This window comes from Oryza glaberrima, chromosome 3 (genome assembly GCF_000147395.1).
Source record: "Oryza glaberrima chromosome 3, OglaRS2, whole genome shotgun sequence".
NCBI classification, from domain to species: domain Eukaryota; kingdom Viridiplantae; phylum Streptophyta; class Magnoliopsida; order Poales; family Poaceae; genus Oryza; species Oryza glaberrima.
The window spans coordinates 31,041,508-31,102,455 of record NC_068328.1 but is presented as its reverse complement, the minus strand read 5'-3'; the positions used below and the strand labels follow the sequence as shown (position 1 = coordinate 31,102,455).

The window sequence follows — 60,948 nt, the reverse complement described above, 5'->3', positions numbered from 1 at the left end:
AATGCTATGATGAGCATATCCCAGAAAGACACAGTCCACAGTCTTAGGTCCAAGTTTACGCTTCTTCGTTATTGGTACATTGACTTTCGCCAAGCACCCCCATGTGCGCAAATAAGAAAGTGATGGTTTTCTCCCAATCCATATCTCATATGGTGTTTTGTCCTTATTTCTGTTAGGAACTCTGTTTAACACATGATTTGAGGTCAACAATGCCTCCCCCCACCATGCCTTAGGCAGTCCCGCGGTGTCCAACATGGCATTCACCAAGTCAGTCAGTGTGCGGTTCTTCCTTTCAGCAATCCCATTAGACTCGGGAGAATAGGGAGGCGTCCTCTCATGTATGATGCCATGTTCCTCACAAAATAAGTCAAACTCGTTCGAGAAAAACTCTCCACCACGATCAGACCTAAGCCTTTTTATCTTTCTGTCAAGTTGATTTTCAACTTCTGCCTTATAAATTTTAAAATAGTCTAGAGCCTCGTCTTTCGTTTTCAACAAGTACACATAGCAAAATCTAGTAGCATCATCAATCAACGTCATGAAATATCGTTTTCCACCCTTCGTCAACACTCCATTCATTTCACAAAGATCTGAATGTAGGAGTTCTAGTGGTGCCAAGTTTCTCTCCTCGGCAGCCTTGTGAGGCTTGCGAGGTTGCTTCGATTGCACACAACTATGGCACTTAGAAACTTTGACAATGGAAAACTTAGGAATTAAACACATGCTGGAAAGCCGAGACATCAAGCCAAAATTAATATGACATAAACGTGAGTGCCAAACATTAGCCTCATCATCCACACTGCCACAAATATGGTTCACAGACTTATTGCAGAAATCAGAAAGGAAAAAGCGGAACAGGCCTCCGCACTCATAACCTTTACCAATAAAAAATCCATGTTTAGACACGACTACTTTATTAGACTCAAAAACCAACTTAAATCCGTCTCTAGTCAGACGGGAGCCACTAACAAGATTCCTGTCGATAGAAGGGACATGCTGCACGTTCTTCAGCTGCACGATCTTTCCCGAAGTAAATTTCAGATCTACCGTGCCAACACCATGAACAGAAGCATGTGACCCATTCCCCATTAGGACGGTGGAACCCCGTGCGACCTGATAAGAAGAAAATAATGAGATGTCAGCACAAACATGTACATTGGCCCCAGTATCAACCCACCAATTAGTAGACTGATTAACTGAAAAAACAGTAGGTAAATTACCATACCCGCTTCCATTTGCAGTGTTGCCAATAGTCACATTAGCAGACTTAGAAGTCTGCCCTGCAGGTGCCTTCATCCCCTTGCGCTGTGGACACTTCCTAGCCAGATGACCAACTTGGCCACACACAAAGCAAGTCCTCTCATCCTGATTAGGATTGTTGTTGTTCTTCTTCTGCTTCTTGAAGTTGGTGGTCTGCTGAGCTTTGTATTTCCCCTTGCTCTTGTTCTAGACCTTGTGCACAACATTGGCACTGGACTGCCCACCATCGCCCTTAGACGCGGCATCCTTTTCCCGAGCTTTCTCCTCAACATCAAGAGACGCTATCAACCCCTCAACGGAGTATTCCTGTCTCTTGTGTTTGAGTGCAGTACCGAAACTTCTCCAAGATGGAGGTAATTTCGCAATAATGCACCCGGCCACAAATTTGTCGGGTAAGACACACTTAAGGAGTTCGAGTTCCTTAGCCATGGTTTGTATCTCATGAGCCTGTTCGACTACAGAACGGTTGTCAGCCATCTTGTAGTCATGAAACTGCTCCATGATATACAGATCATTGCTAGCATCAGTAGCACCAAATTTAGTATTCAGTGCATCCCACAACTCCTTAGCGTCGGTCATATGCATATACACCTCGACCAGACGATCGCCAAGAACGCTAAGAATGCATCCCACAAAGAGAGTAGTGGCTTCCTCGAATTGCTTCTGCTGTTCAGCAGTAAGAACTCCTTCAGGTTTGCCAGTACTCACCCATAAGCATTTCATAGCTGTCAGCCACAGAGTGACCCTGATCTGCCATCTCTTAAAATGCACACCGGTGAATTTATCCGGCCTCAGTGCATCGGCAAAACCAGCCATAGTAAAATCACAGTGCCTATAATAAGGTTTTTGGATTGTTGAGATTATAGGCATATAATGATTTAATCTATTCCATAAATAAATCATGACATTACAGATGAAAACTAGCATGAACGCATCATTAGATCTACACATGTAAACTACACAGTATAACATGAACAGATCAAATATGCGCAACATATTGAACACGTACCGAGGTGACGGAAAGACCGGCTGCTTGGTCGAAACTTTTCGCAGGCGTCTACGAAGGCACGAAACACGCGAGCGAAGAGGAAGGCGAGCCGTCCCGAACGAACAGGGAGTAGTCGCGCGAAGCGCTTCCCAAAAACCTTATTGCCGTCTTCTCCCGGTGCAGGACGTCGAAGGCAGAGGTTCCGGAGACCTGCTCTCCTGATCGCCAGTGCACGCCGACGAGCGAGATGGAGTAGTCTACGAGCGAAGGCGCAGTACAGAGTAGGAGGCAAACTCTAGATTGATTTCGCGTGTGTTGCGTGAAGACGGCAAGTCGGTTTATATAGAGAAGGGTCGCTTGATCAGGGCGCTCGCACGATCTCTACTGCGCGTAACCGAACCGGATAAGTCGCGCGTAACTTAACCGGACTCCACGCCGTTTGCACGCACCGGATTTTTCGGAACGTTTCCAAAACAAAAACGAATCCGAATTTGCGGTTCCGGAGACCTGCTCTCCCGATCGCCAGTGCACGCCGGCGAGCGAGATGGAGTAGTCTACGAGCGAAGGCGCAGTACAGAGTAGGAGACAAACCCTAGATTGATTTCGCGTGTGTTGCGTGAAGACGGCAGGTCGGTTTATATAGAGAAGGGTCGCTTGATCAGGGCGCCCGCACGATCTCTACTGCGCGTAACTGAACCGGATAAGTCGCGCGTAACTTATCCGGACTCCACGCCGTTTGCACGCACCGGATTTTTCGGAACGTTTCCAAAACAAAAACGAATCCGACTGAACCGGATAAGTCGCGCGTAACTTATCCGGACTCCACGCCGTTTGCACGCACCGGATTTTTCGGAACGTTTCCAAAACAAAAACGAATCCGAATTTGCAGCAAAACAAAACAAAACTGCCCTGCCAAGCGAGCGCGCATGTGTTTCCCCTCTTCTCTCCACCACACATGCTTCAAGTGGCTAGGAGGGCATCCTCTCTTTTAAGGAGGTCCCCCTCTCCTAGAATAAGCAAGGTGGTACTAAATTCCACATGCATGCCATCCCATGAGGTGGGCTTTTGTGATTTTCCAAAAAATTAATCTTCGAATGGGCTAAGGCCCATTCATTAATTCCAACAATCAGGATCTCCATTTTGTCTGTGTTCCTGACGAAAAGTTACAGATAAAAGAGTAACAGGTTTATCGTCTCTTTGGATCTTAGCGCCTCTGAACGTGAAGAGAGAAAGAATACAGTAGAAGATCCAAGTACTTTATTTTTTTTATCAGAACTTCACATGAGCAATTGTTAACAATCGGGGAGATGACGGATTAAATTGGACGCTTCTCTATCTACCTGAAGTATCTGAACTCGAAAATTCAGAGAAAACACATCATTTTCGCCGTGAAAACGATCCTGCCATGCGCGTGGAACGGCGAATTGGTCGTCGATCAACTGGGAAACCGGCTTTTTAGTTTTCTGCCAAGTAAACGCCGGAGAAATGCGCTCTCGATGACCAGGAGTGACAGCGATAGTATGCAGCTCCATCCTGAGCATGCAGGCATGCATGCCCTGAGCTTCGATTACAAGGAGCAGGATTGTCAACAGGACGGGGCCAGTGCCATGCAAGCAAAATACCGTACCAAATCTCTACTACTTCATCCGTTTCATATTCTAAAGCATTACTTGTTCTCCTTACTTATGTAAGTTTAATCTAGTTTATAGTAAAACATAGCAATATTCTTAACATAAAATAAATATTCTATCAAAATATATTTAATACAGATTTGATTAAACTGGGTTAGTATCGTAAAATTTGTTATATTTTTTCTAATAAACTTGATCAAATATAAGAAGTTTTAGCTAGAAAAGGTGAAAGCGTCTTATATATGAATCCGAAGTAGTAGTTGTTGCCTCGCCTTGTCAAATTGTTGAAGCTTGGTGCCCTTGGAGAGTTGTGGCAGGTGGATTCTTTTGCATTTTTTTGTATGCCTCGAGTGGCAAATTTGTCAATGTGTCGCAATGGAATTGTACCTTCTAAATGGAAGCATATTGGATAAGTGCTTTTGACTTACACCATTTCGGTGCTTCTCACTAGACTATCCTTTTCCATATGAAAAAATTTGTTTGAATGGGTTCAGAATTGAAACCATGTGAAGCGATGAATGTCCCACATGTGTTGGTTTTATAAATTTTTGTGAGGAAGGAGGGTGTGAAGGTCTGATGGAATGCAGAGCCACCATGAGGTCCAAACTTGGAATACGGGGAAAATGTTCAGACTCCTGTAAGAATTAAGCCTCTCATCGTTTTCTATACAATTTATAAATAACATTTAAAATATGAAGAAACCAAAAATAGCTTTATCATAAAACATTTATATATGTGTTCTTTAAGATTTAAATGCAATACTGAAAAAATAAATTATAACGAAAAACCTTAAATTAACTTTCAAATTTTTTATTTTGGTTGCGGCTGATAAGTCAATAAAAATCAATGTAAAATTCACGTGCTCTAAGTGACACCTCAGTGGTTAACCAGTCTCGCAAAATACTATTACTATGTAAATTTGGGCGATTAAAAAAGGTAAATAAAAACTTGCAAAACCATAAAACACAACAATTTGTAGCCTGCCAACACTCCTTCAGAAACTTCTAGTAGTTGGTTTCAGCTGAAAGAATTGTCACCGATCGATTTTGTCGCTCCCCTGCAAAAGCGACGCAGCCCAACAGCTCCGATCATTGACTCAAGGACTATTGACAGATCGGCCTGCGTGCGAGCGGCGAGTGCACATCTCTGACGTGGATGAACTGCCATCGACTATTGAAAATTCAGGCTGCATTTGTCCAAGCACGATTAACTTATGTCAAGGTTTGGTAGTATATAATTGTCAACCGGTCTAGGGTCAATCTGAAAACCCGGTTGAGTTTCTTATCGGTATAACGTAATTCTGACACCGTCTTTTAAAGAATAGACATGAACTCAATTTCATAATGCACATACAGTTTGGCTCTTAGTTCTGTTTATGGTCATGTACAGAATGTTCAAAGTACATCAGCTCAAGTTGAGAGACCTGGCCAAAGCAATTTTAGAAAGATGAATAATTTGTAATACTAAGCCTCTCCAAATAGTGTTTACAGTTTAAACATGTGATACTTCGTTGGAGTTGTATATCTGTTACTACCTCCATCCCATATTAAGGGCCCCTTTGATTTGTAGGAAAAATGTAGGAATTTTGGAGGATTTTAATCCTATGGGAAAAAATCCTATGAAGGCTTTTGAAACAAAGGATTGAATCCTATTCAATCCTTTAAAATTTCTATGGAATGAGTAATCCTATGCACATTTTAGAGGAAAGTTAGCAAGAGGTCTAACCTCTTGGAATATTTCCTCTAAGTCTATCTCTCTTATCTGATTCCTGCGTTTTTCTTGTGGTCCAATCAAACGGTCATTCTTGTGTTTTTTCTGTGTTTTGCAATCCTCTGTTTTACAATTGTATTCCTGTCAGAATCCTGTGTTTTTTCTATTCCTCTGTTTTTTCATTCCTACGATTCAAAGGGGCCCTAAACCTCTCCAAAATAATGTTTACAGTTTAAACTTGTCAAACACAGTGTCGCCTTTAGTTGGAGCCATATCTATTACTGTACCACCTTCATCCTATATCACAACTACCTTTTCCATTTAAAGTACTGTTTCTGTCATTCAATTTTAAATGCTAGAGAAAGTTATAATATGATATGGAAGGAGTAGAAACAGTTAAATTCAGACCAAACTACTTTGATGTAGTCATCAGCTATGTCCTATGCGAAGAGAATCTCTTCGAGATCGGGGTAACATTTAATTATGCACTACGTCAACGTTGGCGATCACCATGGCTGCTCTAGGCTCTAGTAGCTCCATTAGAAGCATCAGAAGGTCATCTTCTGATTTCTTCAATCTTTTCAGGCCCACATCAACTGCCATTTCGTCAACCAGATGAGGCAGACATGTAGGTTCCACTGCTGTGCCGGCAAAGTCTAATTTGAGCCTCCAATAATTGGTTATGAGCTGATCAAGATAAGTACTATGTTGGATTAGTTTTTGTGATTCTATTGGTCCACTGTGCATGAACACCTAATGTGTCCTGTAATAAGACATAAAGGGTGTCAAACTCTGTAACAGTGGCAATATACATGCATGGATAGACTTAATTATAGCCAATCATGGTGTGATGACTCTGATGATGCACTAAGGTTGCAATGCTACTGGATGGGAAAGGGAATAGATGCATGACCACAGCCTTAAAAAAACAGCAATTAGATTACTTATTGATTAAGATAAAAAAAAGGCTGGAGACAAATTAAACTAAGTTAGGTCAATGACCATGGATGACGATCATTCTCATATTCTTTTTCTTCCCATGTGGAGCATCCCTGGTACTCAGCTATTTAATTATAAAACAACATGGCGGCATAGCTTTCTTTCTGATGGAACGATCTCAACCCTACCAATTATGTATAGTTTCAGTCTATTCAGAAGTTAGTTGCAAGGAATTAAGCTTTGCTGGTTAAGACTTAAGAACAATCCATTTAATTCAACCAGATGTTGTACAAAAAGATGTAACCTTTGGGCTTTGGGTCATGGCTCTTGGTTGGTTCTGCCTGCGTGGTATTGCATATAGTAATTCGATAAATATAAATAAGAGTCAAAAGCCAAAATATTTCTCTGGAGCAGTCAACTGAGGAAGTACCTACCATGATATCACTGCTGCTAATTGTCATTATGTTGTTTCTCAGGGTCCATGTGTTTTTTCTCCTCACCATCAAAAGGTTAATAAAGGTTTCTTGTCACAACTCACAAAAAAAGCTCATGGCCAAAGCATGTATTGGGGGTACCTAACAACTGCTTTCCATGGCTTCTTTACAGCCATGGCCCATGAGTGGCTGGCCAGCTGCAATTGAGGAAAGATTTCGTTTGTGCAGTTGCAGCTGTCTGATTAATTTCGTCTAACCATCTGATATAAATCAACTGATGGTCCAAAGACAGTTAGAAAAACATCGTCTTACATAATCTCCCCTGTAGACTTGTAGACTAGTAGCTTGAGCTTGTGTTTTTACTTCCAATTTCCAAGTTTCAGATGGTTTAGAAAAAAGAAAAAAAGGGGTCCAAGTTCCAGATGGATTAATATGTGAGGCTATTTTGCCTTTCGGAAAAGAAGCTCTATCTGCTTGCCTACTTTCTCCTTTGAACTAGGATAATCGATTAAAGCCTGCAACTTTGCTGTAAGCACTTGTTCTTGAAACTGTACCTCTGTTCCAGACTGGACATATGGAGCCCATACTAGAAGCCGTCAACTAACCACGTTAGTTATCTCGGCCTCAATCCCAGGCACACGATACTCCGGTTGTACAAGTTATCAACATTGTATGATTCCAACGTTTTGCCGTGCCGTGGGAATTACTAAGTCCTCCCACCCTTTCATATTATAAGTCATTTCAACTTTGATCAAAATTAAATTGCTCTAAGTGTAACTAAGTCTATAAAAAAGTAATAACATTTCAACCCAATACAAATATATTATGAAAATATATTTAATTATAGATTTAATGAAACTAATTTGGTGCTGTAAATATTACTATATTTATCGACAAACTTGATTAAACTTGGAGTAATTTGATTATGTTCAAAGTCAAAATGACTTACAATCAAAAATGGAGGGAGTAGTTCTCTATTTTTTTCAACAATAGAGTAAGGAGTATACCTGATATTAATTATTAACAACAAATATAACTGGTTTGCCAAGCCATATTTGGAAAGAAATAATTTTAATAGACTCCGTGGAAGATTGTAGATGAAATTTTGGTTATTGGCCAAGATTTTTATCGCAAGAAGCGGAAGATAAAAAAAGGCTAGGATTTATTGGTACTAAACATAATAAACTAAATAATACTCCGCACTTTAATACGGAATATATGGATAAATATATCTAAGTATTATAAAAATAATGGATAGATATGTTGAAATATTGTGGATATGATGTGAGAGGTGATGATTCGACATATTTACATATTGATTTGTATAATTAAATAAATTATATATGATATTGCATGCTTGTATGAACTTTTTAATAAGCAGTTATTGCTAGTGCGTGGATGATGAGATGACATGTTAGCATATGTTGAATTTTAGAGTTAGTGGATTGTAACTTTATAGAAGGTGTAGATAAACATTAAAAAATAAATTAAACAATAAAAAGTAATTATATGTTTATTCTTAACTGCCTAAGCTAGGACTGAAGTCTGAAAAGTATCTAGAATAAACTCTTCATTACTAATTACATGTTCAATAGGCGAGGTTGTGGATGTAATTGCACGTTTTTACACTGTTGTTGCCTACTACTTGTAGCACTATTCCGGTTGGTTATGGCATCAAACAGTTGAATAAGCCCTAAATTTAAATCCTGATTGTGGCTTATAAACTAATGAGCAGATAATGAGAGATGTACACTATAAATGATTTCACGCTTATCACTTTAACGACGTTGCAGTGTCGATGCGGAAATAGTAAGAATCCAGTAACCCTACCAAGTTAAAAAAGAACTTTCTGATAAATTTTATTTGGTTTTCACTATTTGCTATGGTAACCGTCCCCCAAACGGTAAAGAACCCTCGGCTGTTGCCCGTTGCGTTGCGACTGGAGGAGAGCGATTGGGCTTACTCACATGTGTGACGTCCCGGAACAGGCTGCAGTTTCAGCCACAACCGTCGTTAGCCCATCTCCAGAGTTGCCCATGGGCCGTGGGCGGGCTCGATCGCGATCGCGGAGCGCTTTCCCGCGACCCGTTTCACGACCGAATCGTTCTACACGGGAAGCCCACGGGAATCCGCCAAACCAACGGCTCCCGTCCCGTCGCGCCGTCGTGCGGTCGTTGCCAAGTGGCTGTGCGCCGCGCCGATGGGATCCCCGAACAGCGGCGGTGTTACGGCTTCCCTGCCGGTTTTGCCCCGCGGCCGCGACGACGATGCGCGACGTACACGTATAAAGGCCACCATGCACACCTGCTCGTCCTCCGCACGATAGGCAGCCACGCGCCAACATACACAGCACACTCACTCACCCAGCACGCACGCGCCGCGATGTTGCCGCCCACCGCCACGCTGTTGCCGCTGCCGCTGGCGCGAGCGGCGCCGGCCCGGCTCTTCTTCCCGGCCGTTTCGTCGCGCGCGCGTGGGCGCGTCGTCCGTGTCGGGAGACACGGGGCACCGGAGCGGGAGGCCGCCCTCAGCTGGCGCGGCGCCGCCGACGAGTCCGTCAATAAGGAGAAGCATCTCGTCGAGCACACCAAGGACCGGATGTCCGGTACGTCGTCCGGTGAACTTTTTCTCGTGCCATCTGATTATCTGACATGGGCACAGGACACCAGTGGTCATAACCAAATGTTGGAGTACTTAGACCGTGTTTAGATTCAATTTTTTTTTCAAACTTTTAACTTTTCCATCACATCAAATGTTTAACACATGTATGAAGCATTAAATGTGGACGAAAAAAACCACTTACACAGTTTGCATGTAAATCGTGAAACGAATCTTTTGATCCTAATTACGTCATGATTTGACAACGTGGTACTACAGTAAACATTTGCTAATAACGAATTAATTAGGTTTAATAAATTATCTCGCAGTGTATATGTGGAATCTGTAATTCGTTTTGTTATTAGTCTATATTTAATACTTTAAATATGTCAAATATGTGTTCGTATACTTAAAAAAAAAAATCACACGAAGGAAACACAGCCTTATTCGCAGATTACTGCACGACGCTCAAAGGCGAAGAGTGCTGCAGCTGCTGGGACGCTGTCGAAGAATTCAATAAACTCGAGGTGTGCTAAATTAACCATGCTGTTTGGGCAATCTAGCGAGTTAGTAGTATCAATCTATTACCACTAATAATATTTGCATTAACCACTGTTAGTTCTTCGATGATTTGATGTGCAGATGGAGCTGCCAAGAGCGGAGCTGGAGACGGTGGTGAAGGATGCCGGCGGCGACATGGGCCACCTGATCAGTGCCATCCACCGCCGTGCGCAGGCGCGGAAGACGGCCGCCGAGTCGTTGTCGTCTCCGGGTGATGATCACTCCACCAAAACCAAACCTTACTTCCCTGCGCCGGACGAGCTGCCCAAGACGGCAGAAGAGCTCGAGGGAGAAACGGAAGCTGCCATGCCGGAGTCCACGCATACCAGGCTGCTCAGAAGAATGGCAGATCATGACTGAAAGTGATCAAGTGAAGATGTGCTTTACCTGAATGCAGAGCCCTGTCATACTCTGCGACTCTGTAATTACAGGACACGTATAACACGGTCCATGTATATCAAGCTTGCCAGCTTGGCAGATATTGCGCTAATCATAGATATGCTAATATACATGTATAGCTTTCAAATGAGCATTCTGATTCTGTCTGAAAATGTTGCTCCATATGACCATATCTTTCTACTAGTTTCTACGAGCTGCACGCACCACCTGGGTCCCAGCCATCATTTGGCCAAATAAGCTAGACTTAAGCTAGACTAAACCAAATGTATCAACTACACGTATATATCAATAACAAATACGACGACTCACTAGTCAAAATCTGTACACGTCGACACTTCTTGCCGTGGTTTATTAGAGCAAGTTTAATAGTACAGCCAACTATTAGCTTCAATTTATCTATAGCTAATATAATAGCCTATTTATACAATAGTTACATACTACACTATTAATATCTGGTCCTACCTATAATATACACCCCGTGTCTTAGAGTTCGTGCTACAGCTGGCTATAAATCTATAGTCCGCTGCTGTTCTCTCTTCTCATTTATCTTTTTAAAATATATTTGAAGCTGGTTTATATCTGCTATTGTACCTGCTCTTATACGCGGGTAGCTGTAACCAAGTTCGAAACCGACGGCTCAGATCCCACCGTTTTGGATCCCGGGTGCGCAGACGATGGAAAAGTCTCCGAAAGCCGAAGTATCCCAAGATATTTTAATCCCTCCCGTCTTTATTTTCGATAATAGGACAACTTGAAGGTTAGAATTGCAAAACAAAAATCCAAAACAAACAAAATAAACTATCTCGCGGCCAATCCTTATCCGTTTCGTGCGCTTTCCGCTATTGCTGCTATATATATAGGCCGCGAGCTAATCCACTCGCCTAGTTCCATCCTTCCCAAAATCCACCGGAGAAGAAGACGATTAGCCGGGGACCACGCCGGAGAAAAAAAAAAATGCTGTCCTCCACCGCTCTCCGGCCGCTGGCGCAGCCCGCCACGGCCACGGCCACGGCCACCGCCTTCTCGGCCTCCCGCACGGCCGCCGCGGCTGGGCGGCGCGGGTCGGCAGCGGGGGTAGTGGTTCGCGCGGTGCGGAACTACGACTCGATCCCGAAGCGGGAGCCCTTCAGCTCGAGCCGCAGCGTCCTCGACGAGTTCCTCAGGCAGGAGAAGCCTCTCGTCCAGCGCACCAAAGACCAGATCACAGGTAAAGCTGCTGGGTTGTGTTGCTGCTTTAGCCGAGAGCCCGAGTTATCACCTCACTGCCTGTTTTCTAGCAATATTTTGGGATTATTTTACTGCGTGGGATGCGGCTTCCTGCCGAGGTTTAGGCCACTTGCTGTTTAGTTTTAGTAGCAGTGCATGCTCCAGTTCTGAGATCTAAGTTGCTTTAGTTAATTAGGGGTAATTTATGAGGATTCGTGGTAATTTCTTAGTAGGATTCGTGATAACTTCTTAGGACCAGTGATGCTGCCAGATCAAACTAAAATATATCCCTACTAAATGTTGTGTGAACAAGCATAAGAATTAAGTAGTGCTATAAGCCTACAATTAGCGTGTAATGCAAGATGTAGAGGCGTAAAACAGTTTCTTCAATTGGAGATTGAGGGTCTTAAATAGATGCTTTAATTTCAATGTAAGATGAAATTATTGTTGCTGATGTCTGTAAGGTTGTGCTGTAGTCAAACAGAGGAAGGGTTGTTTTGTATTATATATAAATCATTTAATCATTATATGCAATTATTGGCTTTCGAGGCCAAATGTACAGAGCTAATACAGTGATCTGAATAAAATTTCAACTAGATGAAATGAGAATGGAAATGCACAAAGAAAATTCAATTTGTCGTGATCTGTAGGCTTGTCCCCTTTTCAGGTTCTTCTCTGCTGTTGGTCGTTTCATCAATCTTTTGTGAGATGTAAACCTATGTAAAACGTCAGCCGGGTTGGCTCTTTGAGCCTGTCCAACATTCTGTGTGCTTACCTTGATACCCTCCTTAATACAAGGATACACAATCCTCTTGCATATTTGTGGAAAAAAATGATTCAGCTTGTGTGAATGTGATTCAGTTAGAACCTGATTTAAGTAGGTTTGTCTCTGCAACATCAACTGCATAAGAAGTTGTCTAATCATTTCCTAACAATTGTTCCTCTGATCTGGATACAGATTATTGCACAACCCTAGAAGGTGATGAGTGCTGCAGCTGTTGGGATGCTTACTTTGAACTCAATAAACTTGAGGTTTGTGCCATTCGTATTGATTGTTGTACAATCATATCAAGATTATTAAGCTTGCAGTCTACTTGGACTCAACGAATTAACAGGATTTCTCCATTTGTGACAGCAAGAGCTACCCAAAGAGGAAATTGCAAGGATGGTGAAGGACTCCGAGGGAGATCCGAGGTACCTGATCAATAGCATCCATCACCGTTCAGATCTAAGAAAGAAGATGGCTGAGAAATCTCATAATTCACTATCATCAAACTCCCTGGGGCAAGCTGCGAAGCCAAGGCCTTTCCCTGTGCCTGACGGATTGCCGAAAACACAGGAAGAGCTTGCTGAAGAACAGGAGGCCCTAATGCCGGAGTCCTCCTATACGAGGCTACTGAGAAGAATGGGGAGATTTCCTGATTGGTATACGCCTCGCCCAGATCATGAAACCGACTGAATCAAGTCACCAAGCATCCATATACCGCTCCTTGTGAAAATTTTGTATTGGTTGCCGGATAATTATGATGCCTGAAGTTCTGTGGTTTGGGTAATGCACTAAGGTTCAGCAGCGTGGTAGCTATCCAGGTTAGATTGCTGTTGCTTGCTTTACTGAATGTATAATGGCGTGTGTTTTATGCTGTTCAGGTCTTCCCCTCAGGATTCAGATAGCTCCTTCCCTGTAAACTCAAGCAATGTCCCATGAGATAGCTTGCACAAATTTGTCTTTCTGTATATATATGTTCTGGAATAGAGTTTCTGAATCTGTTTCCTGGAGTTAATGATCAATCACCTGTTGGATGGATGATGAGGATTTCGATGGTTGTATCCCAGTTGAACAGAGTATGCTTGCAGCACAGTTTTGAGTTCAGAGAAAAATTCAGCGCAGGCCATGCCTAAATTGCAGGCGATTTCACTTGTTTCATCTTGGCCACGGAAGACGAGAATTCAGAGAGCAATCCCGTTCTCTCTTTTGCAGGCGATTCTCGTTTGCGTCATTTTTCACCGACGGGCGATGACGTCAGCAGCGAGAAACTCTTGACCCATAAATACCCCCGCGTTATGCGCGAAACCCCGTAGCGCCCACCGCCAAGACCGCCCGCAATTCGGCGCAACCGCTAGGGGCAAATCCGTCCATCCATTCGCCCCGCCACGCGCCGGGAACTCTTCGTCTTCCTCGAGACAACCTCCTGTCATGTCGCGCTTCAGGGTCGTGGAGGATGAAGCGGAGGCGGACCTGCAGGCCTTGGCGAGGCGCTTCAGCTTCTCGTCACCCTCCTCCCCCTCGCCCTCGCCCTCGCCGCCTTCGTCGTCGCGGAAGCCGCCCCTTCCCCCTCGCCGGTCGCCCCAGAAGCGGCCGGGGCTCCCCACAATCCCGGAGAATGGCCCACCGGCGGGGATGGCGACGGCGACGGCGACGCCGAAGCGCACGCGGCCACCAACCTCTACGTGCGCCCCGCCACCGCCGCCTCACGCGAGGCACGCTCCGATGACGGGTCAGACGCCGGTGGCTGGCTCTCGGTCGTCTCGCCCGCCGCGCGGGCGCGGCCAGATGGAGGTGGATAGCCCTCAGCCGTCTCGTGCACTGCACACGCCGCCGACGGGTCAGAGGCAGGTGACTAGGCACCCGCCGCCGGCTGCGCGGACGATGTTCCAAGAGTCTCCCGTTGCGTCCGTGTCCCCGCCTCAGCAGCAGCAGGTGGCCGTGCCCGTGTCGGCGGCGTTGAGGGAGTTCGAGCGGCGTCGCGCGGCAGCGGCGGAGGCGGCATTGCGGCAGCTGCAGCTTCAGGTGTGGGAGGCAGCGCGGCAGCAGTCGCAGCAGCTGAGGCTGTACACGGTGGAGGGAAGGGCTGCGGGGTACGGGACGAAGTGGGTGGAGCTGCATCCGCAATCGCAGGAGCTTCTGCTGCACATCGAGTATGGCTTGCTCCGCATTCTTGATCTTCTATTGGGGGATTGGGGCGATGTTCATCGCGTTCTTCATTTTTGGGGGAATCCGAGTTGGGGCTCTTTATCGAGATTGCCTTGCATTTTCCCTTTTTTTCGGTAAGGTGAACAGGAGAACGCATTCCATTATTAAGATGTGAATCGTGGAAATTGTTCGTCGCATCGCGTTCTCGATATTCTTGGGAGACGGTCTGAATCTTTTGGCTTCTTTTTGCCCCATTGTCGTCGAAGTTTAATTTCTGGGTTTTTATGAGATATCTGTGGCGATTTTTACAGAATTTAGGGATCACTATGGGTTTCTTTTCTTTTCATTTTCCCCCTTTTCTGAAAGAAGGCAAGGGCAGATCAATGGGGGTTTCCGTGTGTTCTTGATGTCTCCCTTGATAAAGATCTCTGTGCTTTGTGTTAATTGCTTTGTCTAAACTTCCATTGCTCTACGATCGTCACCTGGTTAACCTGTGATTTTCAGGAACAAGATGAGGGAGTACAAGCATGAGAGCGATCTGTTGGACCAGTGCAGCCGCCTCTACGACCCATCAGTCTCTAGCAGGAGTTTTGAGCTGTATGCTACGCAGATTTCTCAGGTTTTGTTTACTTCTTGGGCTGTTATTTGGTACTACTAGTTACTTTGGAAATGTTTTGGTCCCCACATATTAGTGTAATACCATGAAATCATCGCTTTACTTGCTTGTATGCTTTTTATTAGGTATATAGCTTTTGCGCTAGTCACCACTCATCAACTATATTTTCAGTCTTCACAAATCAGCTGAGTACCAGCTGATATTCAATGTTCTTAAGTGTAATGCGCATATCTTTGGTTGAGTAATGACTTAATGTTACTTCACAAATGTGCAAGATATCAATATTCTGCAGCACGAAAATTATCAGTCTCAAATAGTTGGGGGGCGATATGATGTATTTTGTTGAATGTACACTTGTACAGTACAAAAAAAGATTTTACTGGCCTTGACTTCAGCCTCCTTATTGATTAGGCTACTTTCTGAAACTACTTTATATTGAAAATATGTTCAAAGCTAAAAGAGGAAGGAATAGTTCATGAATCCACTAGTTGAAATAGGGCGTTCAACTTTATTCTTTGTTTGTAACAGGAGGATTTTCCTTTCTGAAACAGGAGATAGGATCAACCTCCACCATCATGGACAGGGAGATGGTTTCCATTCGGAGCTTAATGGCTGTGGTCAAAGAAATGATGCGGAACACAGATTCGGCTATACGCTCATATCAAAAGCTGAGACCAAATTTCATCCGTAGATATTCTGGAACTGCAAATACTGGTTTTGCTCATCATGCTGGACCATCTGGTGCTCCAACTTATTTCAATCAACCCTCAGCAATTGTGCCAACATTTGATTTTTACAGTGGTGTTGCAATGCGGCCTTCTCCTTTTATGCAACACACTGTTTCCAAGTTTGAGAACCGTCTTGAGGAATGCAGCAGAATGGTCGGAGAGCTAGAGCAGCTTATTCAAATAAAGAATGATAAGAACTATTCAAATGCGTTCGAATCCCTGTCAACAGTAGTGCCTAATGTGTACGACTATCTCATCCATGTTGCTACCCAGGTAATTTATGATGAATACATGTATTGATCACTGGCATTACATATTCTGAATACTGCATGGATTTTTCTTTATATATTGCTCTGATCCGCTCTGAAGTTGTTCAATTTAAATTCGTAATTAAAGTTGTCAAGGTGGTTGGTTATTTACAGTTTTGTTGTGAGCATATTTAAGCTAATATATCTATTTCGTTTTGTAACTCAACAGAAACATACCCCAAGTGATAGGTTCACTTTGTTTTTATGTGTCGCTAAAATATATTAAATTCTTGTTGTATGGAACTATATTGTTTGGTGTTCAGAGAATACTGAGCTTCTCTGATGTTTTTGTTTGTCCAGGTGGAAAATCTTCATCAATATGCTGAGATAATGAGAACTCACTATCGGAATGCTTGGCGGCTCATGGGTGATTGTAGCGATCCTTTTTTGGAGGCAGATAGAAGAGAGGCAGCTAAACAAGAAGCCACTGCCAGAATAGTCCATCCTACAGGGGTTGATGTATCTGTGCTGGCAAGCCAACCTTTGCAATCGTCATCCCCTACTGGCGTAACTTCATCTAGTACTCGTGCAATTCTTAGAACACCACTTTCTGCTTTGCCCTGGTTCAGCATTCAAACAAGTCCTGCTCCATCACCCAGCCCTTTCAGTTCATCTGGGTCTATGCTGCAGCCCACACCATTTGGCTCAGCTTCCACACTTGCACTAGGATCCACTCCAGCAAGATTTGCGTCTTCTGCTTTGGGTGGCACCTCACTTTTCAGAACACCACCTGGAGGTACACATAATATTCTATGTGTAACTGGATAGAACGGATTAGAGGACCATTTGATTCAGAAGTTATTTTTATTTAACTTGACATGTAACCCGTGTGGACATCCTTAGTCAATGTCGTGTAGCTTTTTCTTTCTAAATTTGTAAAACCAACGCATTCTTTTGGTTAAATGTGAAGGATAGAAATGTTATTTCCATACCACTGTAGCACATTCAATTGAATCTATCAGAAATTTAGCAATCCTTTATATGGTATTATGCTATATGCGTTCTAAGATATATGTAGTGAGAATGGTCAAAATGAGAATTCATCTACGGTTCACATTTCATTTTCTTCATTTTATTTTGCAGCTGTGATTAACATTGTGTATTTCACACTGTCTGTTAGCTTTCTTACTTTTTCGATAATGGAAACCTGTTAGCTTCCTTACTGGCATTATGAAGTTACTTTCCCTAATCTTATTTATTTTCGCTTTCATGTTACGTATTGAAGATTATATAACATTGTATCTTAATCACTGACAGGATGTTAGTACGGAGAACTCTGTAGTTTCCATCCCATCCTGCTTGATTGCTTCAACTTTCAATTTTTGATACCAATTAGCAGTGTTGCAGAGGACGATGACCCCAAAAAGGTGATAGATGTGTAACACAAACTCCTTACATGTACTTTTGACTCTGCTCCTTTTCTGTCCTCTTGATCTAGCTCATTTTCTGTTTTCTTGATCAACTTGTTTAGCGAGCAATCATGGTAGAGCCAGCTAAGTGAATCTAGCTGTGAATGGTGATCCTTAGTTTTGTATATGAATATACGGGGGGAAACTATTCTAAGCTCTCGAAGGATGTTCCTGCATGTTAATCATGAAAAGAAAGGTATATTAATATGTAATATATCAGTACACAAACATGTAACTTAAAATTTAATATCTACATATCGTAAAGAAAAAAACAAATTAAACTACAACTTGGTTGTTGGTGTTGGAATCTTATATGTGACTCTAGTACACCACAGCTTTGCGCCCTTCGAGTGTAGCATAAGATGTTCTCAAAAAAGAGTGTAGCATAAGATTGCTTTAGAAGTTTTTGCTCATATTAGAAAAAGTGATGACGATTCTTCTTTATAATGTACTCCCTCTGTCCCTAAATATTTGACGCTGTTGATTTTTTTAAACATATTTGACCGTTCGTCTTATTAAAAAAAATTAAACAATTATTAATTATTTTCCTATCATTTGATCCATTGTTAAATATACTACTACTCAAGTTTTTGAATAATATTCACAAAAAGTTTTTTATAAGACGAACAGTCAAACATGTTTAAAAAAGTTAACGGCGTCAAACATTTAGGGAAAGAGAGTATATCACTGCTTATCTGCCTCACCTTACAGATGAAAACCTTTGTGCTCATCGAAACAAGAGTGTACTCAGTAATAAACCGTAAAGTTGCTTTATAAGATTTTATTTGACAAGCTACTTAACTTCTGGTCAGCGTGATGATATTTCTTTTCCTTTTTCCTCTCACTGATTTGGTTGTGAAAAGAACTCGATGCTTAATTTCATTGCAGTGACTTGTTTGAGCAATATTTGCAGATGCACTGGTGTTTCAAACGTATTCTACACAATCTGTAAATTGTGACTACTGCACCATCCTGTCACTTACCATGCCTGAAAAATGCCAACCAACGCTTACCAAGAGTGTAACACGACAGTAGTAGCACGATAACACGAAGTTTTTTTTAAGTAGTGATGCATATATTCGTGGTAGCAAAGATCCTTTTGTGCGTTCGCGAAAAAGATCAAAGCGACGACATAACATGGCCACATGCATACGATCGGCTGGCCAAACTCACACACAAATAGAAGTTTTATTCGTAGATCACTTTTCGTTTGCAAATACTCCCTTCGTTTCAAAATAAGGGTAATTTTACACTTCACATCAAATATTTGACCGTTCGTCTTATTTAAAAAAATTTTATGATTAGTATTTTTGTTGTTATTAGATGATAAAGCATGAATAATACTTCATGTGTGACTATTTTTTTAATTTTTTTATAATTTTTTTAATAAAACAAACGGTCAAACGTTGGACACGGATTTTTATGGTTGCACTTATTTTGGGACAGAGGTAGTAACACTTCTCGTGGAATAAGTGAAATGATGGGGGCATAGGATTCGTTAGAGCATACTCCCTCCGTCCCACGAAAAACGAATCTAGTACTAGATGTGACATATTCTAATACTACGAATCTGGACAGAGTAAATGCCACATCCAGTACTAGGTTGGTTTTTTTAGAACGGATGAAGTAATTGAAAGAATAATACACCCTCTGTTTTAAGTTATATAAGACATTTTGACTTTGGTCAAAGTCAAACTAATTGATTAGTTTAAGTTTAGTTTGACGAACTCTGTAGAAAAAATAGTAATAATTATAACACCAGTATAATTTTATTAGATCTATAATTGAATAAATTCTCATAATATATTTGTCTTGAATTAAAAATATTACTTATTTTTTTATAAAATTAATTAAATTTGGAGTAGCCAAAGTCAAATGAAACGCAGCGAGTAATGCCCACGGTGTTTCCGGCCACGAATCTTGACGCAGGCAATGCGGCCCCCGCGGACCACCACCTCCAACGGCAGGTTCTTGCAAAACACACGGTAATGCCGCGCGCCAGGGTCGGTGACTCGGTGGCGTCGTCCTCGTCCTCGTCGTCATCCACGTACGGGGTCAGCATCCTCGGTTCGTCCCCCGGGCAGCCGATCAGCGCAGGCATGTTGTACTCCGTCGCTAGCGTGAGGAACATCCCCTCCCTGACCTTGATGCAGCGGTAAACTCGGCCGTCGACCTTGGCCGTCAGCTTCACCTCGTGTGCTCGACCGAACACGGTGATGCCGTCCACGCCGTACCGACGGCTGACACGGTGATTTCCGTTGTTTTCTCGCGAGGTGCTGCGGTTGCTAGCGCCTACACAATTTCCCTTTTTTTTTTTTTTTGTTGTGGCAGGGGTCTCTTGATCGGGTGGCCCTTATATATAGTCGAAGGAAGCCACGAGGCTTTGGGTTATCTGGGTCGTTGTTTCCAATTCCATAGATAACAACATATTTTTAGGCAGATTATGATTGGGTGACGATTTTGGGGTCTACGGACGGACACCATGGAGAAAAACAACGGCCGCGTGCAATTAATTATTGCTCCCGATAATTTAGACCCGTATTATGCCAATCAATTTCATATACTTGGAAACCGATCGATTTCATATACTTGGAAACCGATATACTTTCTCACTTCTCAGTTTTGTTTTCTTAAAGGAATGTAAAAAATATATCTAGCAAATCTAATCTAATATTAGGCTGTGTTCTTTCCTAGTAGATAAAAAAAAAACTCCCGTTCTCCATGCGTATGCTTCCCCAAGCTTTGTGCGCTTTTTTTTTTTTTTTTTTTTGCAAAACATTACTCTACGAAGTTGTTTTAAAAAAGCATATTAATTTTTTAAATTTAAAATAATTAATAGTCCCTCTGTTCACGTTTGATCGCCGCATAAGCAAAAACAGAAAGATCCAAATTAATAAGCGTATTGTACAATCTAAATGCAAATTTAATTTCTTTTGGTGCAAAGGCTGTTCGATTTTGCAGCCGAGTTAATTTCCCATACATGAGCCCATGGCCTTCCCGTTTGCATGCAAGAAGATGACCTTTTCTCCACGCAAAGTTAATGTGTTCGCATGACAAAGTTTAAAGTTTATTGACGTGACAACCTCAAAAGCCATAGGTTTTTCTTCAACATGGCATTTGAGGTTGTGCTTTTCTCCTTGGTCAGCTAGCCTAGCCTAAAACCGCCCAAGATAGTGCTCGGGGCAGGGGGTAATTCGTCCAGATTTAAGAGTTTGAGATGTCGAATGTCCAATATTATAGTTTAAGGGGCAAAGGGGGGTGTGGTTTTAACCTCAAGGTTCTGTATTCAATCCCCAACATGTTAACGATTTTTATAAAAAAATATTTGGAGGGACGTATCTCTCAAAATCTCTTTTTTTAAGGGGTAAATCATACTATCGCAATAGCTCAAGATGGAATCGGCTCTCTGGTTTGATCATGCCAATGTCAGGCGGCTAGTTTTCCACTCCTGATCCCAGAACCGAGTTGTCAAGTTTTCCTCATTTAATTTTATATTGCAACCCAATTAAGGTGGAGATCAGATCAAATGATCAATCTATACCCGTCAATGGTTTATATTGACAATATATAGTTATATACTGTAAGTAAATTATACTGCAAAAGTTCTCTGAAGTATTTGCCTCATGGCTCGCTGTCATTTCATTATAAAATTCCGGTGCTTTGCCCAGTCTAAGTCGGCATCTTGATTTGTAATTGCCTCCTTAACCAAATTGTTAATACCGTTACTTTGTGCAACGTGAGTGCTTACGACAGTTCAAACGTCAGCTACCTAAAAAGTAGTGAATTTTTTTTTGTTGGCATCTACAGCTTACAAGATGATCATCATTATACACAAAATATATACACGCCAATTTCTCAGTTATCCCGTGTCCGCACGTCTTTCGTCTCTGAAATCTGAATTCTTCAACTAAAGCTCATCCTATGCTATTTACACTTACTGCAATCTTGAAACGTTGAACTCTGATAAGAACTTACCATGTTTCTTGAATTCATCCATGCAGCTTGGAGATCAGATCACGGCCATACACTGCTATCTCTTAGGACCAATCATGCTTAAGAGGTACTAATCAAATACTACTCACTCAATCTCTATGACCTGGACCTTATGCAGGGGAAGAAGCATCAGAGAAGAAGCAGCACCCGGCAACCTCTTGCGAATTGTCAACTTCAGCATCCCCCGTTGCTTTTAGCTATAGGAATTGACGTGGTGGTCATGGTAGCACCTACTCCCTCTGTCCGAAAATTTAAAACACCTATACTATATATACTTATGATATATTACATCTGATATTAGATGACTATATTAAGATAGAATATTAAGGGTTTGCTTGGTTGGCGGCATAGAATGCCACGCCACGACGTGGCTCGCCACATGTGTGGCGGACATTTTGTCCACCTCACAAAACAATGTAGCGTGACAAAAATACTGTAGCTTCGGCAGACAGTGGCTGGGATCCAAACACACCCTAAGTTAGTGAAAATGTGTTTCAGGTCGTTGTCTGCATAGCTTCAGGTCATTATACCGCTTCATGCCCTATACCATAGTGGGAGGTGCAATTTGATGATTTGATCTGTTCCCTCTAGTGGTGGGGATTCTCTGATTTTTGCACATCTTTGGCCATTCTTTTTTGTGGTGCTGTGTACTGTAGTTTCGCAACTTTTGGAATCAGTATACATCCTTGATCTTTGTGTGTGGATATGATCTTAGCTACAAGTATAGATATAAAGTGCACAAAATAATGGTTGTAATGACTAATGAGTTCTGATTTAAGAAATATAAATAATATTTACTCATTGTAAAGGGGTGTATGTTACACCTGTACACCTACCCCTCCGTTCTTAAAAAAAAAAAATCTCAACCTAGAAAAAAATGTGACACCTCCTAGAATAACGAATATAAACTATCCTAAGAGGAGTCACATGTTAATTTTTTTTTACAGAAAAAGTACCTAAGAATATCCTTTGTTTTTATTCTTGAAAACAATATTACTACCGCATAACGACAGCCTAGCTAGCAACTTTCGTTGGCGTGACCGCGTGAACAGAGGGCCAGTACGAATAAGCAGTTTGACGGTAGCTATTCGCGACCCCAAAAAAAAGATGAACTATGACCGCACGATTAATTATATATTAATAACTTTATATATTTAAAAGATAAATTTGTTTGATTTTTTAAATAAAACTTTACATAGAAATTTTTTTTAGGAAACATTTTATTAGTTTGAGAAACGTGCTAATGTAAAACGAAAAAAAATATCGAGTTGTTTAAAAGAACTCGATTTAAGTTTTAAGCGGATGATTATTTGTTTCCTAGACAAACAGTCAAACACACATTTCAAATTTAAAAACGATCGCACCACTTCCCTCTTTTATCTTCAAAACTTTTCAGCACTTGCAAAATCGAATTTACACATATCCAAATATCCAATTATACACCCACCTCGTTCCAACCTTTGCGGGCAAAAAAAAATCGTAAAAAAGATCTGGAAAATCCGAGCGGCCTCCGCGACTCCGCCTCGACATAAAAAAGCCGACGCGTCTCTTCCACCACCCACCATCCCCATCTCCCACCTTCTCTCCTCCCCCCCAACTCGCCTCCTCCGCCGCCGCCGCCGCCACCGGCGGCGACTTCCCATATCTCCGGAGGCCTACCCTTCCCACCGCCGCATCCTCGATCTGCGTGCTGCCACCGCGACGAACCCCTGTAGCGGTCGCCTCCTACTCGGTAGAACCCTAGATCCCCCCGATACCCCGCGCCCCTCTCCGCCGCCGCCGCCGCCGCCGCCGCCGTCCCGGCTGACGGTATGAAAGTGACCGACGATCTCCAGTAAGATCCCGGAGATCAGGAGTCCAGCTTCGCGATGGCGATCCGCATCACCATGTCGTACTCCGGCTATGTGGCGCAGAGCCTGGCCTCGTCTTTTGGCCTGCGCTGCACCGCCGCCGCCGCCGCCTCCTCCGGTGCGGCGCCGGGGGCTGGGGCTCGCTTCCTCCAGGACGCGCTCTCCCGCCCCTTCTGCCTCTTCGCTTCCTCCCGCCACTCCGAGTACCACCATGACGCCGACGATCACAACCATCCGAAGCCCAAGCCCAAGCCCAAGGCAAAGGCTCTCCCCGCCGCCTCCGCCATCGCCGCCAATGGAGGGGGCCATTCGCTGCTCCTCTCGCGGTCGTGCGCAACGAAGGCTCCGGTGAATGACCCGCCATCATCGCTGGCCGTCGGGTTGCTGACGGTGTTCACCTCCGGGATGGGCTCCGCTACTGGCCGCGTGGGCGCCTCATCGCTCTCGGCGTCGCCGTCAATATCGTCAGCGTTCAACCCCGCGGCGCTCCTCCCATTCCTGCAGGCGACCAAGTGGCTCCCTTGCAGTGACCTCATCACCTCCGCGGCGCCATCCCGCAAATCGGCTCGCCCAGTTGATGTAGCTAAAGCGCCCACTGCTGCGCCTGCTGCTACGCCTGTGTCACGAACTAAGCCTGCACCTGCGCCTTCGCCCCGTCCTGCACATGTGCCCTCGCCTGCGGTGGCTGCCCCTTCTAAGGTGGGCGTGAAAGCATTCGTTGGTAGTGGTGTAATCAACTCCGGCGTAATCAACTCCAGTGGTGCCTCTTCTAATGTGGGCGTGGGCGTGAAACCGTTGGTTGGTAGTGGCGCAATTAACTCCGGTGCTGCTGGAATGGTGAGAAAGAGCAGTCCTGCACTTGGTGCTGCTGCAGAGGTGAGCAGGAGGAACTGGCTATCAAGGTGGGTGAGCTCCTGTTCGGATGATGCCAAGACTGTCTTTGCCGCTGTGACTGTGCCACTGTTATATAGATCATCCTTAGCTGAGCCAAGGTCCATCCCATCCAAGTCTATGTATCCGACATTCGATGTTGGTGACCGAATTCTTGCCGAGAAGGTAAAGTCAATTTCCTGTTGTTGATTGTTCTATGAGTAAGAATAGTTTGTGATGTGTGTTTGCTGATGTTGTTATGGTATTAGGTTTCATACGTTTTCCGGGAGCCTAATATTTTGGACATTGTGATCTTCCGTGCCCCCCCAGTTCTGCAGGTATGTTCTCCCTTTTATCTGTTGCCTGATTTAATTCATAATAGAATTTGTTATGAAGTTGAATGATCTTTTCAGGCCTTGGGGTACAGTTCAGGAGATGTATTCATCAAGAGAATTGTGGCCAAGGGCGGGGATACCGTTGAAGTAAGCTTTTATCCGAATGGTAGTGACTCCTATTTGTTTTCCTTTTTTTCCAAAAAATTTCATGCTTTTCTTTGCCATTTGCATGAGTAATGACCATTGGTATTCCCTGCTTTTATTAGGTACGTGATGGTAAATTATTGGTTAATGGAGTAGTCCAGGATGAGGAATTTGTGCTGGAGCCACTCAACTATGAAATGGATCAAGTGGTATGGCAACATCTCTTTATATTGGATACTAATGTACTTGATGTTGTAATGTACTAGGAGTACTTATTTGCTTTCAGTTAGTGTCACAGTTTGATGGCATCAAGTATTTGAGTAAAGTGCCAACTCTGTTAGATCAGACATTAAGATGCTTGAAATGTAGGAATTGACTGCATCATTTTTGTTATGTACCCTTCATTTGCTTATGGCCTTATAGGGGAATATGAGTTTGTCGCTTTAATATTAATGCTCATTTGCTAAGACCATAGTGGAGCAATACATACTTATCAATCGTGGTTACTTTTGCCAGACTGTTCCTCAAGGTTACGTGTTTGTGCTGGGGGACAACAGAAACAACAGCTTCGATTCACATAATTGGTATGCAAAATCTCAATGGGTGTTACTACCTAAGCTGTTAACCCAGTTGCCAGTTTGCCACAAGTATCTTATGTTTCTGTGTCATTGTAGGGGACCTCTCCCTGTGAAGAACATTCTTGGCAGATCTGTGCTTCGATACTGGCCTCCATCGAAAATAACAGATACGGTCTTTGAGCATGATGCAGTTCACTGCACAGCAGGCATCTCCTGAGAAATATTTATTGTGGCAGACCAGAAACCAATCCATTCTTTTGGCCGAGCTTCAATGTGAGCTGAGCCACATTTCCTCTTAATTTTTGTTTTGCTGGACGTCGCCTTGCCTCAAATACCCTTTGGCAGATGGGCTGACTATCAGTTTTTTTGCCTGCCCTGGTGGCAGATGCTTGGTTAAAAGGCAGCAATTCCTGTACTCAGTAATGTAAGAAGGTACCTCCTTCATATTTATAAAACGCGGATAAAGGAACATCCATAGTTGTAGGCTTAGCTCCGGATGATCTGTTTCAGACACAAGGAGAGTGGGCGACAGATGATGTTCAAATCTTAGTGTAAAAGAAATAGAAAGCATGATGCATTGTTCCTCGTCAAGCCTTGTCAATTTATGCGGTGTTGATTGAAAGTGAATTGATGTATTATTCCTGTGTGGTTTGTACCGGTATGATGGTAAATTTTGCTCTTGTACAACGCAAAGTGGGTCAACTCATTGTTCTTTTTGGACACTCGCTGTGAGCCTAGTATGAATGAATTTGAGGTTTTGAAACGTCCATTGTTTAACTGCCGTTTCATATTGCCATGAACCTAGGATCCTCATCCAATTTGGTACCATCATTGTGCGATCATTTATGCCCATTTAATGGCATCCCTAGACATACAAAGCTGGCGCAACACCACAAATTGGAGCAACTCTAATCTCAATCTTCCTTGCCACATTAGAAATAATCCCAGCATGTAAGCACTGACATTGCACAAGAGAACTAGCATCCAAAATTCGTTGCACAAGAGAACTAACATCTATAAAGAATGAGGTTGAAACAACACAGTTAGTCAGGGAAAATCCAAAATTTTAATATAGTAGTACATTCCAACCCCATTTTCAGGTACAACTTCTTTCAGCCTAGTCAATTATACACGGATTTGATTAATATGTGCAATTTCCTATAAACCCTATGAGTAAATGAGAACCAGAAAATATCACCACTTCACATCCAGTGTCAACGGTTCTGGTGGCAAAACGAAAGACATGAACTTTGTGAAAGAAATATTTGAAGTCAAGCTGCTCCAAGAAGAAGCGTCCACTACTGGATAAGGTTTTTTAACCTTCTTCACTGACATAGCCTTCAGCCTGCCTTCTTCTTCAACCTTAGCTACAACGTCAAGTGCGACGCGCTGGACCATAGGTACTGTTTTCCACTCGGAAATATTTTCCCAGATGCCATCCTCTTCAGTGATGTCCCTCTCAAGCTCCAAACGGAATTTTATCAAAGGTATTGATGTCACTTTAGCTTGGATAAACTGCATTGATTTGCTATCCTGAGTTTTATTGCTAAACCAAGTCTTCAAGATTTTATCTAGCCTTGGCAGTCTTGAACTAATTGAACAGAACACACAAACTGAGATCAACCGGTTTGCTACATCCACTTCACATTTTTCTGATAATAACTCCACAGTGTCATGTGATCTCCGCCTCCCAAGCACATTGCTTTCATTAACAACTATCATGACTGATCCTACAACACTGACTTGAAGTATCGGAGCACAAGTTGCATAGCTGAGAGGCCATATTCGACTTGGATCATTATTACTAGCCAATAGGCTTCCATTTGTTAAAAGACCTATACTGTGAGGATGGGTAAAGATAACTTTCTGCGCACCAATAACCTTCAATGCAACGCCAGCAGCAACAATTACCCTCTTCAGTCCTGCATAGGTAGCATTCCGCTGCATAAGAAGTGCAACATAAGAATCTGAAGCAGTCAAGGTGGGATTACAACATATGTTGCGAAATGCTGGAAGTTGCTAAAACAAAGATTGCGTGAAACAGATGACCAGTCTTTAAAAAACAAAAGTACCCTTTTAGTTACATAAAACTTGCCCCGATTACAGGATATGGAAAACAGATACCCTCTTTTAAGTAATTTTTAGTTGGTGACTGTTACGTACAGAGAACCATTGTATACATTACTATATTGCAAACAAAGAAAGATCAATAGCATAACCCTAAATCAAATATCTAAAATATCTCTACCAAAGTTCTTAAACGAGAAACTTTGCCAACAGAGTTGCAACATCTGCCTTGTTATTTACATGTTGATAGCCTTTCTCTAAATTGCATGGTACAACTATCTATCAAATAGAATAGCATGTTATTAAAATGCCATTTACACAACTGCATTCTGCTGCTAATAATATTTCTAGAATTCCAAATGCACATTAAAGCACTGCACTCTCTTACTAACAGAATTTACAGGCTTTACACTTTGTATTAACCACAAAAACACATCTGCATGCCTAGTTATGCCATCTATGAGACCATGACCCTTCCATTCCACGCAGAACAACCGGTAGTGTCCAAATAATATGGTAAAGAAAATGTTTGTGTTCTGTTCCAACTGCCATCCAATCTTATATTTTGTCGTTAAGCTAAATTCCAGCTCAAGCAGCCAGAATGTCACATTTAAGATAAATTACATAGCATCAATTGAAAAAAGCAGTCCATCATTGCATCTATACAACTCACTTTACCAAATGGTTTTGCATGTATTAGTACGTGAAGAGATTCATATGGTATTGCTCATACATAGAAATATTGCACTTTATGTTATAGCCTTCAGCATAAAACGATCTAATACTTGGAAGCCCTGTTCCAATACATGGTAATTGGTTGGCAGCATACAAGCTAAACATGGGATTCTATTGATCTAGTTTAGCATTCAAATGAAACAGCAACAAGCAAATTTGATTCACCAACAACTAGAGAAGGGGGAGTAGTTATACTTCTACGAGAGAATTGCAGCCACTAGATCAGTTCTGTAATTTGGTCAATCACGCAAGGCTAGAGCTAACACAATTTCTACAGCTATCATTTGAACCCTAACATGTATAAGCAACCGATCCGAAGCGAAATCAGAAAGCAATTACAAGTAAACTCCACTCACCGACGGCAACTGCAGTTCGATGGAGCCACCATCCCCGCCGCTTGCAACCCTCACCTCCACCGGCCCGACGAGGTCAACGTCCCTCACGCCCGGGCGAAACCCCAACGCGCCATCGCCGGGGACGACGTCGAGCCCGTCGGGCCCATCCACCTCCTCCACGGCCGGCGCGGCGGGGCGCCTCCACTCCACGGATTCGTCGGCGAGCCGCACCAGCTCCGACGCCGATCCCGCCCGTGCGCGGAACTCGTAGCGCTGCACGGCGCCGACCCGGGCGGCGTCGGCGTCGAGCGGCCAGACCCGGACCTCCGCGTCGGGGTCCCAGTCGTACTTCTCCGACACGGCATCGATGACCTCCTCGAGGAAAGTAGGCTCCCGCGCGAGCTCCGGCTCCGGGTCGCTGTCGCTGAAGGTGGAGAGGGAGGCGTTGGAGGAAGCGGTGGCGAAGGAGAACGAGGCGGAGGAGGAGGGGGAGGGGAGCAGCATGAGGAGGAGGAGGCAGAGAAGGGGCAGAGGCGAGGAGGAGGAAGCCATGGCTAGGGTTTGGGGGGGGGGGGGGGGGGGGGGGGGGTTGGAAGAATCTGGAAGCTTCGAGAAGGATTCGAGCTCGGGGAGAGGTAGGTCTCGAGTCGAGGGCTCGAGGCTTACCTTCCCCGAAGGTGGATGGGGATCTCTCTTCACGGAGGAAAGGGTGGGGAAGATGGAGTATTAGATTGGGGGACGTTAATGGAGTAAATCAGACGCTGACTGATGGGCCCAGATAACTGGATTAGCGAGGCACACAATATTCTTTCTTGCACTTCCAAACGCAGGAATTTTGCCAGAGCTTTACAGAAATTGCTCGAATTCGCACTAAATTTCTTCAAAATGAAGCATATGATAAATTGACTTTTATGACCTAATCAACTTTCTATGTTGCTTGTTCAAGGTCTAACTGCACTAGTTTCTCGTGTAACGGCATGAGGCTACATTAGATTAAATCATTAGCGCAACCACACCGAGCTAGACCAAATATGGGGAAGATATGAACCAATTTTCCTAAGGTAGGTAGACATGCACTTGGTATACTTATATTTCCGTTAAGTAACTTTATCCACAACAACAACATGGCACTTAGGGTAATGAAGATGCTATCACCGATGACTGATGAGGATTAGGGTCATAAACTGGTACGGCTACACCAGCCAACTTCCTTTAGGAGCGGACAACAGCAAACATAAACATGGTAGGACTTCACGTCATGCATTAGCCAGTGTAGTTAGGTAGCTTGGGGCTTCCCAGTGAGGTGGGATTAGCGGATACATATAGACATCCATAATTACTTAATTAGCTAAAAAAAATACGGGCCACTGGCAAACAACGCATTCGCCAAAATACTACACCAGCCTTCACCAGGTCCCTCAATGACACGGAGTAACCTGCATAAAAGAGCCAAAAAATAAATACAAATAAGAGAGCAGGGAAAGCCCCAAGGATTTGAGTCCAAATTCAGAACGGGCACAAGGTGGAAAAACTAACTCCTCGTATGCTGCATCAGACTACACTTTGGTCTAATTTCAAAACTTCTCACAGCACCTAAATCTTACAGGACAAGCCCTTAACCTGCCACTTCCAAAGTAGAGTCTCAGACAAGGTTTGGGAAAGCTGAAGGACACTATTGGTAGTCAAGGGCTCATTCGCAGTGCAGGAATTGGAAAAACAGGAATAGAAAAAAATGTAGTAATACGATAGGATTGCATACGCAAAATATAGGATTGAAAAACATAGGAAAATATGATACATATCGTTTGGAACACATAAATAGAGTAAAACACAGGACTCTTCCTAAATAAGCATAAAATGTGTATTATTTTCCTTAGTATGTGTTTAAAACTATGATCATTTGGAGTAACATGCATTGTTTTGCCTTGGACTACCTACGAAATCAAAGGCAAAGGAAAAATTCCTCCAAATTTCCTATGCCTTCTTCCTCCAATCCAAAGGGGTGAACAGTAACTCAATAATACAGGAAATGAAACCTCCGAATATCATCTAGAATTCCTACAATCCAAAGTAGGCCTAAAATGCTTCACAAACAAATGAAGAAAATTATTTTAGTCCATAATGAGAACAGAACAGAATCGTTTTAATGTAGCCTGACAAATGTGTATAAAGTTTAATGTTTAGCTCAGCATACTAGGGTGATGACTGGGAAGGTAAGGTGTGTATTTCATTAGCACGTTATGCTTCCCAACGTACCTTGTTTCTTAAAGGTATTATGTGCGAGCCTTTTGGTCACTACAACTCCCTGATGGGTCTGCATTCTTCACAATCCATGGATGTTTCATTATGTCATCAAGAGAAAGTCTCTTGTTTGAATCCTTCACCAAAAGCTGCATACGAACTCGAAGCTCAAAACTCAAAAGTTCAACCCATTTTAGTGTAACATATACAATAGGTATAATCAATACCACAAATTTTACCTTGCAAATGAGATCCTTAGCATCTGCAGAAACATAAGGAGTTGAGGGGAACGACAAATCCACTTTAACTATCCTGCTCAGAATTCATATTAAGGAGAGTGAAAACATGTAACAAATTAAGATTGGACAAAACATTCAACACAGTAGGTCTTACCTCCTCAATGTATCATCCTGTTCTGCTGCTTCAAAAGGTGGTGACCCATATAAGAACTCATAGCACAAGATTCCTAAAGTCCAGTTGTCAACAGCATGGTCATGAGCCTTTTTCTCTATCATTTCAGGTGCCAGGTAATCAATTGTACCACAAAGTGTGTGTCGTTTAGCATTTGATCTAACTGCCCATCCAAAATCTGCAATTTTAAGTCGGCCCTGGAAAAGGGGGAGGTACATAGTTATTTAAAACAAATGTTAGCATGTCATGTACCGACATGCAGTTAAGGTCACATCAACCATCAGGCACAACATATAAACACATCGAGACTGTTATCTATCAACTTTCTACTCTTATATTTGAGGCAAGAAAACTAGAGTTACATGATAGCATGTGATCATATTCATGGTGACACTATCCATTCTTCAATAATAATGAGAGGATTCTATTGTAATAACTTAGCTTCCAGTCCACATATACAGTATTCAAACCAGCAACATCGTGTGGAATTCAGTAGAGGCATTCTCTGTCATGTCCCATCATTATTTACATGTAAGATCTGTACCATAATACTAGTCTACTACTACTACTACTCAGGCATAATCTGGATGCATTATATTTACATACATATTCTTCCATTCCACATGTGTTTCAAGTTGCCATTTCCATTTAAAAAGTTCCATCAGGTCAAATTTGACAGTCCATATTTTTTCACATATACAAAGCTCTATAATTTACACTTAATGTGAATCAAATCAGATATGCAAAGTTGCAAAGAAAATGTTTCATTCAGAAACACCATATCAACTGTAGATTAAAATATCATGAATCTGTTATATTTACATGTGCATATCTGAGACCATCAGGTCGTGAAACTTGTTACAAAGACAGTAGAAATTAAGAAGAAAAAAAAGGCGAAGATACCTTCAAACTAATTAACATGACACAATTCAGTTATTTCTTTAAGAGGAAGATGCTATTCAATTCACTTGCAACACTTTATGGAAGATGGTGTTGAGAAGGGTAACAGTAGAAGAGGTGCAAAACTGCAGATAAAAGAACCAACCTCAATATCAAGGAGTAAATTCTCTGGCTTGATGTCCCGATGGATAACTTGCTTCTTATGACAGTATGCTAGTGCACCGGCAAGGCTGGCAACATACTAAAAATAAACAAGGTACAAGGTCATCACAAAGTATAATGTGAACATTAGAAAATCAGAAGGAAAGCAACATATGTACATCATAATTATAGGGCCTGAGATATCATAGATGGCAAGGCAGGTGCATGTTGTTCTGTTCAGAGCTTATGGTAAAGAATCAAAGGAAATGTTCATCTTTTTTGGTTAATGGAAAACTGGTACTCATGATGTTCCATGAATTCATGTCTGAAAGCATATCCTTGTGTTACTCTTTGACAGATTTTATAGACATAAAAAGGTGACAATGCTTTAGTTCATTTCATGTAATGGAAGCAAAAAAAAAGTGATGTGTATCTGGAAAAATGTTAGAGCCTGTGAATCGCAATGTTCCGATGAGATCATGGGAATTTCTAGCAGATCCAATAGCACGAACAACTTGCAAAAGATTTGACAATGAAAGAAAGTTAAATACTACTCCGTCCGTATGTCTGTAGAGCTATAGAATTTAACATACAGGGTTTATGCCGATTATGAATTTTCGAATGGTTTGGGTCATAAAAATTACGGGCGAACAGTAAGTTTGCTAACGTAATCAATAGTACACGATTGCAACAAAAACAATCACAAAAGAAAATGGGAGGAAATTGAACTGATGAAAGGCGCTAGGGGGTGAGGGGGCTCACAGTAGCAGCGGTGCGCTCAGAGAAGCGGCGGACGGTGCGGAGGAGCTTGTAAAGCTCCCCACGGGCGGCGTACTCGAGCACGAGGACGACGCGCTCGGCGTCGTGGAACCAGGCGAAGAGACGGAGCACGTTGGGGTGGTCGAGGCCGTGCTGGATCTCGATCTCCCGCCGCAGGTGCGCGTGGAACCTGTACTTGTCCAGCTTCGCCTTGAATGTCACCTTGAGCGCCACCACGTAGCCGCTCTGAAACCACCCGCAGTTGTCCCCGGGCAAAATCAGCTCCCAACGAAGGCGAAATCGAGACGAAATCGAAGGTGTTGGGGGGCTAGGGCTAGGGCTAGGGCTTGGAAGCGTACCTGCTTCTCGCGGGCGAGGTAGACCTTCCCGAACTTGCCCTCGCCGATGTACTTGCCGATCTCGAAGTCGTCCATGCTCCACTCCGGCTTCTCCATCGGACGCCGCGGCGGTGGCCGGTGGAGGCGCAAGAGAGGCGAGGGCGGCGGCGCGAAGGCGGCGGAGGAATCGGAGGAGAGAAGCGGGCGGCGTACGGGGATTTTAGGGATTGGGGATTCGTGAGAGAAGTAGTAGTATTAACGGTGCTTTGGAGTATTGGAATTTGAATGGGGGAGAGATGCGAAGACGGCCGCTCCCCGTCGCGGCGCCGTCGACTCGTCGAGACGTTGCTGCATCTCCGCACGTTGCGATGCGAGGAAAGTGAGGGAGGAATTCAGTGTGGGCCTCGGGCAGCAGTTGGGCCGCACGGGGTGGAATGGATATGGTTTTGTACAGTTTTAAATTTTAAATCGCATTAAATTAAATGAATTCTAAAAAAATTCAAATCGTGCTTCACCCTTTTTTCTTCATAGTTAGATATTTGGTTTACTCCCGCCTCTTCTTTTCGGAACATTTTGTTAGGGAAATGAACCAAACATTACCATGGTTGAAGCTAGTTTGTATAGTCTGAAAGCCAGAATCAAAAGACATCATAAACATTTCGGCCCAACAAGAACACCAATTAAAGGGCCGGAGACTGTGAGGTGCGCGCAGCCCGGACTACGATCCACGTAGCCACACGGCCTACGGGCTGCAATAGCACATGGGACTTTCCCATCGTCGAATTCTGCTCCTAAGTCAGCCCATCTCCATACAACAGTACCATCTCGGCCCATTTCCCAAAAATTTCCCCAACCAGACACACGTATAACGTGTACTCCTTCCATAAAAAAGAGTAAATTTCATGAAACGACATGTTCTTTGATAAAACTATCACAAAACTATATATTTAAAAAGATGTATCATACAACAAGAGATTTATAACCAAAATTATCAAAGAACTACAAATTTAAAATGGAAGATCACCAAACTATAAATTTAGTAATAAAATTATCACAAAAGTACATACTTTACATCATGTTAAGTACAAAACTACAACATTTATCACTCTAACATAGCAGTAGTGGTAGGGATTTAAGCTATATAATATGTACACTACTGGAAAACTGATCTTTGCTCGGTCGCCCCAAAACCACAATAGTCCCGGTTAAAAAAAAGAATCGGGACAAAAGATGATCTTTAGTCCCGGTTTAAAACCCCAAAGACATTCTACGATCTTGTTATCAACCGAGACTAAAGATGATCTTTAGTCCCGGTTTAAAACCCCAAAGACATTCTACGATCTTCTTTAGTCCCGGTTCATCCCATGTCAGTCCCTTGTTAGAGGGGCGGGGATCTTTAGTCCCGGTTGGTGTCACAAATCGGGACTAAAGATCACCACTTTAGTCATCTCCCAGATCTTTACTCCCGGTTGGTACTAAAATCACGCGTAGTATATAATCCCTATTCCCTATCTCTCCCCCACAACCAGCCTCAATCTCCTCAACAACCGGCCTCTCCTCTCCTCAAATCCATCTCCCTCTCCTCCTCCCCCTCCTCCTCCCATCCCGGCCCTCTCCTCCCCCTCATCACTCCCCATCCGATGCCCAGCAAGGGCCGCCGCCTCCCCCTCCTCCCTTCCCGCACGCGTCAGGCGGTCGGCGGGGCCGTGCCCGACAGGGCCGCACGCAGCAGGTGGCCGCGCACGGACCGAGTAGCAGACGGCGCTACCGACATCCATTCTTTTTTTTTACAATTTGTGATTCACTGATATGTATAATATGTGATGTATTTGGTTTGTGTGTAATTTTTTTAAGATTTGTGATGTATTTGATTTGTGTGTACAAGTAACTTAAGATTTGTGATGTGAATGTTTTGGGATGTTAGTTTGATTTGGGAATATGCATCCCACTCGATTTGGGAGAAAATACAGGGAATAAACTCTGGCTAAAAAACAATGGAAAAAAAAAGAAAATGAGACCTATTGGGACTGCCGCTACCCTCTAAAGATACCAACACCAACCGGGACTAAAGATGGACATCTTTAGTCCCGGATTGCTAGTTCCGGTTGAAAAAACGGGACTAAAGAAGGTTACCAACCGGCAGTATAAACGGTTTCTCCAGTAGTGGTAGTTTTGTGATAACTCTAGTATTAAATCTATAGCTTTGTGATAGTTGGCTTAAATATGTAATTTTGTGATAAGTCATGTATTAAATTTGTAGTTTTGTGATGCAACATCTTAAATCAATAGTTTTATTATGATCTGATCAAAGTAACTGTAGTTTTGTAAAATTTACTCAAAAAGTATTCAGATTCGTTGTATTAGTTATGTCACATCTAATTCAAAGTTTATTTTATGTGATGAAGGGAGTTGGTGATTAACTAGCAAAACCCACTTATATACCAAAATAAGCCATAAACCCGCTTATTTTGATGTATCAGGACATCCTCAATGTAGTGCAAAAATATTTCATAGGTAAAAAAATATTACATTCAGCCATATATATAAAGAAAAAATAATAAAAGATATCCATATATATATATATATATATATATATATATATATATATATATATATATATATATATATATATATATATATATATATATATATATATATATATATAGAAGGGACTGTCTATAAATCATTTGACAGAAAACCCCCTCACAAATCTTGCAAATTTTGGACCATTCGATTGCTTTAAGATTCGTGCAGGCAACCAAACCCTAAAAATCCTCTCTCCTCTCTCTCCCGATTCCTCTCCTCTCCCGATTCCTCACGCGCCACCGCTCCTCAGCGCCTCCGCCACCGCCGCCGCCACCCCAGCGCACCGCTGCCCGGCCTTGCCGGCTGGCTGAATGGTGTCAACGGCGCCGGCGAGGCCCCCCCCCCCCCGCCGGCCCCCTCCCCCTTCCCTTCCCCCTCCCTTTCCCTCTCCTCTCCTTTGCCTCAAGCCGGCGGCGACGAGCTGTCCGTCGTCTTCCCCGTCGCCGGCGGCGGGGCGCCACCACCGGCCGCCTCCTCCCAACTCTTTCCGCTTTGCCCCACCGCCTACACCGGCCCGCCACCGTCCTCCAGCCCCGCGGCTTCGGCGGCGCTGCAGCCCGCCCGATCCGCCGCCCACCGCCGGGCTACCGCCTCCCACGGCCATCCCTCTAAAGCCAGCGAACTCCCCCCTCTTCCCCCTCCCCCTCCCCCCACCCCCACCCCACCCCAGGACCCTAATTCGTCGGCCCTCTACCGGAGTTTGGGTTCGCCGGCGCCGGAGAAGAAGAGGTGGTCGCCGGAGTTAGAGAAGAACAGCACGAATCGTGAAGCACATCCAGTGATCCAAATTTTGCAAGATTTGAGGTAGGATTTTCTGTCGATAGAGCTTTAGCAATTCCGTATATAGAATACCTATATAAAACAAATAATATTACTTATCTCTACTTTTCTCTTCTCCTAATGCTACGTTATATCTATATATATTGTGGGTATTGCTATAGTTAAAGTTTATTTATGTGGGTAATATTTATATAGATCATTTTTCCCATATACTAGTGATGCCTTAAGTGGGTTTGTGTGTTAGTCACCCACATCCCTACGTAAAGCTGATGTAAAAATGTTGAAATTCTACGCCAAAATCAGAGAAGAAAAACAGTACTATTGTATAATGATCGACCAAGTTCCAGGTTTCCATGGCTGCCCACATGGATGATGAGGGAGAGAGAGAGGTTTGCACATATGCATGTGTTTTGAAACGGAATGACACCGAATCCCAGTGCGCATTTGCCCGAACATAATCATGCCGCGCTCTCGCTTTGGAGTACGATTCCGATCGCCGTTTCTTTTCACATCGCGAATGATTCATGCCGGTCTGCCTGCCTGCAGGCCCATCAGTAGAGTATAATATAACGGCCGCATATATCGATCCCAGCCTTCAGCCTTGGCTACCGTGACTGGGAAACGGCATCGAGTACGTAACGTTGATTACGTTATGGGCGTAATCTGTTTTTCTCTTCTCTAGCTCGTGTCGTCCGAGGCAGGCACCACTCTTCACTGGCTCACTGCTACTAGTACTGTACTGTGCATGGCATGCATATTTGCATAATCGATTTGATCTATGGAGTAGTCACAAACACATGCACAGAGGCACACAGTCGTGCTATAGCTGCTGGTACGTACAGGGCCCTAGCTAGCGAGGAGTACGTAGCGATCGATTAAACAAAAAGATTGGGCAAAGATCTGATGCATGGGAATGTTCTTGGAGGGCGATGCTGATAGGCAGCAGGAGGTGTGTCTTCTCCCCGCGTGATGATGGCGTCTCCCGATCGAATCTTTGTTGCCTCTGGCAGCGCGCCCCGATCGACGGATTGGAAACACCAAGTTTGTTTTTACCAAGCCGGCTTCTGCCCCTGCCTGCCTCTCTCTTCCCCGCGTGGTGAATTCCGAGGAGAGAACAAAAGCGCCGCGAGGTGATCTGATAAAGCTGTGACGTATCCCGCGCCAATTTGTTACTCCTCCGACCATCGAGATCACTAGAGTTAGTTCTAAATTCATCGTCACGGTTTACGTATAAATAATCACGATCACCGATGTTAAATCCTACCACTACTAGTACTAGATTGATCAGTGCATGTGATTTGCTCAATCAAAACCCATGTGATCGGTGGCAAGGTTTGCAGAGAGGAAAGACCGAAAATTGGCCACAAAGGGCTCGTTTGAAGTTGAGCTTTTGGGTCGGCAAGCGAGCGAGCAATTCTACGAGAGAGAGAGAGAGAGAAAGCCAGCGCGTGCCTTTGCAGTTGGTGCCTTTTTGAACAGCCCAAAGCAGATGGCACGAATCCCCAGCTTGACCCATCATGATTAGGACCGTAGCACCCAGCCCGGCCGGCCAGCATCCATCTGTAATCCGCACCCGGCCCCGCCCCCGTCGTCGTCGTCGTCGTCGTCTCCTCCGTTTCGCGCGCTCCCTCGCCGACGAAAAGACACCGCGCGCCCCACCCCCACCACCACCCCGATATTCTTCTTGACGCGGGCATCGATCCCCGCGCGCGCGCGGGCGAGGAAGAATGGGATGAATAAAAAGCAAGGCACCGGATGGTACAAGAGTTTGTTTCCTCATGTCACGTCGCGTCGTTCAGCTAGCTCACCGCGGTTGAATGACAGGCACGGTGGACAAGCGAGCAGGCAATGGCGCGTACAAGGCTCGCTCCCTGCTATGCATCCATCCGTGATCCGTCCGTCCGTGTCCATCCATCGACTCCCATGCACCGCGCAAGTGCACGGCAGACACAACGAATGACCGGCCGGCCGCGCGACAATCCGATGTGGTAGTCAGCTAGCTGCATGCATGCATCTATCAGGAGGTATCCATCTATCGATCGATCGATCGATCGCCACATGCCGGCGTGAGTGACGTGCATTCAGCGGCATTCCAGCGTGCCGTGCCGGCCCGGACACTTATTGTAACGTACTACTACAGGGAGATGCGGGTGCATGCATGTCGTATATCAGTATATGTGCATGTCCTTTTCATCCCATGTGCACTTTATTATCGATGCTACGATCTTACTTTGGGAACCTTTTGATGCTCTGATGATCATCAGTTCCCAATCTCGCAATGACACCGTAGACAGTTTTATCCGATTCAGCTAAGTACGTACTTGTACTTAAAACTTGATGGCAGAGTATTTTTGTGGAAGAGTGTACGCCTTTATAAATTACTCCTGTGGCAAAGAAAGGTACTCTCCATCAAGTTCACATACTCTTCTGATTAAGGTATGGTCTTTGCAATAATCTTTGATTAAAGAACTCGTTATCAATTTTGTCATGGTACTATTATCGACTCTCAGTGGATGAGAGAACACGTACGTCGAATCGAATGACGGAGCAGGGGATAGCTACTCCTAGGTACGTACTCCTACAATCATTACACGCCATATACTAGTACTACGAGAGAGAGAGAGAATCTCGCTATCTCGTGCCCATGATCGGTCGCCATGTCCGGGAGAAGAGAAGCATCAAGGCAACAAGGTAAAGCAGGCCCGAGCCGGAGTAGTAGCAGCCCGGGTTTCTAGGAGTCAATCGGCACAAACACACAGCACTGTCCTGTACTACTACTGGCTACTACTCCTACCACCTAGCCGGCTGTAGCTCCTCCTTTTACTGGCCACTAGCTTAGGCCTGTGTCACTTTACCGCTTTGTTTCCCTGCCTGCCTTTGCCGTTGAACGGGGTCGGCCCCCGAACAATCGACGTACGTACGCACTCTACCCACACAGTCTCCAGCCTCGGCCGCGCGCGCGCGTCACCGGCGCCGCACCGGCCGTGTCACCTGCTCGACGAGACGACCCACTCGCGCGCCGCGCGTCTTGGCTCGGGGATGAACTGTGGAGGATCAGAATCTGGCCGCGCGCGCGCGCCGTTGTTTTCGCCGGGTACGGCCGCGCTGTCGGGGCGCGCCGCGCTGCGTCTGCCTGCTGCCGTGTCCCCGGGCGGCACGGCACGCTGCAAGCGGACGCCGTTGGCGCAGAAACGGTTTTGACTGGGCATCGTCGCGTGCCCGCGCGGTGTGTAAACGATCGTTTTCTTGCCGGCCGCCGCCGTTTCCCATCATCATCCAGACATCCAAAGAAAAAAAATGAAAGTTCCATGCTACGACTTACTCTCTCCATTACATAATATAATATTTTCAAACATTACTCACGTTTATATATATTAATTAATCTAGACGCTTTAACATATATATAAATATGAAAAATACGAGAAATTCTTATATTATAAAACAGGGAAAGTACGTGCAAATATAAACTAGCTAGTGCCATGGCATGGTTTCTCTCCCCAATTTGTAGAAGAACCGAGGCTATGTTTAGATAATAGGTTTGTGATATGATTTCCCACCCCTCAAAGGGTAAGTTTTAATCTTAGTCATCTATTCTCCCCACTCCATTTCATTCTATCCCTCCATTCATTTTCATTTCCCAATTACACATCTCCTAACCAATTATCCAAACACACCATCGAAGGATATGGCCCTGATCATGATAGGCGTTACTACTGGTACTAGGAGCTGTGTACGTACAGTACTCTACTATCTGCGGTGGCGGTGGGCCAGGTCATCGGGAAGTGGGCCACACCCTGACCGACCGAGACCGGGCGACCGGTTCGGATGCTGTTTTCGCTTTGTGGCAGCTTGGCAGTGAGGAGGACGACGCCAACGGCCAATCTCTGCGACGTTGGCTGCCAGAGGCAGCAGCAGCCAGCTGCAGCTCGAACGGAAGACGAAGCTAGCAACCGAAGAAGCATCAGCAGGAAGCAGCACTGCGCGCGTGCCAGCGTTTGTCCGAAACATATATGCGTGCCAGGAAGTAGGAGTATGCGGTTTGCTGTTCAGAGTTCAGACAAAGCCAATTGTACTGTGGGCTTGTACCAGCAACGAGTAACACGGGAATTTGAACTGGTTTTCTGGTAAAAAATCCTAAAAAGATCCTAAGGATTCTCACTTCTCTCACAGGAGCCTAAATTATGTAATAGTGTAATCAACTTCAATCTAATACTCCTATACTTCAATAGTACAACCAAGATTAACTTTAAAAAACCGTGGTGTACTCTGAACTTCTAAAATTTCAGTTACAATGCAGGCTCTAAGAGCAGGTACAATAACCAGCTACAAGCCTACTTTATGGATTTTAATAATGAGATGAAGGAGAGAGAAGGTACCAGCAGGCGACTGTTTAAGCGCCGGCTCTACTCGCGCTCCAATACGTATTTGAGCAATACTAGTGATTCAATGCCATGCACTGCCACTTATGTTAGAAGAGAGAGTGCATGATACTAGAAGAAAAATGATTGTTTAAAGAACAATACTTTTATTACTATAGTATGATTGTAGATTGGAGTAAGCCCTTGGCTGCACTACTAGACTTGCTCTAACGCCCTCGGAGAGCGAGAAAGTGTAGAGGTGTGCACCCAAGAAAGAGCGGGACTGCAGCTGTTTAGAAGAGGCCCTAAATTACTCTCTGTTCAGGGCTTTTGGCTTGTTATCATAGTCTCGTCCTTTCCCCTTCTTTCTTTCTCCATCGCATCATGAAGGAAGAATACACTGCCGTGATCAGCCAGGCTCATATACTAGCAACAATGTTCTCTTTTGTGGAACTGCTACTGTTCAGAATGTGACAAGCCTGGTCATGATGATTTCGCTAAAGGGACTTGTGGTAATCATTCAGTAGTGATCAGGGGAAACTGACGACTGAATGTCTGAATAAATGAAAGCGCAGAACATCACGCCATGCATGTCGCCAAAACATTGGTAGATGATCATCAACCAACAGTTTCATGCACACACACAAACACAAATACTACACACAATTGGCAAGCAAGCTTGTTCAAACCAGATTGCAAAAGGGGGTCAAAAGGTGTCACCTCATGCATGAGTCACAGAATTCTGGATGTTCTCGAGGAGTCAAGGCTGCAGTTCAGTCCAGCCGACCATGCGAGTGAGTGACAAGGCCATTTTAGTTTGTAGAGCTCTCACAAGGTCACAAATTGTCAAGTCGAGCACCCAATAAATATGCTGTTCTTGCATATAATAATTAAGTTTATTAGTTTGTTAGCTCTTGAGTTAAGCCAGCTGCTTGGGCAACGACACATGGCCTTGTACTCTTGTGCTTCCTAGCGTTCTCTCCCATTGACTGCATGATTAGATCTATCCCTTGACTGACCATTATTAACCTGTTGCCATCAATTAATCAGCTCGATATAAGCATGTTGCTATCTTTCTCATGTACTTTCGGTTTAGAAAATGTATGTGATGATCGAATCGGTTTTCCTGGAATGCTCTGTGTCTGATTTACGGGGCGCCATATGCATGATAGCACACGCTGCTGGCTGGCCCTACACGGCCAGATCGAAACATGCAGGCATGTACAGAATGTGATTATGCATATATTGCATGGGTTCCACTTCCTTGTACAAATTAATATACGCACGTACGAGTGGAATACAAGGACGTTTCATGTAGAGAAGTAGCTGTATTGTCTTACGTGTGATCACGGGCATGGACGTTAAATTTGTAGTTTTTGGTACAGTATAGATATAACACCAAATTAAAATGTGTTATAGAACAAGCTAGCTAGAAGCAAGAGTTGTATGGTCTGAAGCTAGCTACTAGCAGTAAGAGCAATTAATATATCAAATAATTAAGTTCAATTCCCAGCAAAAAACGCCAGCATCAACAGCCGCGCGCATCCCGTCCTTCCGAATTAACATGCCTTTAATCCAGCGCTACAGCAATTGCGCAGGAAAAAAACTAGGTTAGTTTGACTAAATTCGTTATAACATTGATCACCAATTAACGGTTGTGATATCGGCATCCATTTGACTGCTCGGAAATGGCAGAAACTAGAAACTGTTCAATCTGGAAAAATATCGTGGCAACTTACAATGCCTATTAGCAGTTACCGAAAATAGGAGAATATGTGCACCAATTTTCGTATTGCTAAATTGATAATGCTAAAGTAAACACCCCCCAAAAAAATATATATATATACTTCCTCCGTTTCACAATATAACTTATTCTAGCATTTCCCACATTCGTATTGATGTTAATGAATCTAGACATATATATCTATCTAGATTCATTAACATCAATATGAATGTGGAAAATGCTAGAGTGACTTACATTGTAAAACGGATGGAGTAATAGACAGTGTCAAAGAAATAAAAAAGGCTTGACACACTTTCAAAAAACAACTTAACCGGTGAAGGAAAAACCACTCCCACGACTTTTCATTAAGAAGAAAAAGTCTTGACTAAACCCGGCCAAGAGAAGCCATGAAACCTAACACCCACACACGCGGGACGGGACTCTCTTGCTACCCCTATACGAGGGCCTACTAGATCGATTGTCCCCCTCCTTCCTACAAGAGAACCTAAAATTTAACTGGTCCTAAAATTCGTTCCCGTGGAGAGTAGAACCAAGGATCTGTAATGCTACTTGAGCACTGTAACCGATAAGCTATAGGTTCTTTTGCTCGGCACACCGCTAAGCTATAGGTTCTTGTGATGTTATCTTGTCATTGTTTTAAACATTAAATCTGTTATAATATTGATACCTTTCACTATGTGTGCCTTTTCAAAATAAAAAGAAATGATCTCTTTTGATTGACATTTTTCATGAAACTTTCTACTTTCACCTAAAAATGGGTTTTCAACCCTAATATACCACTAACTCACGACAATCAAAACTTCAAAGTTTTGTTTCAAAACCCTTTTACTTTTCCCTGAAAATCCAACTTTTAGAACTTGGATTTAGGAAAGTTTGTCATGTGAGGTAATGTTGTCGTGGCTCTTGGTACTGTACATTGCTGACCCCAAAATGAATCATTTGAATATTACTCCTACCTAGCTAGGAATGAAATTGTAAGAAGGTGATATGATTCATAGTAAAAGAAAAAAAAGTATGAGCTAAAACCACTTATAAAAACTCGACCAATGCACCAACCGAAGTATTTAACCTGTAAAAAAGGATGATTATCTAGTACTCCACTTACCAACATAAGTACGGAGAAGATAAAAACAAACAAAGAGACAACCCAGTCAGTTAGAACTAGAAACATGACAGTGTAAAACAGTGCAAACCCCACCATTCATCATTCCAAGGAAATGCAAAGCGGCCCCCATCTACAACACATCTAGAACCCCTAATCCATGCTGCCATGCAACCAGCCAATAATTTACTGAGCAAAGACAAGTTTTATCTTCTGAACATGGACAAATAAGGCACAGAAAGAAAGCAGCTTCTTCTAGCCCTAGCTACCATCCACCATCCTCTTTATAAACCCTCATCACCCCCTCACCCCAAGTACTACCATAACTACCCCACCGAACACCATCATCTGATCCATTTCCACAAAGCTTCTGAAAGCCAACACATACCTCACTGCCTTTGCCTTCTTCTCAGCTTCAAGAAGCCTTTTGAGCTTGTGATTTCTACATCATCCATCCATTTCATCACCATGATCCAAGAACTCCTTGGAGGGACAACCATGGACCAGCTCAAGGGCGCCAGCGCTCTGAACCACGCCTCCCTGCCGGTGGTGCTGCAGCCTATCGTGTCCAACCCGTCGCCCACGTCGTCGTCGTCGACGTCGTCGCGCTCGTCGGCGCAGGCGACGCAGCAGAGGTCGTCGTCGGCGACCTCGTCGCCGCACGGGCAGGGGCAGGGTGGCGGCGCGGCGGAGCAGGCGCCGCTGCGGTGCCCGCGGTGCAACTCGTCGAACACCAAGTTCTGCTACTACAACAACTACAACCTCACCCAGCCGCGCCACTTCTGCAAGACGTGCCGCCGGTACTGGACCAAGGGCGGCGCGCTCCGCAACGTCCCCATCGGCGGCGGGTGCCGCAAGCCGCGCCCCATGCCGGCGCCGGTCGCCAAGCCGCCCATGTCTTGCAAGGCCGCGCCGCCGCTCGGCCTCGGCGGCGGGCCAGTGTCCTGGGCCTCCGGGCAGCAGGCCGCCACCGCGCACCTCATGGCGCTGCTCAACAGCGCCAGGGGAGTGCAGGGCCACGGCGGCAGCAATGTCCACCGGCTTCTTGGGCTGGACACCATGGGTCACCTCCAGATCCTGCCAGGCGCTCCCAATGGCGCCGGCGCCGGCACGGCGGCGTCGCTCTGGCCACAGTCCGCGCCGCGGCCGGTCACTCCACCGCCGCCGCACATGGACTCCCAGCTCGGCATGGGGACGCTGGGCCACCACGACGTGCTGTCGAGCCTCGGCCTCAAGCTGCCCTCGTCGGCGTCGTCCTCGCCGGCGGCGAGCTACTACAGCGACCAGCTGCACGCGGTGGTGAGCAACGCGGGGCGCCCCCAGGCGCCGTACGACGTCGCCACCGCGTCCCTCCCTTGCACCACCGCGGTGACCTCACTCCCGTCGGCGCTGTCGAGCGTCTCCGCCGCCGCGCCGACCAGCAACACGGTCGGGATGGACCTGCCACCCGTGTCGCTCGCCGCGCCGGAGATGCAGTACTGGAATGGCCCGGCGGCGATGTCGGTGCCGTGGCCGGACTTGCCCACTCCCAACGGCGCGTTCCCATGAGATAGACGACGGCGACGACGTCGTCTCATGCAAGCATGACATTACTAGCTAGTGTAGCTTTCGATCGGTTTAGCTTTAATCATCATCGATCTTGTGTGGTTTCGGTTAATCAGTGTGAGGACTCTGAGGGGTTTAATCAAGGGTGTTTTAGTTACTGGTGTTTTTGTTAATCAGTGGGGATCGATCAAGTAACCTTTTTTACTGTTTACTTATTATTAGGTTTTTACCTAGGGTTTGGTGGTAACTGGGTATAGTGTTTAAGTCGTGATCAATGCATAGATGGGGTTGTACTATGAGATGTGTACGTGTGTTGTCGGTTTCGTTCAGGTTGATCCATGTATGGATGTAAGGTTTACATTCCCTGCAAGCTCGTGGACGTACTTATCTCAGCTGCAAATTTCACTTTCGACGTACTCTGAAATGCAAAGTACAGGGCTTGATTGTAGTAATGGCAAGAACTTACTGCAAAAGGTGGAACTCTTTTGTTTGCTTTCAAATTTGTCTTGATTCTGATCGTTATAATGCATGCTATGTATGCAGTCCTGGATCTGGGTTTATTTGGAGCACTCATGCTGTCATGCTTCCTTGTTTCTTTGCTCATAGAAATGAGCGAAATATATATTCACTGAAATTGTTGATCTTTTATTTTGCATACTTCGGATCAGAGACAGCATGATAAGGACTACACATATATACTTTCCCTACTAGATATTGTACTGTAGCAGACATTCCCAAGCATATACTATATATATATATATATGACCTAAAGAGATGGGCCATGAATTCCAGTCCTAGCTATCTTTATTTATAGGAAGGGATCGGATTATTTCTCTACATACAGAGCCGGATCTTTAGCTAATTAACCCTGCTTACTGAGTAATTTTGGAACTTGAATTTACATTTATCATGCCCGGCCCATTGTACTCCACTATACAACTATTCCATGACCCATACTAGTATTCAAGATCAGATGATTCAAATCTGCTTGATAACTTCTTTTTAGGTCTATTTGCTCAACAAGTGTTGTTTAGACTTGAGTACTAGGGCATGAGACCTGAGCCAATCTAGCTATTGTTGGTATTCTGCCTTCCTACTGGTTGGTAATAACCCACATATATACAATTGGCCTTCATAACACCTATAGATTCACTAGTGTGCTTTCACAGCATTATCACAGCTCAAAAGTAGTTTATACTACATCTAGCTATAGCAAAATGTCTAACTTAGCACTTAGCAGTATAGTGTACCCCTTTTGATTAGTTACTTCTCCACATATATATATCAAGCTCACTTGTGCCTGTCTACCAAATGAGCTAGATAGTGCTGATGCCCAACACATAACTTACGGAGTAAGAGTATAGCACAGCATGCATATATAAAAAGTTCCATCTAAGCTAGTGCTTCATAAAATGTGTTGCATATATATACCTCCATCTGGTGCTAGCAGCGAGCCCTACCGCTACTACTATTTCACATGCCTTCTTCCCAATTCCCATCGTATCGATCACGCTGATCAAAATTAGTAGGTCATCAATGCCTGTCTAAAATGGCTAATCCATAGGAGATTAGGAGTAATATACAGTGTAGTACCGTATTCCATAGCATGTCAGCTAGTACTAATAAGAGTATTTATATTCACCAACAGTAAGCACATCTCAATCAAGATACAGTCATAGAGAGTGATTGGACTACCCATCCATATTGCTAAGCTCTTGCTTGTTCAAACTTGCTTCATTCTGAAACTTGAACTGTTTTCAGAGAAGCAGCTAGCCACAGGCCTCGTTCAGGGTTCAGACTTCAGACCACGCATGCAGAGAGAGAGAGAGCAGCCATATGGGAACAAGAACAACACTAGCAGCCATAGCTACACACTGGTGCAGTCAAGCAAGCAGAGAACGAAAAAGAGAGAGAGAGAGAGAGACGACGAAGCGCTAGCTACCGACTGGCCGGCCGGCCGGTCGGGGACGGCAGATACATTCGGCTCGCCACCAGATCAATGTGCATGCTAGTAGCATGCATGCAGCCTTAAGAAGGAAGGAAGGAAAGGCACAGTGTAGCTGAAACGGCAGGTGGATTCGATTCTCTCATGCACGATGCCCAACCAATGGCTGGATAACACTGACTGGTAGTATTGGCTATTACTACTACTCCCTCCGTCGGGATTTTGAATTTTTTTTTTTAACGTTTGACCACTTGTCTTATTCAAAAAAATTTTAAAATTATTATTTATTTTATTTATGGCTTACTTTATTATCTACAGTACTTTAAGCACAATTTTTTGTTTTTTATATTTACAAAAAAAATTTGAATAAGACGAGTGATCAAACATTCTAAACAAAAATTTAAAATCCCATCGGTTGGGATGGTTTGTGGATTGCGAACAGCTATGATAACTGAACCTAGCAAGATAGTAATTACGACCCAAGAAGTGATAAGTACTTGGGCATGAATTTGGAAACCTCCTATTTGCCAATAGAAGTGTTGGCCTACTTCTACGCCCGATATATCGTATAACCCCTTGAGTGTTTTAATGGAACACGGTATAATATTTATATTGTCCCCTCATAAAAAATGAACTTCAAAAAAAGAATTCTTTTGATTCAACTGGACGGAGGGAGTAGCTAGTAGCTTAGCTAGCTGCAGAATGCCCGAATGGGTGCAGCCTTATGGGTTGGTGGAGTGAAGGGGGAGAGAGAGAGAGAGAGAGAGAGAGAGAGAGAGAGAGAGGTGAGCTCTCGTTGTTTTGTCCATGCCTCCGACGAAGCACAATGCTGCAAGCATCGATCCGTCCATCATCCATCGCCAACATCGCTAGCAACTCTACATACCACGGAGATCTAGAGAGAGAGGTGCATGGTGGTGGTGGTGGTGTCGTCCTCGGAACACGCACGTAAATATTCCGTCTCCGGCCGTCTCGATCGCCCCCATCGAGAAGCACGTATAGTACGCATGCATGATGCTTTCTTTTATCATCTCTCTCCTCTTGCTCACTCTCTCTCTGGCTCGAGGAGGAAGAGGGAGAAGGGATGGATGTCTGATTTTCCTATACATTCTCTGTCTCGTAAAAGAATGATTTAAGATTGAATGTGATCATTTAATCTAATACAATAGATATAGATACGAGTCTATTCAGACTTGTTATACTAGGTTATATCAAATCTAATCTTAGCTTGATTGTTTTGGACGGAGGAAGAATATCTGATCCTATTATGCCGGGAAGTTTGCTATTGGTCATGACGCACTACGCTGTGCCGGCCTGCACTGGGGTCATTGTTATTCTCGTACTTCCTCCGTTTCATAATGTAAGTCATTCTAGCATTGCCCATATTCATATAGATGTTTATCTAGATTCATTAACATCTATATGAATGTGGGCAATGCTAGAATGACTTACATTATGAAGCGGATGAAGTAGCTACCATGATTACTCGATCTTTGAGGGTAGCTAAGCTTGTTCATTCAAATAGAATTTTACCATCGAATAGTGTTTTCTCAATCGCGAGAGTTTTTTCCGAGTTGGACACTTAGAAATCTCAAGACTTCCTTTTACTTAGTGTTTCAATCAAAAGAGGAGGGTGTTTTACCCCTGCTATAACACTAACCATTAAAAAAAATGAATAAAATAATCGGTCAAACATTGGGATGAAAAACCGAAAACTGCACTTAAAAATTAAAATGAGACTAATGGAGTATGAAACAGTACTAGGAGTAATATGGTGTTGTATATACAGAGTAAGTACATATAAGGCACTGTTTAGATTCTAACTTTTTTCTTCAAACTTTCAACTTTTCCGTATGTCATATTGAACTTTCTTACACACATAAACTTTCAACTTTTCTGTTATATCGTTTAAATTTCTTTAAACTTTTAATTTTAGCGTGGAATTAAACACAGCCTAACTTGGGCGCACACGTACGGTACCCCGTTCTTTTCTCGTGGGGCCTTGCCGCCTTGGCGTGCTGTACCCCAGAACTTCAGTTTTGTCGCTATCTGTTGCAAGTTTTGCATGACGTGGCGCCCAACTGGCGGCAGCCAAAGATTCGCTATATTGAGGGTTGACCGAGTCAAACAATCTTGGATTGAAACCGTGGAATACTAATGATTATTATTAGCACATTGGGCCTTTGGCTGACAAAATCTGGCCCAATATAAATAAGGCCCATCACCAGCAAACAGCAACTTTGAGGTGGCAAAAGGCCCATCAGCTGTGCAGGGGCAGCGATGCAGCATGCCAGCATATCTACAGACAATTTTCATCTAAAAAAACAGATACTTAGGTTGATGGATTTTCGACAAAGCAATTTGTCTTTGAGGACTTGCCATCATATAACATTGTATACTTGATCTTTTGCCATCAGTAAGTTCATGTTACAAAGGCACTTGCGGTTACAGTGGTAATATTGATGGCGACTATCAAAGCATGAGAGGTTACCCAAGTTCGGCAAATCATAGATTTTTCTTGCAAGTTAAACTGTCAGCGCCTTGAATTATCGAAATGTTGCTGGCAGAACATATCGGCAGGCAAAAACGAACGTAACATCACCGTGCTTTGTTTTCTGACCAGTACAGAACTAACAAGAATTGTTCTAAAAAAAGAAAAAAAAACTAACAAGAATTTGAGCCGGATACTTCAGGTTTTTTAGATGACGTGCTATAAACTAGAAACGACGATACCAAGACAGACTGAATAACATACAACAAAAAAGGGGAAAAGAACTTCTTTGAGGTTAACTTCCCCTGGGAATTACCGAGAGGCATTGTGATAGCAAGAGTTCACGGCTACTCCACCTGTACAGTAAAACTGAAACCCAAACCTGACTCTAAATTTCTGACATTAAATAACTTGCACATTTGTAACGCATGTGTTGAAGCTTAAAGGTAACCAGGCCTCAGCAATGGGGGGAGGAGGAAAGCTGTTATTCCAGGGAAGTAACCCCAGTTCAATTACAACAGCATCATGAGTTCATGGGAACATCGCTGGGGTTCCACGGCAAGAAACTAAGCAAAATACAGAACGATTCTTTTCACAAAGGGCTGCTAGTACTTTGACAAGGTACACATCAGGGCACCCTGCCCCTTCAGTTCTCTTGTTGGTCGATGACTTACATCGCATAGACGATCTCGCCGCTGCTATCAACATCAATATCTGAGTCGGAATCGAGGTCATCCATGTCATCGTCTAGGTCGAGTCCATCAGTTAGGATGTGGTTTATTCGAGAGCAAGCAGGTGGTATGGTGGCCTCAGTTAAAATTTGCATGATCTGATCCATGGTTTGCATTGGCTGATCAGGTTCCTCATACTGGCTGCTCATACTATCATCGTCCATCAAATCTGCAGGAAGGTTCTTCAAGAACCAGCCATGGCTCCGTATTTCTGGGATTGTTATCCTCTGCATTTGCCATCATCAAAAGTGTCATGAAAATAATGTACCAAAATTTTGAAATGCATTTACAACGATTAACAATTACATCAACTATAAACACAAATAATCTTATGAAAAACTATTAACACGAATATGGTGAAGTAGAAGAATTGAAAAAACCATTGACAGTGCAGAGAAAAAAGAATAGCAAAACTGTTGACAGTGTAGAGCTAACTATTGACAGTGTAGAGCTAACTATAGGAATACTAGGTCTACATCAAAGCCATCCTACTAACAACCGAACACCTTTTTTCTGTCAATACGGTGCCATGTCGCAGACCTATATTAATAAGATTCATTTAAGAGTAGCTGTAGTATGCCAAACAATTCTGGCCCTAGGGCATATAAATACAAAAGGCACTGGGTAGAACCACTAGTACCACAAATCCATTTCCTAACTTATATGATGGGAAAGAACACATGCATACCAACAGCACGAGCACTGAGGTTTTCTACGTTCGTTGGGAGGTATGGTACCCTTACGTATATGATGGAACAGAACACATGCACACCAACAACATAAGCACTGAGGTTTTCAGTGTTAATCACACACACGCGCGCGCACAAGAGCAGGCGCACACACAAACACAACACACACACACAAACACACACACACACACACATCCCTCTCAGTACCCTCCCAAGGATCAGATAAAGATTCAGCAAAATAATTAAACACATCACAGGATGTGCATCTGATGCCTAATTACTACGGAAGACAACATGCAAGGACTCACCAAAGACGGATCCCCGACAAAAAATCCTCGAAATTAGATGCCTACATTCTGGAGATATGTCCATGTTTTCTGGAATCGAGTACTGAACATTCAAGATACGCTGCACAAAAATGACATGCAAGGACTCACCAAAGACGGATCCCCGACAAAAATCCTCGAAATTAGATGCCTACATTCTGGAGATATGTCCACGTTTTCTGGAATTGAGTACTGAACATTCAAGATACGCTGCACAAAAATGACACTAACATCAGCTTTTCACAGAGAGCCAAGGATGAAAAAAGTGCTCCAATGTAAACAAAGCAAGAGAAATAAGAAAAGAAATTATATAACCTGAATTGTTTTACGGAAGTTCTTAGGCTCTTCTGGATCCTCGAAAGGATATGCACCAACTACCATAACATATAGAGTCACACCACAGGACCATACATCAGCAGTCTGTTTCAGTATAAATAATGTATCAGTATGAGCCAGGATTCCTACACTAAGCGGTTATCAGTAATGGAAATACTTCTGTTTTAAAGAAAAAGAAGGGACATAGGTCCTACGTTACCCTGAGTTCTACGGAACACTCAATTCATCTCACCAGTGGCACTATATTAAAACAGAAATCAGTCAAGACAAGATAGTTTCTGGATGGTTCCCAGCCAGGTTTTGTGACGAAGGGAGTAGAACGGTAACCAGTGTTTTACCAATTTTAGAAACACTGGTATGCACAGCATCTCCACTTTCAGACGTTAAAACAGAGCATACCAACAAACATATTCAGTGGTCATCCCAGGAAAGGACCAGTGTATCAACCACAATGGAAAAAATCAGGTATACTTGAATGACAAGAAAAAGGGGAAACCCATTTCACCACTGTAGACCTCACCACATGATAAACTTGGCCAAGTGATTGGCACATAATCTTGACAAAATGGCTAATTTTTTCTCAGCTTAGTGTGAACTTGTAGAGCATTTTGGTGGTACTTCACTGAAAATACAGAATGCAGGACAGGGGACCAAACAACTCCCAAAATATTGATTGTTTATGTTTGTCAAAATACGATGCAAGACGAAAAGCTATAGTCCTCCCAAAGGTACTGCTCTCGGGGATTAAATCAACAAGCTTAATAAGTCATGTACCTTGCCATCGTATTCTTTCTTCAACAGAACTTCAGGTGCAATATAAGCAGGGGTTCCTACAGTGGATTTTGGTTGTGAATGGAGAACTGAAGACTGCAGAAAAAGATTGTCTTTTATCATTTGCTTATTAGAGTAAACCAGATAATGTCCTAAAGTAATGCCAGTATAGTGTATTGTAAGCAAATGAAATTTACACATATCAAAATCTGGTCTGACTTTGCCTATGGTGATTAGTGAATTGTTCTGAAAACAGCATTATGGATTTACCTATGGTGCTTAGTGAATTGTTCCGAAAACAGACTTCCGTAATGTATTATAGAAACATTAGCTAAGTACCTTAGAATAGCCAAAGTCACATATTTTCAAGCGTGGAGCAGGGCTTCCATCCAGCAGTGTATTCTCCAACTTCAAATCACGGTGGCATACTTGCTTGAAAATGGAGAAAGTAGGATAGTTCAGCTTACCACGATGCCTTAGTACAGAATAACAATCAGATGAAAGAAAATCATTGTAATAAGAAATACCATTGAATGGCAGTAGCTGACTCCCGAGATAAGCTGCTGGAAGAAGTAGCGAGCCTAGAAAGTAGAATCAGACCGATGCAATTAGTGCGATCAATATGTCACTCAAGAAAGATGCATCAAAAAGAGGATGCACCAGGGAAATGGTGCGTACCTCATCTTCACTGAACCGTACATTCTTACAAATTCTCTCGAAAAGCTCACCACCAGAGGCATATTCCATGACAATAGCAAGATGAGTTGGGGTTAAAATAACCTGTAGATACATGATACAGAACTTATTTTTGCTGGAAAATATTGAATGGTGAACTAGAGAATGAGCGTCATGAAGATCCTGACTTACCTCCTTAAACCTAATAATGTTAGGATGTTTCAACGATCGGTGATTTATAATCTCACGCTGGACATTATCATCTATCTGTACAAGAGAATAAACAAAATAAGTAATAAACAAAACAAATGTGGAAAAATATAATGTAGTCACAATACACCAATTAAGGTTGGGTCTTAATAAGTTGTCTAGCGATTGTTTCCCTAATTAAACAAACAATACCTCTTTTGCCACGTCATGATCAAGAATTTTGATTGAGAACCATACTCAACATTCCAATCTATGCTATGAATATCAAATATGAGTTAACAAGCTAACAGCTAAACACCAAAAGACCTGACCTCCTTACGGGCAGAATAATTTAGGGAGAAATTCTTGGCTTTATATGGGTGTTTTTTTTCCAGGATTTCTAGATGAAATATGCCTAATTTTTATTTATCTATTTAGTAGGGATGGGGGAAGCTGGATTGGTTTAAAGTGATAAGAACACATTATCAATGAATTGAAGTGACAAGAGTTACTATAAAGGATTACAGGTTCATTAATTGATCATAAACAGGCACCGTGGTTTCTTTTACCATCTGCATTAATCACACTGGGATCAACCATATATGTGGTACCTACAAGAACTTAGACCAACATGGATGATAAAATATTCATGGATTAAGAATGGAATGGAAGAATGGATCAATGCAACATGCTTCCCGAGCTCTTAAAGGGTGCGATTTTTTTGAAAAAAAAAACTTTCTATATATGAATTTCTTAAAATACTTTTTTAAATCCATTTTTCAACTTTATGATAGTTAATTCATTTGTTTTTACCCTTGAATAGTGATCACAAAATCATTCAGCTATTCATTCAAAAAGAAAACAGGCGCTGAGGTATCTCATTCGTTTAGCATCAAACCAGTAATCATGAATGGCATTCATAATTATTATAGGCAGCTTTGTCGGGTCAAGAGGACAATACCACAAAAGCAGTAATGATTGGTTTTATTTATTTGTTATTTACTGTTATTTAGACACAGAAAATGTCAGGTGGGCATTCAAAGAACTTTTTCAGGGGTATATGCTATGAAAAGAAACTTGTTGGGGATTTATCGAAGCTGCCTAACTTTGCAATTTTCAACAACCACACCACCATGAACGTCACTATATCCACACGTTTCTGCTCTTAAACACCGTATGTATTAAATGCACATAAAACAAAAGAAGTACATATATAAAATGTGAGTTCATGACCAAACTATAGGTCTTCGTTTGTGAATTTGCTTTGTTTCCCATGTTGGTACAATTCAATTTGATGTTACTCAATGGTGAATTAGAGCACATTGCATTTGATTTGGTGTATTGCGGTGGTGGATGACTGATGCTTGGTTAGCCCTAAAGCCCTAATTACGGCATATCTAAACAAAATCTGGAGCAATAGAGCTCAAGCATACTATACATATCAAATGAAAATGATAGCAACAACTACATGCAATAATCACAATGGTTAAAACACTAAAATAAGCAATTCACTCCTCGCACTGGAACTACTGAAGACATGAATCCCTAATCCACGGAACACCACATCCTACAGCGCCGCATGACTCACCACAAACCCAGCACGGTTCGGATCGTACAGCCCCCCCTGGGCGCAACACCGATCAAACCAACGAGGCCCCCAAAATCGGCCACGTTTGGGCACACCGGGTCGAATCGATCACTCAGCCAGCGCCGAATCGAAGCTAGAAAGGGAGGAGAAGGCGGGGAGTCAGCGGCCGTACCTTCTCGCCGCGCTCGATGTACTTGACGGCGACGAGCTCCATGGTGCGGCGGTCGCGCATGAGGCGGGCGACGCCGAAGTTGCCGGAGCCGATGTCGCGCACGAGCTCGTACCGGTCGCTGTCGTGCATGATCGGCATGTCCATCCCCGGGCCCACCGTCAGCGCCGCCCGATCCGGCGCCCCCGCCCCGGCCCCCGCCGCTGCCATGGCCGGCGACGGCAAGGGGGTTCTACCTACCTGCGGCTTCCAAGGCCTCGGCCACCCGAGGCGGCGGCTCCCCTCCGCGCGCCCCCCCCCCCCCCCCCCCCCCCCCACGCCCGAATCGGCGACCAGCTCTCCTCTCCTCCTCCTCCTCGCCTCGCCCCCTTCTCTCTCCTCGACGAGTTGGTGTGGTGGTGACACTGGCCGACCAGGAGAGAGAAAGGGGTAATACCCTCACTTCTAATATTTCTCTTTTCGGTGCTTTGCTTTGCAATCGCTAGGGCTCTTATAAAGTGGCTTTTATTTATCTATATCTACATGGGCGTCATCGTTTTGGTTTTGTAGTCATAAATGGGTGTAGAGGGGGAGTAGTTCCTGCCTGAGACTGCTGGAGATTAATGATGTGTTATTGTTGTCCACTTGCCTAAAAATGCCCATCTTGATTTTCAAGCAAATGGAAACGGTCTAAATGCATGGTTAGAGTGAGAGTTATACAATGGAGTTTATTTATGACATCTATGAGTCAGAAATAATAGTTTTCACTTCACATACATACATACATACATACATACATACATATATTATATATATATATATATATATATATATATATATATATATATATATATATATATATATATATATGGGGTGAGTTTATTTGCAATCACAGAGGTGCCAAATTGGTCTCTATCATAATTGATCTATTATTTACTTTAAAAAATATCTATGATCAGTTATACTATGGAGTATATTTACATCGCAGTATTATAGAGGTACCAAATTTGGCACATGAGGTTTTACCACCTTCGAAATTCGGTGAAAATGAAAACCCACCGCCAGATCATATCCACGGTGTGTCGGTTATGGTAACAAAAGTCATACTTTACCTAACAGATAACATATACTATTTGAGCTATCTATCAATCGTTGCTACTGGTGTTCGGTGCACCATTCTTAGGTTGTATTTATATCACGTTTTCTTATTCTCTTGTATCTTAATATTTTACGATGTTTGAGAAGATTCAAGGGAGGGATACATTGGTTTATGTGAAAAACGTATTTTGCACGATGGATGGCGCAAGCTATCCTTTGGCGATTTGCTCTTCATCATTGTTGATGTCCGATGCATCATCTTTAGTTTGCTTGTTGGTTATTATACCAAAGTTATTTTCAATGATACACAAGCTACCTTTTGGCGCTTTGTCTTTCCATCACTACTAATGTGCATCTCCTTTTAGATTGTTTTTATTTATCATGACACTCTCAATTTGAGAAAGTATAATATTTGGAGGTACCAAATTTGGCACCTAAAGTTTTACCACCTTCGAAATTTGGTGAAAATAAAAACCCACTGCCAGATTATACCCTCAGTGTGTCGATTATGGTACCAAAAGTCATACTTTACGTAATAGATGGCATATGCTATTTTTGGCTATCTGTCCTTCGTTGCTACTGATGTAGGATGCACCATTCTTGAGTTGTTTTTATATCATGTTTTCTTATTCTCTATTATCTTAATGTTTTACGACTCTTGAAAAAAGTCCAGGGATACATCGGTTTTTACGTGAAAGACATATTTTTGCACGGTGGATGGCGCAAGCTATCCTTTGGCTATTTGCTCTTTGTCACTGCTGATGTTCGATGCACCATCTTTAGTTTGTGGGTTGGTTTTGATACCAAAGTTGTATTTTCAATGATACACAAGCTACTTATCACTTTGTCCTTCCATCACAACTTTTGTGCATTATTTTTATATTGTTTTCATTTATCACGATGCCCTCGATTTGAGAAAATGTAATCTTTAAAGGTACCAAATTTTGTACCTAAGGTTTTACCACCTTCAGAATTTGGTTAAAATGAAAATCCACCATCAGATCATTTCCTCGGTGTGTCGGTTATGGCACCAAAAGTCATACTTTACGTAATAGATGACACATGTTATTTGAGCTATCTGTCCTTCGTTGCTACTGATGTCCGATGCACCATTCTTAGGTTGTTTGTATATCACCTTTTCTTATTCTATTTTATCTTAATGTTTTATGACTCTTAAAAATGCTCAATCTTTTTATCTGAAAGACATATTTTGCACGATGGATGGTGCAAGCTATCCTTTGGCTATTTGCCCCGTCATTACTGAAGTCCGATGCATCATCTTTAGTTTGGTGTGTTGGTTCTTATACCAAAGTTGTATTTTCAATGTTACACAAGCTATCCTTTGGCGCTTTGTCCTTCCATTATTACCGATGTGCATAATTTTTAGATTGCTTTTATTTTTCACACCACCCTCGATTTGAGACATATTTTGCATGATATATGGAATGAGCTATCCTTTGGGTAAGTGTACTTCATCGCTATTGATGTGTGATAAGTCATTTTTAGTTTGCTCCGTGGTTCTTATATATATCGAAGTCTCATCTTCCATGATATATGGTATGAGCTATGCTTTGGCTCTTTGTACTTCCGTCACTACTTACGTCCAGTGCTTCATTTTTAGATTGTTTTTATCGCCACACCGCTCTCGTTTTTTTAACAGATTATAACTGAGGTACAGTCAATGATGAACAGAGAGTGTATTCCTTGTATTTGTGGCAATTCCAAAAACAATTCATGAAAAAAATATTTAATATGTGTAGGTTTCACTCACAGAGACAAACACACACACATACACACAAAGACACAGACAGACACAAACACAAATGCACTCACACACACATAATTATGCTTAATACTGCACTTTGGGCCTTTTTTTCCCTCGACAAATAAACTCCTCCTCATGGCTCATAATATATGTAGTCCAGTAGCCAACTGCCTCAAATCCTCTAAACCTAACCCACCAAACATCATATCTCTACAATTGTGGAGTGAATGCACAACTAATAAATCATGCGTCCGTTACTGGGTATATTGTTTCGTCAGTACATATCCTCTAAGTTAATCTAATGCCATTATCACAGATAACTATCATCATGGACATTCTTACGTTTGCAGATAAGTTACTGGAATTCTCCTACTGAACCATGAAGAAGGAACATAATTTAGCTGTCCCTAAGTCACAAAAGTTTCCGGATCAAGGAGCTGGAACAAGAAACATGAAACACGGGATGCCATCTTCCAAAAACATGGAACGATAGGGGTATACCTCTTCTAAAACAATGGAATGATAGATGAAACACGTCCCTAGTTTGATTCTATCATGCTCCTTTTTTTTGGATACACAGCTGAAAACGCGATGGTAGATGGCTCAATGCAACGATGGGACCAGCATGACGGCTTCAGCGCTACGCTGCCACACATAGTGATGGAGGGAGAAAAGAAGTTGCGACACATGGTGCCCCTCTATTTCTCCATCCTTCCCATCCTGGCGATGGCGACGATGCGGTGCGATCTCGTATATTCACCTAGGCGCGTGGCGACTAGCAACGAAGGAGCGGTTAATTTTGTTTGGAAATTTTAGATTGCCCTTTCCATCTTTTGCTCCATCATAGCTTGTTCCTCCCTCTAACTATCCTGCTTGTTCCTCCGTCGTTCCCTCATACTAGAATGACGACCCATCCTTATTCAGGACAAACTTTCGCATAGTTCCCATTCCTCGATTCGGAACGAAGTTCCCTATTCCTGTGACTTGGAACTGCCCATGAGCTTACGCAATTGGCGAAATGTTTAAGACACTTTGTTGTTTGCCGAGAGAAATTCCCATTTTGTGTAGATCAAATAATTGCTCAAGAATGTACTCCTTATTCTGAGTGATAAATATAATTCCCTCTTCATCTAAAAAGAATTGTTGGTTTATTTACAGCCCCATGATTCTTAAAAATATCTACTTGTAACAAGTACTTGTATTGATTTTTTTTAATGAACCGGCACCTAGAGTATGCCAATTTCATTGAATATATTAGGAGTAAAAGTTGTTGTATAAGTATGAAAAGAACTGTACAAGAAAAAATAAAGCTAAATGATGAGCTCTAAGAGTCGTTTTGCTCTTGCTAGGGCTCAAGTTTTGGCCTCCTCGATTTTCGTCACTAGGACTATCGTTGAAAATTCCTTTATGTTAGAACACTCCGGAAACACTAGTTAGCGCGCGCGCCTCCTGTACGATTTTATTTTTCGTTTTTTTACATTTTTTCCTTTTTCTCTCTCTTTTTTTCTGATTTTTTTAATTTTTAGCATGTTTTGAGTTTGAAAATTTTTAAATTTTGAGTTGAAAATTTTCAAATCTGAACTTGAAAGTTTTCAAATCTCGACTTAAAATTTTTCAAATCTAGATTTGAAAGTTTTCAAATCTCGAGTTGAAAGTTTTCAAATCTCAAATTGAAAGTTTTCAAAATTTTCAAATCTGAAGTTTTTAAATTTTGAATTGAAAATTTTCAAATCTGAACTTCTTTTTAAATCTCGACTTCAAAGTTTTTAAATCTTGACTTGAAAGTTTACAAATCTAGATTTGAAAGTTTTCAAATCTCAAATTGAAAGTTTTCAAAATTTTCAAATCTGGATTTGAAAGTTTTCGAATCTCGATTCTCGAGTTGAAAGTTTTCGAATCTCAAGTTGAAAGTTTTCAAATCTGAGTTGAAAGTTTTAAAATTTTGACTTTAAAATTTAAAACTTAAATCGAAGTTTTCAAATCTAACTTAAAAAATTTTCAATCGGTTAGTAAAAAAATATCCCAAAAAAATCTCCCGAATTTTTCCTAATTACTATCATTAGTGCTAAGTATAGTAACTAATATAGATAATTAACACTAAAGAGAAGGAGGGAGTGCTCGCCAGCTACTTTCCTGGCGCGCACGCGCGCCTTAGCAACCCCCAGAACACTCCGGTTTCTTTTCTTCCAAATTTCCCATGCCGTTAGTAGAATGAGGATGCGCCTAATCGCTTGCTAGTGGCTAATACCATCCATCATTCATGGACCGTCGTAGTTGTACACTATTTTATCGATTTGATTTGCTCGAGCAGATAAAGGTAAGATTTTGATCTTGCTTGGCATGATTGTGGGACGGAGGAGTGTGCTGATTCATTCTGATCCTCTCCAATGATTCTTTCAAGAAAGGGGTCAGGGGGGAGGCAAAGATGTATCCCGTGGATGTGGGCTGAATCCTCTCAGCCCAATTGTACGTCCAGCCCAGACATCATTATGGATCAGCCCATCCTACATAATTGGTTTTGCCACCATAATGCTACATTGCTACTCACCAACAGACCATAGAAAAATCCAAATAGGAAACTATCACTAACTTCATTTCCCAAACTCGCCAACTCATCCAATCCCCAATCAAGACCTTTAGAAATGAGCCATTTCTCCATCTCATAAAAACAAAAAAAGAAGCAAAG

The 60,948-nt window shown here is 43.1% G+C and overlaps 8 protein-coding genes across 14 annotated transcripts; 5 read left to right on the top strand and 3 right to left on the bottom strand.

The window, feature by feature from the left end:
- The first annotated feature begins 9,315 nt into the window (after positions 1-9,315).
- On the top strand, positions 9,316-10,486 carry LOC127765003 (CCG-binding protein 1-like). The gene is made up of 3 exons (XM_052289791.1): positions 9,316-9,567; positions 10,002-10,087; positions 10,203-10,486. The coding sequence occupies exons 1-3, from the start codon at positions 9,345-9,347 to the stop codon at positions 10,479-10,481; spliced, it is 588 nt and encodes a 195-aa protein (XP_052145751.1). The 5' UTR covers positions 9,316-9,344; the 3' UTR covers positions 10,482-10,486.
- A 907-nt stretch (positions 10,487-11,393) lies between these two features.
- On the top strand, positions 11,394-13,530 carry LOC127767882 (CCG-binding protein 1-like). Its single transcript, XM_052293357.1, has 3 exons — positions 11,394-11,727; positions 12,685-12,758; positions 12,862-13,530. The coding sequence occupies exons 1-3, from the start codon at positions 11,475-11,477 to the stop codon at positions 13,183-13,185; spliced, it is 651 nt and encodes a 216-aa protein (XP_052149317.1). The 5' UTR covers positions 11,394-11,474; the 3' UTR covers positions 13,186-13,530.
- Positions 13,531-13,658: 128 nt separating this feature from the next.
- Positions 13,659-18,533, top strand: LOC127767881 (nuclear pore complex protein NUP58-like). Of its 2 annotated transcripts, XM_052293356.1 has the most exons (5): positions 13,659-14,642; positions 15,142-15,256; positions 15,805-16,254; positions 16,590-17,025; positions 17,547-18,533. In XM_052293356.1, the coding sequence occupies exons 1-5, from the start codon at positions 13,921-13,923 to the stop codon at positions 17,552-17,554; spliced, it is 1,731 nt and encodes a 576-aa protein (XP_052149316.1). In that variant the 5' UTR covers positions 13,659-13,920; the 3' UTR covers positions 17,555-18,533. The 2 variants fall into 2 exon arrangements, with proteins under 2 accessions (XP_052149316.1, XP_052149315.1); XM_052293355.1 differs by lacking the exon at positions 17,547-18,533 and having other exon boundaries at positions 16,590-17,218.
- Positions 18,534-23,229: 4,696 nt separating this feature from the next.
- LOC127766070 (probable thylakoidal processing peptidase 2, chloroplastic) lies at positions 23,230-26,106 on the top strand. Of its 2 annotated transcripts, XM_052291096.1 has the most exons (6): positions 23,232-24,597; positions 24,681-24,749; positions 24,825-24,893; positions 25,013-25,099; positions 25,407-25,474; positions 25,565-26,106. In XM_052291096.1, the coding sequence occupies exons 1-6, from the start codon at positions 23,560-23,562 to the stop codon at positions 25,683-25,685; spliced, it is 1,452 nt and encodes a 483-aa protein (XP_052147056.1). In that variant the 5' UTR covers positions 23,232-23,559; the 3' UTR covers positions 25,686-26,106. The 2 variants fall into 2 exon arrangements, 1 of the variants encoding a protein (XP_052147056.1); XR_008016201.1 differs by lacking the exon at positions 25,565-26,106 and having other exon boundaries at positions 23,230-24,597; positions 24,825-24,912; positions 25,407-25,468.
- Positions 26,107-26,462: 356 nt separating this feature from the next.
- On the bottom strand, positions 26,463-29,330 carry LOC127766071 (uncharacterized). The gene is made up of 2 exons (XM_052291097.1): positions 28,627-29,330; positions 26,463-27,409 (listed from the first exon to the last, which is right to left on the bottom strand). The coding sequence occupies exons 1-2, from the start codon at positions 29,155-29,157 to the stop codon at positions 26,663-26,665; spliced, it is 1,278 nt and encodes a 425-aa protein (XP_052147057.1). The 5' UTR covers positions 29,158-29,330; the 3' UTR covers positions 26,463-26,662.
- Positions 29,331-29,778: 448 nt separating this feature from the next.
- Positions 29,779-33,706, bottom strand: LOC127766072 (serine/threonine-protein kinase Aurora-3). 4 transcript variants are annotated; one of them, XR_008016203.1, is made up of 8 exons: positions 33,417-33,702; positions 33,061-33,303; positions 32,303-32,398; positions 31,240-31,454; positions 31,086-31,158; positions 30,862-30,995; positions 30,142-30,225; positions 29,779-30,041 (listed from the first exon to the last, which is right to left on the bottom strand). XR_008016203.1 is itself a non-coding variant. In XM_052291099.1 (7 exons), the coding sequence occupies exons 1-6, from the start codon at positions 33,510-33,512 to the stop codon at positions 30,879-30,881; spliced, it is 840 nt and encodes a 279-aa protein (XP_052147059.1). In that variant the 5' UTR covers positions 33,513-33,700; the 3' UTR covers positions 29,779-30,041; positions 30,862-30,878. The 4 variants fall into 4 exon arrangements, 2 of the variants coding, with proteins under 2 accessions (XP_052147059.1, XP_052147058.1); XR_008016202.1 differs by having other exon boundaries at positions 30,862-31,158; positions 33,417-33,706; XM_052291099.1 differs by lacking the exon at positions 30,142-30,225 and having other exon boundaries at positions 33,417-33,700.
- Positions 33,707-44,236: 10,530 nt separating this feature from the next.
- LOC127765940 (dof zinc finger protein 4-like) lies at positions 44,237-45,806 on the top strand. The gene has a single exon (XM_052290919.1). The coding sequence runs from the start codon at positions 44,434-44,436 to the stop codon at positions 45,511-45,513; it is 1,080 nt and encodes a 359-aa protein (XP_052146879.1). The 5' UTR covers positions 44,237-44,433; the 3' UTR covers positions 45,514-45,806.
- Positions 45,807-50,221: 4,415 nt separating this feature from the next.
- LOC127766732 (serine/threonine-protein kinase SAPK8) lies at positions 50,222-55,728 on the bottom strand. 2 transcript variants are annotated; one of them, XM_052291860.1, is made up of 9 exons: positions 55,424-55,727; positions 53,667-53,741; positions 53,478-53,579; positions 53,327-53,380; positions 53,139-53,231; positions 52,803-52,895; positions 52,008-52,112; positions 51,804-51,902; positions 50,222-50,904 (listed from the first exon to the last, which is right to left on the bottom strand). In XM_052291860.1, exons 1-9 carry the CDS (start codon positions 55,628-55,630, stop codon positions 50,617-50,619), a joined length of 1,116 nt encoding a protein of 371 aa, XP_052147820.1. In that variant the 5' UTR covers positions 55,631-55,727; the 3' UTR covers positions 50,222-50,616. The 2 variants fall into 2 exon arrangements, with proteins under 2 accessions (XP_052147820.1, XP_052147819.1); XM_052291859.1 differs by lacking the exon at positions 51,804-51,902 and adding an exon at positions 51,675-51,774 and having other exon boundaries at positions 50,619-50,904; positions 55,424-55,728.
- Positions 55,729-60,948: the final 5,220 nt, after the last annotated feature.

Coding starts and splice junctions, on each gene's coding strand:
- LOC127765003 (XM_052289791.1), top strand. CDS start 9,345: ATGTTGCCGCCCACCGCCACGCTGTTGCCGCTGCCGCTGGCGCGAGCG. Junction 9,568..10,001: donor CACCAAGGACCGGATGTCCG/GTACGTCGTCCG, acceptor AAGGAAACACAG/CCTTATTCGCAGATTACTGC. Junction 10,088..10,202: donor AAGAATTCAATAAACTCGAG/GTGTGCTAAATT, acceptor TTTGATGTGCAG/ATGGAGCTGCCAAGAGCGGA.
- LOC127767882 (XM_052293357.1), top strand. CDS start 11,475: ATGCTGTCCTCCACCGCTCTCCGGCCGCTGGCGCAGCCCGCCACGGCC. Junction 11,728..12,684: donor CACCAAAGACCAGATCACAG/GTAAAGCTGCTG, acceptor ATCTGGATACAG/ATTATTGCACAACCCTAGAA. Junction 12,759..12,861: donor TTGAACTCAATAAACTTGAG/GTTTGTGCCATT, acceptor CATTTGTGACAG/CAAGAGCTACCCAAAGAGGA.
- LOC127767881 (XM_052293355.1), top strand. CDS start 13,921: ATGTCGCGCTTCAGGGTCGTGGAGGATGAAGCGGAGGCGGACCTGCAG. Junction 15,257..15,804: donor ATGCTACGCAGATTTCTCAG/GTTTTGTTTACT, acceptor TTTCTGAAACAG/GAGATAGGATCAACCTCCAC. Junction 16,255..16,589: donor TCATCCATGTTGCTACCCAG/GTAATTTATGAT, acceptor TTGTTTGTCCAG/GTGGAAAATCTTCATCAATA.
- LOC127766070 (XM_052291096.1), top strand. CDS start 23,560: ATGGCGATCCGCATCACCATGTCGTACTCCGGCTATGTGGCGCAGAGC. Junction 24,894..25,012: donor AGGGCGGGGATACCGTTGAA/GTAAGCTTTTAT, acceptor TGCTTTTATTAG/GTACGTGATGGTAAATTATT. Junction 25,475..25,564: donor AGCTTCGATTCACATAATTG/GTATGCAAAATC, acceptor GTGTCATTGTAG/GGGACCTCTCCCTGTGAAGA.
- LOC127766071 (XM_052291097.1), bottom strand. CDS start 29,157: ATGGCTTCCTCCTCCTCGCCTCTGCCCCTTCTCTGCCTCCTCCTCCTC. Junction 27,410..28,626: donor TCGAACTGCAGTTGCCGTCG/GTGAGTGGAGTT, acceptor CTTCTTATGCAG/CGGAATGCTACCTATGCAGG.
- LOC127766072 (XM_052291098.1), bottom strand. CDS start 33,512: ATGGAGAAGCCGGAGTGGAGCATGGACGACTTCGAGATCGGCAAGTAC. Junction 32,399..33,060: donor CTGAGCGCACCGCTGCTACT/GTGAGCCCCCTC, acceptor GTTTATTTTTAG/TATGTTGCCAGCCTTGCCGG. Junction 31,159..31,239: donor CAGGATGATACATTGAGGAG/GTAAGACCTACT, acceptor AATTCTGAGCAG/GATAGTTAAAGTGGATTTGT.
- LOC127765940 (XM_052290919.1), top strand. CDS start 44,434: ATGATCCAAGAACTCCTTGGAGGGACAACCATGGACCAGCTCAAGGGC.
- LOC127766732 (XM_052291860.1), bottom strand. CDS start 55,630: ATGGCAGCGGCGGGGGCCGGGGCGGGGGCGCCGGATCGGGCGGCGCTG. Junction 52,113..52,802: donor AGAAAGAATACGATGGCAAG/GTACATGACTTA, acceptor ATACTGAAACAG/ACTGCTGATGTATGGTCCTG. Junction 50,905..51,803: donor TTGTCGGGGATCCGTCTTTG/GTGAGTCCTTGC, acceptor TGGCAAATGCAG/AGGATAACAATCCCAGAAAT.